Source organism: Ambystoma mexicanum, chromosome 3q, assembly GCF_040938575.1.
Source record: "Ambystoma mexicanum isolate Mex_15411 chromosome 3q, UKY_AmexF1_1, whole genome shotgun sequence".
Lineage (NCBI taxonomy): Eukaryota > Metazoa > Chordata > Amphibia > Caudata > Ambystomatidae > Ambystoma > Ambystoma mexicanum.
The window spans coordinates 953836218-953908306 of record NC_090926.1 but is presented as its reverse complement, the minus strand read 5'-3'; positions in this window follow the sequence as shown (position 1 = coordinate 953908306).

Sequence of the window (72089 nt, the reverse complement as noted above, 5' to 3'; positions counted from 1 at the left end):
GGCCCTTTCATGTCATGAAATTTGAGTGTCAACTACATTGCGAGGGGACAGGTAAGATCTTATTTTATATTAATCATTATGGAATGTTACATATTTGACCAGTATGTTAGTTAACACAAAAACTGATGTAGATCTGATGTAGATCTGCACCAGTTGAATATCAAACATCCAAGTTTAATAGAAAAAAATAATAACATAAAGTCCCTTTGTGATGGCACGTGTTTCGGCATTTGCCGCCTTTTCAAATCAGAGCATGTGTTTTTTAAATATATTTTCAACAAAAGAAAACACTGTGTACATACAATGTGTCCAAAATAACCAAAGTATATAATCATTTAGGGCCTCATTACGATTTTGGCGGTAGCCATGCCACTATTGGCAGCATAGCTGCCGCCAAAATTGGGTCCGGGCACGGGTTCCCAAAATGTGGAATTACCGGGCCATTCCGAGTTCGGAGGGCCCGGTAATTCCTCCCTCCAGGAACCCGGGCCCGGACCTTCCCCATTTTCATTTCAGTGCCCGTAGGGCTGCATGGGAATGGGGGAGGGAGCAAACAAAAGGCCAATTACAAGCAGCCCGTTGTTTGCTCCCTCTTCCCCTCGTGGGACCCAGTAAGCACGCCTGGTTTGACCAGGCGTTACTTACCGGGTCCTGCGAGGGGAGCTTGTAATGAGGCGGAACGGGATTAATGGATCCGCCTCCTTTAGCGGGTCCCGTTAACCCGTTCCGCCTCACTTGTAATGAGGCCCATACAGTATAATCAAAGCGACAATATAATGTGCAATTGTGTGACAGAAAAACATGGGTTGGTATTGGAAAGGATTAATAGGAGGTAGGATAGAAGTGTGAAGCACGTATAGCCTCGTTTGAAAAGGTATTTCGTTATAGAGTTGATTCAAAAATGTTGATTACAATATTTATGTATGCCCATATTTGTATCATGATACATTTTAAATTATGAGCAATTTAGTTTACCTAGGTTCAATATTCAATGATATTAGTTAAAGCGGTCATTCTCAGCATGGTTCCTATTCCTTTGTAACTGGTTACGCAATTCGAAAAAGCTATTAGCTCCATGGCTGCCACCAAACCGGCCTCATTTACCGGGTTCCTACAATGGGGACTTACCGGGTCATTCCGACATAGGAGGACCCGGTAAGTCTTCCTTGTAGGAACCATTCCCCATTCCCATTTGAGCCCCCATAGGGCTCAATGGGGATGGAGGTAACAATGGACACATTATGAGTGTCCCGTTGTTACCTCCCTCTTCCCCTCGCAGGACCCGGAAAGGAAGCCTGGTTTTAGCAGGCATCCGATCCGGTTCCCGCAAAGGGAATCTTGTAATCAGCCGTGACGGAATGAAGGGGGCCAGTCCCGTACCGGTAAGCCTCGGAATGAGGCCCTGTGTGTATTTCTACATTGTTGAATCTCGTTTTCTTTCATCTTCTGTAATTATTCTATTTGATAAGTTTAAGACAAGATCGTTCATTTCTTGTCCTGTTCACTTCTCTCACGCTTGCTCTTGTGTCCCTTTTGTTGAAGTTCTCCAATGCTTCTGGGTTCCCTGAGTATTGTGACCCTACTCCTTCCTCTACTCCTTGAATGGGTTGGGTTGGTCTCACAGTTGTTGGTAGCTGAAAACAGACCTGCTTCTGTGGGAAATTCCTGTTTCCTTTTTTGTATCTATTTTGTGAGCCTTCCATTGCTGTATTCTCGGTTTCTGTATCTACTTCTGATTTGGATGAGGGGGTGTTAGGTCTACTGTTCATCAAAGTGAGTTTTTGACAGTATGTTAGTTATCCACATTCACCAATGAAGAAGCAGTCCACTACAGTGGGTATGGTGCACAGGGTTCAGAGATCAGGCTATGGTGTGGTTAACCTACTTTCTTTCTGACAACCCATCACAGGTGGAATTCAAAGCCTTTCCTTCTTCTATGGCTCTTTCAAACTGTGGCATTCCCCAGGCATGTAAGCTATCCCCCATTGTTCTTCTACGTGTACCTGGCTGACTTTGCACGTGTGATTATCACTTTCACCTCTGAATTACAATGTTATGTGGGTGACACTGAACTTTCTTTCAGGCTACCCTCAGACGTCTCCTCTTCATCACTCATATCTGACTGTCTGTGATTCAGTCATGGTGGGCTGCAAACAGCCTCTACCTCAACACCACCAGGACTGAGTTCATTTTCATTGAGACCACTGCTCCAGCTTTCCCACTTTCTCTCTGGCCAGACTCTATTGGCCCTGCAGCCGCAACCATCTGCATGGATATTAATCTTTGGGGCCATCTCTGCCTCCACTCTCTCCTTCTATTTATTTTATTTTTATTTTATTTATATGTTTATATTGCGCTGCAGCCCGCGGGCATCAGAGCGCATTACATAAAGACAGACTGGAAATGTAAGAGAACAGGACATGGCGAGGACCACATAAAACAGAACATGTAGAAAGTGATGTTGGGCTAATTGAAGTAACTAAGAGTAGGCTCCTATTTGAAGAGAAGTGTCTTTAGTTGTTTTCTGAAGAATAGATGGTTGGTTTCCAATCTCAGTGCGGGAGGAAGTTTATTCCATTCAAGGACTGCTTTGGTCCTGAACGCCCAACCTAATCCCTTTGCTTTTTTTGCTGGAATAACTTGGAGAAGACCAATCTTATTTGATCTCAGGCTGCAGTATTATTCATACCACATGAATTGTTTTTTTAGGTAGGTTGGCACTTTTCCATATAAACATCGGTATACTAGAGTGATGGCTTTAAATGTGATGTGTTCCTCTAGCCAATGTAGATCCTTTCTGTCCTTTGTGACATGCTCTCTCTTAGGTTTGCTGCTGATTGTTATAATAGCGTTGTTTTGGACCACTTGGCATTGTTTTAGACATTTGCTGCTGGCACCCAGTAATAAAGAGTTTCCATAATCCAACCGGGAGAGGATTATGGCTCTCACTATAGTTGTGCTGTTTTTCAGTAGTTTCTGGTGATATTGGCAGTTCCTTTTAAGGTAGGCCATATGAGCTTCTGCTCCCAAGGATGCCTGTAAGTAAATGCCTAGTGTTTTAACTTTTTCTGCTATAAAAATCTGTGTCTCTTTGATCTTGAATGCAGTGTATTGCAGATAAAGTTTTTTCCTAGCATGAAGTGATTTGAAAATCATGAGCTCTGTTTTGGTGGCGTTTAAGCACATCCAATTGTCCTTCATCCAGCTTTCGATGATGTTATAAATTCTCAAGAGTTTTTCGCTGTCCTGTTCATAGTTTCCACTTAGTTCGAACACCAATTGGGTATCGTCAGCGAAGTTGGTGAAAAATATACCGAGCTGGGTCAGCCGTGAGCATAGGCGGCGCATGTATAAATTGAACAATAGGGGGGAGAAGCTTGCGCCCTGAGGGACTCCACAGTCAACTGGTTTTGGTTGTGAGGAGTGTTTGCCCCAGACAATCTTAGATTGTCTGTCCTGTAAGGAGGATGACACCCAGTCTATGGCCTCTTTAGAGCGGTTTCCTGATTGATCTAGGGCCTCTTGGAGCCTCTGATGATCCAGCAGATCAAAGGCTGCTGAGAGGTCCAAAAGGATCAGCAAACCAATTTTACCTTTGTCGAGGATGCTGAGCATTTCTGTTTGCAGATCCAATAGAGCAGATTCCGTGCTGTGGGCTGTCCTAAAGCCTGATTGTTGTGGGTGTAGTAGATTGTTGTCATCCACAAACTCCTGGAGTTGTTCAGTGGCAATCTTGTCCAGTATTTTTAATAGGAAATTGCAGTTGGTAATTGGCCTTAGGTTCGCGGGATCTTGTTGATTGAGTTCAGGTTTTTTTGGCAATGGTGTTACCGTAACAGTTTTAATTGTGGCAGGGACATTGCCGTCTCTAAATGAAGCATTTACCATTCTTGTGAAAAACGGCACGAAGATTGCAGCGTTGTCAAGAATTAGTTTTGGCGGCAACACATTTTCAATGCATGAGATACATTTAATACTTGAGAGGGTTTTATTCATGTCTTCCAATGATATAGGTTTAAAGTGAAATTTTGGACTTTGTGAGTCGATCTTGTTTCCCCTATATTGTCAGGGATGGGAATGTTAATTGCCTTACAGTTGGAGATTGTCTCTCTTGCCTTGATAATTTTATTGTGAAAAGCAGTTTGGACTGCTTCACAGTCCTTTTCAGTAGGCTGAAATGGTGGGGTTAGTGCTATTGGTTTTTCAATGTTTTTGAGTATCTGGAAGAGTTTCCCAGTCGAGTTGGATGCAGTAGCACACTGTTCATTATAATGATTTTTCTTTAAGTCAGTTATTTTAGTCCTGTATATAGTGTTAGCAATTTGCCAGTTCTTTTTGTTACTTTCTGTGAAGTCTTTTAACAATGTCCTTTTTAGTTTCCGTTTTTCCTTTTTAAGGTTCGAAGCTTCTGTGTTGAACCATTTTTGGTGGTTTATATTGGGTCGGACTTGTTTGTTTTTTAGAGGGGCATGTTGGTTTAGTAGGTCATTCATGTATTTGTTGTATATGGATATAATTTCCTCACAGGGATCGGCATCCTTAGTTTCACGTATGATTTGCATAATACATTCTGACAGGATGGTTGTCGTGATTATTTTTAGATTTCTATCTAAGACCATTTTTGGGGAATTGTTTGGCTTGGCTGCTTTTGATTTAAATACTAACTCGGATTCAATTTAGTAATGGTCTGACCATATGCAGGGATATGTTCCTAGTACTGTCATGTCCATGTTATTTGTAACTATTCAGTCTAGCTGGTTTCCCGTAGCGGCTGTGGGATCCTTATTTATTATGGTATAAGAACAGTTTAATAGATCTTCGTCTAGGCTTATGGCATCGGGGTCTTTGATATTGCCCCTCCATCGATTGATGTCTCCTAATAGTATTGTCACTGTGTTAGATGTTTTCAGATTATTCAGTAAGTGGGTTAACTCATCATTGAAGTCTGATACAAGGGATGGGGGCTTATACATGACTATCAGGTTGATACAGTCATTTTAAGTGTGGGTCATTTTGAGATGAAGGATCTCGCATCCTGTGCATTGTGTAGGAGCTGAGAAAAATTTGAGGTCTTGCTTGGTGATTATGGCTACACCTCCGCCTTTTCCTGTCACTCTATTATTGTGTAGATGGTATAGTTGCTTCTCATGTCACATTTCAGACATCTCTATAACTATCAGCTACACCTCCTCAGAGGTACTGTACCTTTTCTCACTTTCCCCCAGAAAGTCACTGTCTCCACAGCCCTGGCTTTCTCCAGGCTGGACTACTGCAACTGCCTCTTTCTCAACCTCCCAGCTTCTAATCTTCACCCTCTATGACTCATTCAGAACCTGACCGCAAGAATTATCCTTGGCCTCAAGACCAGGGACCGCATGTGTCTGGCATTGATATCCTTCCACTGGCTACCCGTGACTGCAATGGTCACAATTAAGAAAATATGCACTGTACGCAGGTTTTGTGAGGCCTGTGAACTACCTGTGAACTACCTATCTGCAACTATTCAAACCGAAATACTCTCCCTGCTGAGTCATCTCCTCATGTACCACCAACCTTCTTCGAGTGAGCCAGTTCTCGAAGAAGAGATTTGGAGGAAGATATTTATCATCAGCAGGGGCCTCCTTCTGGTGTAGCCTCCCTGCCGCCCTCCGTATGGAGCAGCATATACTTAGGTTCCTGGAACTCATCAGGAATGTCCTCTTCTACTCTTCCTTCTCTCTCACTCTTCCCTGCTAACCTATCGCTCTGGTGTCCCTCTCTCCATACTTTTTTGCTTACAGCTTGATGACTGGCTGCCTGATGTACCTCAGGGTTTCACAGGCCCATGTCACCCCCTGCAGTGTTTTGTACACGTATCTCCAGGATGTGCACTAGGCTCATCTTCAATGAACTTGCTGAATGACCCTAGAGAGTTGCATCTCTCTGCACTTACTCCCACCTCCACTGACTGGATGCACTTGGAGCACTTCCAAACTTGTTGCCACCCTCCACCTACCACCCCCTGTAAACGTCTGTGCACTTGCTTGTTCTGATTGCACCATGCCTGTACATCATCTGTCTGTTCCACCCTGTCCTCGGTCCCTGCATGGTGGCACATGGTGGTTCCATCCATTCTTGGGTGCATTGAGACACTTGCCTTGTGATCAGGCCTTTTGGAATATACTTTTGCATAACATGCCAGTCTAATGATCATTTTACATGACATATGGGATGGTTTGGGTGGCACAGAGGTGATTTAATTAAATGGTTGTGTGTAAGAGATACTAGACCCCACCCCCGTCAAACTGAGCACAGGTAACATGATAGGTTGATCAATGGTTCCAGTATTGCAAAAATCAGAATGATGTCACTTTCAGTTTTAGGTAAAAGGTGTATAAGAGGTGACACATTTTTTGGGGTCAGAATGACTCAGGAAGTGAAGGGTGTCTCACACACATCCTAATTATGTAAAAATATAATCTGTAAACTGTACAGAAAAGGAGTTATGTTATGTTATGTGAATTTATAGAGCGCAGCGTATGCCAAAAGGCATCTTGGTGCTGGGGAGTAGAAGGCGAGAAGAGAGAACAGAAAGCTAGAAGAGAAGAGTCTTCCGTGCACGTCTGAAAGCCAGATGATTGGCGGTGGCACAGAGAGCCCAATGAAGTAGGTTCCATGCTTTAGCTGCAGCCACCGAAAAGGCACGGCCTCCCATTCGAGTGCATTTAACCCGGGGAACCAGAAGGAGTAGAGCGGATTGGGAGTGCAGAGGATGGTTTAGCACATAATGAGTAAACTTCTCCTGCAAATATTCAGCTCCCACTTTGTAGAAAGCCTTGTGAACAAGACACATAGATTTTAACTGGATCCGTTGTTCAATGGGCAGCCAATGTAGCTGATGAAGGAGGGGGCCATATGCGAGCGTGCTGGCGGGCGCAATATTGCACGAGCAGCAGCATTCTGGAGCATTTGGATCCGATTGAGCAGTGGTTGGCCGCGGTACAGTTAGCTACAGTAATCCACTGTACCAAGGACCAGTGCTCCAACCACTGGGGCACGAAACTGACCAGGGATGAAAGGAAGGACTTTTCTTAATGTCTGCAGTTTAAAATGGCCAGCTTTGCAGAAGGCGCCCACTTGTTCAGTCATCATTAACGAAGAGGAGAACTTAACACCCAATTTTCTCATCGTAGGAGACGGGAGAGGGACGGGGCCGAGAGACGTGGGCCAGAAGTCCGGGGTCCAGTAATTGAGGGGGTATTGGTGCCTACCACCAGGACCTCTGTTTTGCTACCATTAAGCTTAAGGGAGTTGGTAGCCATCCACACACCTAAATATTCAAGGCAATTCCTGAGACGGGCTGCAGTGTCAGGCCGAGAAAGATCCAGACGTACCAAGATTTGCGTGTCATCAGCATAGGAATAGAATCGAAAACCATGAGATACAATGAGAAAAAGAAGAGGGCGAATATAGATATTAAAGAGGATGGGCGACAGGGCAGAAACCTGAGGCACTCCACAGATCAGTGCAACAGATTTTGAACAGTAGAGAGGCAGAAAGACCGATTGAGACCGGTCAGCCAGAAATTCTGCGAACCAGTTCAGCACTTGGCCCCCTAGGCCCCCATCCAACAGACGGGATATAAGTGTAGAATGATCAACCGTGTTGAACGCGGCCGAGAGGTCAAGTAGTAGCAAGGCACCCACCCCGCCCTGATCAACTAAACGGGTGAGGTCATCGAATACGGAGTTGAGGACCGATTCTGTGCCTCTCCCTGGATAAAAACTGGATTGAAAAAGTGTCAAAGTAAGCTGCGGTCTCCATATAAGTAGAGAGGATGGGAGAGACCAATGCCTCCAGCAATTTCATCATGGCTGGGAGAAAGGATATGGGACGGAAATTTGCCAGAACAATAGGGTCCAGAGAGGGCTTTTTCAGGAGCGGAAGCAGCCGGGCATGTTTCAAAGAAACAGATATCACCTCCTCTTGGAATGATGTGTTAATGGCAGTGGTGATTTCGGAAATATTGTCAGGTGAGATGGCTTTAAGCACATCTAAAGGGATGGAATCAATGGGAGATGCTGACTTAAGACCCTGAATGTCTTTTAGAATGTTCTGATCAGAGACCGCCAGAAAAGTAGACCAAAAAGCAGTGGGAGTAAGAGGGTCAGGGAAGGATGCAGTTTTGTTTAAGGCATCTAGTTTGACTTTGATGTCTTCGCATATGATGATAATCTTAGAGTGAAAAAAAGAGGAGAGAGACTCGCACAGAGCTTGTGAAGGCTTGATCGAAGGACCAGAGTTGGAAGGCGTAGAGAGAGATTGCACCAGCTCAAAAAGTGCCTTAGGCTTGTTAACAGCGTCCTCAATCTTCCTGCTAAAATTTTTTTTTTTTGCTGCTAAAGTGGCTTTTTGATAGGTTGTGAGAGCACAGCGAAAGATAGCCCTTGTATCGTTAGAATAGCAGGCCCTCCACTTGCGTTCCGCTTGGAGGCATCTGAGCTTGAGAGCTCTGAGCTCATCAGAGAACCAGGGTTTGGACACATGAGCTCTTCCTTTACCAAGCTTTGCTGGTACTAGTTGGTCTGCGACGGCTAGGAAGGAAATACCTAAATTCTGAAGTGTTCAGGGTTTAGGAGAGGCACAAGGGAGGCAGAAAGAGTAGAAAGATCAAACTTGCGCCAGTTCCTTTTTAAGGTGGACAGTTTAGAAGGGCGACGGACAGGACTGGGAAGCACAACCGTAAAAGAAATCAGATAATGTTCCGACCAAAGTACTGGACAAGAAGAAGTGACGGTAATGAAAGACTTGGATGCACAAATAAAGTCAAGAATGTTGTCCAACTGATGAGTGGGTGCTTGTATCAGTTGAGGAAGATTCAAATCACTCATCAGTGACAGAAAGAGATCAATCTGAGTTGCAAAGGTGGAATTGGCAGGCAGGTTGAAGTGTCCTAACACCCATAGATTGGGGTGGCTGACTTGAAGAGCCGATACCAAATCAGGAAAGTCAGTATAGAAAGTGGCATCAGCCCCTGGGGGCGATATACCAATAGGGCAGTAAGTGTCATTGAGGCCGATATGGATATAGTGGCAAGAAGACATTCCATCTTCAGTGAGTGAGCTGGTATAGACTATGATATTTTTAGGGAATCGTGTATGATGCCCACGCCTCCACCAGGATGTATAGAGGGGCAATCAACATGAATGAAACTGTAGTTACAGGGGAGGTCTTGTACAGTGGAGGGGCCCGAAGAATCACAGATCCAAGTTTCAGTGAGAAACAATAAGTCAAGTTGAGTTCTAGCTATCAGATCGTAGCAGTCCAGGGCATGCGCGACCAGTGAGTGTGTATTAAGTCATCCCCAATAAAGCAAAGGAGTGCTAGTGGAGGGGAAATTATTGGATGGGATGTTAGTTTCCTGGGTGACCGATGCCGGTACGGATGCAGGAAGGCTTTTGGAAAAGCAGACAGGCCAAGTGGTTTCAAGGGGTGCCAGGGAAATGAGAGCAAGTCGGTCTAGGGCTCCATACAGTCCTCTTGGCACATACCTGGCACGGATGGCTTGCGTTGGTAGTGCGCCTGCTGCGCGAGCGGAAGCCCTGACACATTTAAGGTCAGTGGATGTCACATGGGATCCGGGAAAGCCCTGCCTCATGGGCCAAGAAATACAGCAATAGCGTGTGCCCCGCAGTCAGGATTACAGTATTGAGCTAGTTGCCAATTAGATTCAGTCAGTAAAAACAGTGAAAACAAACAATCACACCTAAAAGTAGCAACAAGAAGGCTTTGAATGGGCCCCTAGCAGACACCTCTCCTTCTACGCTGTGCGTGCGGAGACCCTGCCACTTTTAATGTCAGTGGATGTCACGTGGGAGCAAGGGGAAGCCGGGGAAGCCCTGCCTCATGGGCAAAGAAATAAGACTGCGATAGCATGTGCCCTGCACTCAGGATTACAGCATTGAACTAGTTGCCAAGTAGATTCAGTCAGTAAAAACAGTGAAAACAAACAATCACACCTAAAAGTAGCAAGAAGAAGGCTTAAAATGGGCCCCTAGCAGACACCTCACCTTCTACGCTGCATGTGTGGAGGTCCTGCAACTTTTAATGTCAGTGGATGTCACGTGGGAGCCGGGGAAGCCCTGCCTCATGGGCAAAGAAAGGGGACTGTGATAGCATTACAGCATTGCCGCAAAACAAACAGGTGGGTTTCCCCTACTTCGCTGGCAGAGAGGAAGCAGCAATCAATATAAATGAAAATCCAGCCAGCTGAATAAATTGAAGATACTCAAACAGGCCACTAAAAGGCCACCTAAACGGGGAAGGGCCCCCAAGGGTTACAACACAGATCAATCCACTAAGAACGAAACAATCGTTAAAAATACTGTATTTATTTAGAATTTGTACTTGTTAAAATAAGTATTAAATCATCTGAAATTCTATACAAAAAATACGCAAGGTGACAACATTAATGTATCAATCATAAAGTGCATCGTGTAAAGTGACTGAATGCTAGTTTCACTGTTGGCTGTAAGTGAAAAAGTCATCACAGTAGACCTAGATGCTACTAGATTGATCCCAAAAAGGGGTTTCCCATGCGAGTGATGAAAGTCACTCGGTAAGGGAAACCACAATCGCCTATTCAGATCTGAAAGCAAAAGGGCCAAAAAATAAATCAACAAAGGACAATCTGGTCACTAAAGGATCATGCAGCCAACCGCAATGGTTAGTTACAGCACTGCACAATATAATGAACACATAAACATTGAAAAAAACGCTAAAGTTAGCCAAGGGATGCTATGCATCAACTACTCTTGTGTCAGGACAGGAAAAATGTGACATACAGTACAATAGACCTGGCACGATTAACAGATAGTAGTTTCGATGGAGACAACACATCTAACTCGAAAGCCGATGATATCCATCTTCATCATGACGTGGCATTCCCGTAGGCATCATGATTCTTTGAAATTCATCTGTGTCTTTATTTACACAATATATTTAGAAAACAGGGTTAAACATTTCACAATGTATAAAACACACCTAAAATGTAAACACAGACGAAAAAAGAAAAAAATAGAAAATGTAAACAGTTACATCAACAATATGAAAAATATACATATAAAAGTGGATGATCTGTGAGTGAAACCCAAAGGGCCCAACCCGTTAACCATAGCTCAATTGCGTCATGAGGTCTGAAAAACAATATGGGAGAAAAAGATATTTACCATAGTCTCAACCAGTTAGGCTGGTCCCGGGATCCTGTCGATAAGTCCAGGAAGTATTAATCAGGCCGTTCCATAGACTAGATCTCTATAAATTAGACCTATATGTAAGGGTATAAAATCACACATAAGAATGTCTCCAAAGGTTTAGGTACAGTGAAACAGGAGTATCCAAAGTGGCAAGTTCAGCTACATATAAAAAAAGATGTAAGAAAAAATAAATCCAGAAAAGCAAAAAGGAAAAGAGAAGGAGAAGAAGATTTAATGTAGAACCATTTATATCCTAAAAGTGCAATGGGGAACGAAGCCCCTCCCAATTGGACTACCATATATGTAAAATATGTATCAATGCGAACATTAAACTCACCAATGTAATGCTAGAATCCAAAAAAGTGTGCTCCCAATTACGCGACCCTCTTTATGTGGGCCTTTGAAAAGGACTCCATTTTTGACGATTCCATCCCTTATCAGCAATCCATCATTTTTTATAAGAGATATATATATACGATATCATCATTATTTGGGAAAAAACTAAGGGAAACCATGATCAATTTTTGACATGGATTAATTCCCAAAATAACCATCTACGATTCACTATGTCTACCAGCAGCACGTCTATTTCCTTTTTGGATCTCCAATTAAAAACAAAGGATGGAATAATTACAACAGACTTGGATCGTAAAACTGGTTTGTTTATTTTAAGTTGAGCAAATTTGTTGGTGATTTGCAAGAGCCAAATGCACAGATGAGAAAAAGAGGGAACATTTTACATTAAGCAGTGTTTAGTACTCTATGAAAAGGAGCACAGATTGCAAATTAAAGCACATGTGAGTTCTGTGGGTGACCAGAAATATGATACTATTGGTAAATTGGGGACAGAGAGAAGGTCTGGGAGATACACCATAAATCATGTAGAGTCATGGAAATGTTATACATGCAAATTCAGGGGTGTGCACCAAGGGCAGAGCTGAGAGGGCACAGTGTGTCCCCCACTATATAAAACAAACTACATAATATAGGGGCATCTGGAAAAGAAAAGGAAAACATATGTCTAAGATCACACAAATTGTGAAGCATGGCGCTGAGAGTAAAAATGTAATTATGAGTGCAGATTACAGTAAAAAGTATATTAATGCTGTAATGAATGGCAATAAGCAAAGCACATTTAATATTTATTGGGAAAAGTAAGAATAAGTGAAACAAAAAACACCTTTTTGGTGAAAGGGCATGTATTAATGAAACATTTGTATTTATAATGAGGAAGCAGTGGGTAATGAGGGGAAGTGCTCACAAGGCGCAGTGGGGCTAAGGTCATACAAAATATGGACAAAGGGGCATGATATATTTAAATAGTTGTATTGAGAAAACATTCGGTTAAAAAAACATGTTTTTATAGAAACACACGCACACTAATTGGCTTAACATCTGAGCGTAAGAAGACCACTATTTATGGGTTTTTGCAGGGTTTTGTTACATGAAAATGCATTTATAGATAAGTAGAAGCAGGCTGAGCACTGATAAAGAAGAATGAGGGAGGCATGGCACAATTATTGAATAATGACATGGATTATTATATGTGATGAACTGATGTACTGGGGAAAGAAATAGAGATGATTAAGGTGAGACTCTCTGTCATAATATGCTTACAAGAAGAGGGGGAATGATACATACACACACAGGCGCACACACATTTACACACATGCACACACAACACACAAGCATACAGACACATGCACACACACATGTATACACACATGCATGCACACACACACATGCACATGTGCACAGGCATACATACACACACATGCATAAACACATGCACACACACACACACACATGCATGCACATGCATACACATATTCACACACTCACACACACATGAGAAGGCACACATACACACATGATCTTGTGGAAGTACAGGAAATTAACTGATTGCAGGCTCAATGCACACAAATCACACACAGGTAGTCAGAAGAAGGATTTCAATATTGAAATAAGAACACACACACATACATACATGCAGGTTGCTTTCACTTTATATTTGGAATGCCATTTAGGGATATCATGTTTTGCTAAAAGTATGATATGAATGAAATTAGATTTTTTGAAGAAAGTATATAAAAGAAGATGAACATCTGCTTGTTTATATTCAGGAGCACTGTACTCTTGAAGAGCATGATCCGAGGGGAAAACAGTGGCAGTATTTTACCACATTTTATGTCAGGGATTGCCTGGGCAGGTACAGAGGCACTTGGGAAGCAAGTGGGAATGGAAGTGAAATTGTGGTTTAAGATACAGTTGACTATAGTGCAAAAGAAAAACTGGAAAAAAGACAATGTTAGAAAACTTGAGGAAGTCATGTTAGTTCAGAAGACATTGTCAAAATATGCCATAAAAGGGACAGTAGTGAAAAAGTGGAGAAGGGCTGGGAATACAGCAAGCAGTGGGTACATTACAGACAAATAATAATCGCCAAATGGATCAAGTAGGGAATGTGTTTGTGCCACAAAGCAAAGGATAACAAAGGCTGTTTTCAGAATATGCAGAATGATAATCAGAATGTGCAAGGATCATTTAACCAAGGAGAACTAGTCAGAGGGGCTCCTCCTGTGTATTGGACCTATGGGATGAGAGGGCACATTGCGCGCACATGCGGGAGCCAAGGATCTGTACAAGATTGACAATTCTCAAGAGGGGGGACAGCTTTTCCTCCAGCATATAGCTCACAAGTTGGGGAACGGTTTGCCCAGGATCAGAAATTTTATCAGACACAAGCGCTGAGAGTGCAACATGTACAGCAGCTAGAGCAAGTGCAAAATTAATTCACTACAGGGAAATTGCAGCAAGCCCCAATGCAGATTCAGCACATGACATGTATGGAAATCCAAGATAAGAGATGCCACTGTGGTAGGAGGATATCCTTTCACAGGAACAGGGGTATGCATGCACCCACAATAGGACAGCTCACAGGATGACTTAATGTGCTCAGAATTATCAGTGACACTAGGCCCCAAGAGAAGCCAAGGGTTAATGTGACAGTAGGATGGGAAACGTTAGCTCTATTGATAGACACTGGGACTGCACACTCATGTACATGGGAGGAAAGATATTCAATGGTAGGAATTGGCATAAATGATTAAGGGCTCTGTGGAGCTAGAAAATGAGTTCCTGTTTCGCCAACTTCCTGAGTCGGTTTGATTTTTGATGTTTGAGTACATTCTGCATCCCCATCCATCTCTAAGTATTGCTACCTCATATTAAAGGGCCTAGGTCTATGGGTGAACGTGGTAGAAGAGGATGGTTTTGATCCATGAACTTCTGATTTATGGGCCCACTAAGCTTTTAAGGGTCTCGAAATATCGGATGTCCTCTGCCATTTAGCTGGAGGACCACAAGGCTTCCTGTGGATAGAGGCTGAAATCAAGATCTTCCAAAACAAATGAAGCACTTGGGATGTATCCCTCTTTTATGGTATTCCCCTCCCAGCTTCTACAGGCAGCTGAGCGGACCAAAGGCTATTGTGGCTGGTTGAGGAGGAGACGATCCCGAGGGTCAGGAACTGAAAAGCGAATGGTGAGTAGATTGAGAAAAGTGGCAAAAATAATTGTGTATTAAGTGGGGAAAGTAATAATAGGGAGAAAGTAATAGAGGGTTGGTGGGGTATTAGAGTTAATGACAAAGAGTGTCAAGTGAAGATATATGGACGAGGTGCGATCTATAAGATAAACCCACAATCCTACATCAATGATGTCTAGAAGGAGTTGTTTTAGAATCCAATTGGATATATAGGCTACAAACAGATAGATCTGTTAATGAAAACAATTAACTCTCCCATCAGAGTAATTTTAGGGGTGAGAGTAGCCACGAGGATCATTGGCAGAAATATATGTGGGGCCGGCCAGTCTGTCTGTTTGTATATTGCATGTGTTGTATGTGTTAAGGAAATGATGAAATGTCAAAGAACGACAACTAATAGATTGTGTAAAAGGCTGAGAGTAGATTATTTATTTATTTAGTTGTTAAAGATATTGACTGAACAGGTAGACTGAAGTAAAGTGAGACATAAAGGTTTGCAGCTGTGACGATTGGTGCACACTCATATTGTATTATTTTTCTGAAAAGTATTTTCTGTGAAAAATAACAGTAGGTATTGACAGTTGATTGTGACTAGTCATGATCGAAGATGTTACTCCGCTCATGCACCTGTGCAAACAGCTGCCAAAACACGCACCCAAGCTTAAGCAGGATAGTGCAGCATGGGTTAACGGTACAGCAGATAAAATGTTCATGCCATAGCCAGAAGGGAGATCACTGTCAAAAGCAGTTTTGCAACACATAGCCACATACTTGTATGCTGCGTACACAGGAAAGAAGTCTGAAAAAAGGTTAGCTGGCCTGGAGCTTTGCAAAATGTACCAGGAGGAAAATGAAGACCCGCCTCTTGACGACTGGATGCTTATCCAGTGTAAGTAGGTGGGTGCTGAGCCTTCTGCTCCCCTTACCACAGCTGAAGTAAATGGCGATAGTACAAAAGATAAAGGAGTGTATCAATTAAGGGAGCTTAAAGCCGCGGCAGGACACAGTAATCCAACACATGAGATGCCTGCGTATAGCAGCATCGAGAATCCAGTAAAAACTCCAGAAAGGGATGTGATCTCTAAAGTCTTAAAAGACAAAGAGAGAAGTGAACTACCGAGGAAGTCTCTAGATATAGAACGAGAAATTAAGAGATGGAAAGCAGAAAAGAACAAATCTTACGCGATAATGCTCCTACAGAACAAATGGATGGGTAGTCAGACATTGCTCAAACTTGATGGGAAGAGCATTGAGGAAGTATGGCAAGGGGAAGATCAAGGCGAGCAAGATAAAAAAAGGCAGGGAACGAGAGAAGCGATGGAAAGAAGAGAAGACTAAAAGAAAGTGTAGACAAAGATGGGAACAAACCTATAAGGAAAAGCAGTTAAGAAAGGAAGAAAGAGCAGAAGAGCAAAGAAAATATGACAATAGGCAGAGAGCAATTGAAGAACGAGACATGCTAGAAAAGAAAAGAGAACAAGAGGGAGAACAGAAATTAAGAGACAAAAGAATACGAAGACGCAAAGATGACGAGGTGCCTAGGGCAAATTAAAGAAGGAAAGCAAAAATACAGGAAGAGGAAAGGATTAGGGAGGAAGTAAAGAAACAAAGAGAATTTGATGAGGAAATTGGAATGAAAAGAGAAAGCAGAGGACTTGCAACATTGATCGCATTGACAGGGAATTAATGGAACCAGATCCAGTAGTGGCATGGGAGGACATAGAACAGTTCCTCCAGTCTCAGGAACCTATGCCAGGACCCTCTCAAGTAAATCTAGAGGAGGATTCTTAGATAGGAACTATCAGAGACAAAATCGAGAAGGCTTATCAGGAAATGATGACAAAAATTGAATCAAGAAGTAAAGGGAAAGACGATCGATTTGAAAGTGCTCAGTCATGAGGCAAGAAGGGGGGCCTGTTCAGACTTGTGCATAGAGCCTTGTCTTTAGACAGGTTGACTCTAAACAGAGACGAGAAGGAGGACAGGCATACTAGTTGGGACAGGATATGTCAGACAAAGACAGGGAAACCTCACCTCGGGAGAAGGGAGCTAGAGCTTGTGGTCCCGAGGGATGTTTTCAGACAGACAAGAAAGTGAGATGGTCAGAATTGGATCTGCCTAAAGAACGGATGCCAGAGTCCATGGTGCGACCAGAGCGACCTAAAAGGTGACCTCTTAGTGAGAGGGGGGAATAGCCACCATATGTGAGCAGGCTGAGGTCATTACCAGAAAGAAAGCGATAAGGAACCAGTGTCCCTGCTATGAACAGGCAGACGATGGAAGATGATTGTGATTTTGGGATTTTGCAGTTTCCATTTTAGAAAAAGGAGGGGTCAGACCACAGTATATTCCATGGCCCAGATGAATAAGGATAACCTAAGGTTTAAGCTCCTAAGTTTGACTTCAATCACCGTAAAATGGATCTATGAATTTGGTAAAATGACAGGAGGAAACACGTTAGCTATAGGGGGCATTAAGGGCCCTCTAGCAGTTATTCTTGGGGAAAGTGCTGACGGCATTTGGGCCAGAGCAGGATATGCAAGTGTCACAGCACAGAAAACAGCACATGATGGAGCCCTGCTTAATAATTGTAGAGCAGCAGTCTGGAAAGTGCTTAGAGTGCAATATCCTGATACATCAGATATGGGCACAATTATGGCACATAAGATGCAGGAAGGTGAGGATCCGATTGTTTACATTCAGAATTTTCAAGAGCAGTGTTCTTTGGAAATGTGTGAGCCGTGGGGAAAATTGATACCTGTATTCTATCATATTCTATGTCAGGGATAGCTAGACCAGGTACAGAGACAGATAAAGAAGCTGGTGGATATGGAGGGAAATCCATGACCAGAAATACAACTGACCATTGCACATCATTGCCGATTGTTACAGGAGAAAAATCGAAATAGAGAAGATGCTAGGAAGATCTAGGAAGCTAAGCAAGTACAGAAGAAGCTATTGAAGTATGTTAAGGAAGGGGCAAAGCTGACTAAAAGCAAGGGCCAGGATCACAGCAGGCAACAGGTATGCCACAGGTGAATAACCAATGGCAGTCAGATCAAGGAGGGAAAGGATTTATCCCGAGAGGCAGGAGAGGTTTCTGTGGAAGAGGAGGCTTTCACAATAATTAGGGAAACTTTCAGAACAACCAAGGTGGTTTTCAGAATATGCAGAATGATAATCAAGGCATGCAGGGAGGGCAAGTTAGGAGATTCCCTCCTGTATGTTGGACATGTGGAATGACAGGGCACATTGTGCCAACATGTGGGAGAGAAGGGTATGTGCAGAATGGGAAGGGTTCACCCAAGCTCAGACAGTGTATCAAGCACAAGTGCTTCGAAAACAACAGGCTTTGCAACTAGAGCAAGCACCATAGAATCCACCACAAGGTCAGTCAAAGCATGCATCCACGCAAAAACAGCAGAGCGCAAACACAGGACAGCTATTGACTCCTATAGTAGGGGGTGTCATTGTCATGGGAGGGAATCATTTTACAGGTAAAGAAATAAGTATGTACCCACAATAGGACAGCTCACAGGGTGATGTGATGTGTTCAGTATTATCGTTGATGCCCAATCCTCAAGAAGAACCGAGGGTTGAAGTTACCATAGGAGGCAAATCCTTTTCTTTTTTAGTAGACACAGGAGCAACTCGCTCATGTATGCGAGAGGGAACATTTTTGTTATCGGGAAGTGCCATGAAAGCTCAAGGATTCTCTGGAGCTACAAGTAGAGTTCCTTTGACTCAAAAATTGCCAATCTCTAAAGGAGAATGTGATATGTCTGCCCCATTGTTGTATTCAAGGAAGACACCAGTTGATATACTGGGCCGAGATTTCAGGACACAGTTAAATTTGATGATTTCATTCAATGTTTAAGGCATTATGTGTTCAATGCCAGGAATACATTATTTAAATGTGGGCAAATTTATCATGGCATTTACTGGGCAAATACATCTACGGGGAACGCCGTTAGAGCCTGAAGTCTTTCACTATGCGATATGCATTTTGTTAACGTGGCTACCCGGTATAGTGGACAAGATTATGAGAACACCTGAGGAATTTCTGTTCAGGCCAAAGACACCTATGGACGAAGAGGGGGAACAGGTTTTTCCCTTAGAGTTGCAGGCAGCCATTATGCATGGGGAATTGGCCATGCTCGAAGGTTGGTATCGAGGCAGGCAATGGAGAAAGGTGATTGCTATTGGGAAAGGATGTAGATTGACTGACGTCACTGATGAGGATATCTTTAGAGACAACCCGTCAGATGACGAAGTAGTGTTCGAGATGAGAATTACATATTGGATCAGGACAGAAAGACGAGAGGTTCCACAGAAAATGTTGATAGTGCGGTAGCGTCCCGCATTTAATGATGAAGATATGGAGAAAGTGCCAATTTCTTTATGGGCTACAGGTCCCTATGACGTGGACCTGTTAAAAGGCGTTGGGAAAGTTAAGATTAAGCTGAAACAGGAGCAATTTTACCTTGAGAAAGGCAATATCCCCTGTCTCGAGCGGGTTTTTCAAGACTATATCAGCCATGATGGATCAAGGCATCTTAGTGTTGTCAGAATCACCATGCAATATCCACTGTGTATCAACAAATCAAAAGGTGGTTGTGGCATTTAATTCAGGACATAAGCTGGTTAACCGGATTGTAGAGACATAATTTCCTCTATTTCCTAATTTAGCTATGATACTATGTAGCATCCCAGTTGAGGTGCGATATTTCACGGTGAATGACTTGTAAAATCAACACAAAAATGTGTTTTTCTCAATCCTGTTGCATAAAAATTCCCAAGATCTTACGTTGCTTATGTTTCATCAGACTAAGCTGAAAAGTACACGTCTGCCTCAGGGGTAGTGTAAGTCACAATCAATTTTCAATAGGGTCCTGCAGATGGACCTAAGCAATATTTATTTGCCCAGTGTTGTGCCGCAATACATAGACAATATTTTGGTCTGTAGCACATCAGCAGAAGAGTGCAGACGACACTCGATTCAGTTAATGATTGTTTTAGCAGAGAAAGAATATAAGGTGGACAAAGAGAAATTGCATTATTGTCAAGAAGAGGTGTTGTACATAGATCTGTTAATCTCATATGAAGGAAAATAAGTTACACATGAAAGAGCTGAGGCAATTTGAAACCATTAACAAATCGAAACCACACACGATAAAGCAAATGCAACAGTTTTTAGGACTATGCAATTATGTCAGAGCATGGGAATTTAATTATAGTTCAAACACAAGACTATTGTTGCAGGCACAGAAAAAGGCATAGGGGAATCAGAAAATAATTGAATGGACTGAGGAAATGGAGGAGGGGATTGATGAACTAAAAAAGGAAATTTGCACAGCTACAGTTTTAGAGATTCCCAATTATTCTGATGAGTTATTTTTATTCTCACAAATGAATGGGACAGTCATGACAGCAGTGCTCACACAGAGAACTTAATTGGGGTACAACCCCTTAGCATATTACAATGGGATTTTGGACCCAGTAATGAGGGGTCATTTCCCTTGTGAAAAATCATTGGCAGCAGCCGTGTTCGCAATTGAGAACTCTGCCAGCATAGTGATGGGTGTGTTCCATGACATTATTTGTTGAGCATGCTTTGTTTGCTGTTTTGGAGAAACCCAAGGGTACACTGACGTCTCAAAGAGCTTCTGCTTATGAGGTAGTTACATTGAATCCAGGAGATTAGAATAGCCAGGTGTGAAATGGTGAACCCTGCCACATTTGTAGCTGAACCATTGGCAGAGGATGAACAAGTGCATGAGTGCTCAAATTATGAGGAATTCTGTGATGAAATCCCAAGAGTAAAAGAAAATGCTCAAGCAGCTGGGGAGATTCTCTTTATTGATGGTTCTTCAAGGATCGATCAAACTGATGGAGAAAGGCATTTAGGCTCATCTGTAGTAAGGCACAGAGCTAATGGGGAATTTGAATTAGTACAAGTGCAAGGCTACCGTCTCATTTGTCAGCACGGGCTGCAGAATTGGTGGCGCTTAATGTTTCATTCGAGAATCACACAGACCAGGAAGTAACAGGGTACTGTGACGTCAGCCGGGAATTCAGGGCTAGCACATTAGAAAAGGAGGGGTTACCTCAGAAGGGACAGAACCCTGGTGCAACATGCTGTATTAATGGACAGGCTTATTAAATCACTACAACTCCCAGGAGCCATCGCAATAGATAAGTGCGCAGCGCACACTAAGAGAACAAACTTTATTTCATGCGGAAACCAAGCTTCAGACAAAGAGGCCAAATGAGTTGCATATTCTTCTGAAATTTTTAATTTTGATACACCTCATGTGAAAGAGAAAATCTTTGTGATGATGGTTATGAATGAAAGCTTTAATCACTTATCACAAGCACAGTTTATGGAAGTTCAAGGTGGAGCTCGACATGAAGAGAATTAATTGTGGATGCAGAGGGGGTGTTCTTTGTCCCCTTCCAATGCATTATGGCAACAAGACAGCACAGGTCAGTACGGAGAGCCTTGCAGCAACTATTGCAGAGGACTGATTCGTACTGAACCTGTTAGAACAGTTTGATTTTTATGTAGTAAATTGCATCGTATGTCAAATGTTTACCGCTGGGTACATTCTGCAAAGAGTCAGAGGAGAATTCCTCAGCAGCCAAATGGTCCTTTTCAGCATTTACATAACAATTAGGTTGACATGCTGCAGGTCTGTAATGGATATAGGTACATTATAGTGGTAGTGTGCCCTTTCTGAAGTTGTATTGAAGCTGGTCCATGTGCACATCCTGATGCCACTTGTGTTGCAATTTCTTTAGTCCAAGAAGTATTCCCTAGATAAGGAGTATGTGAGGTACTGAGATCAGATAATGGCCCCCATTTTGTGAATGAGGTATTTGAACAAATTAGCCTACTACTTACCATTGAACACAAGTTTTCTTCTGCTTATCAACCACCAGCAAATGGATTATGTGAAAGAAAAAACGGCCTGCTCAAGGAGAGAATAGCTAAGTTGAAACTGACACTGAAAAAGGGGTTGCTGTACTGCCTTTCCCTTACATTGTATGCATTAAGAAATCAGCCCGGCTCTGACCACCACCTCACACCTCATGAACTAGTCACAGGGAGGAGAATAAGAATGCCTCTAACTCCTCCATTGACGACGATGAGTATTGCCCAGACAACTGAAGAATTTTTAGGAGATGAGCTGCATGCATACTTAACATATATGACGGCCAGTATCTCTGTTATTTCAGATCAAGTCAAGTGGATGGGGTGTCAGTCTCAGGACACATATGAAGACCATACAGCAACCGGAACTATTTTTACCTAAACTGTTTGCTGGAGATCAGGTGTTAATCAGAAATTTCACACGAAAGTGGAACAAGCCTAGATTTAATGGTTCTTTCTTTGTGGAGGACCTTACTCTGTCAGCCGTCAAAGTCCTAGGGAGACAAGCTTGGATACACCAAGGTGATGTGAAAGTCTACCCATGAGAGGCCGCCACACCCCCAGCCCATTCTGAAGCAAGTCAAGGAGAAGAAGTTCAGCACATGCAGACACAATCAATGACGAGGTCAAAGGATGCAGACACTGGGCCTCATTACAAGTTTGGCGTTAGCCTTGCTGGTAAAACCAAACAAAGCCAAACTTCCACTTTCCCGGCACCCACAAATGGGCAATTACCGGGTCATTATGGCCCAGCCGGACCCAGTAATTGCCTATTTGCATTCGCCAGAATGCATTACTCCCCATTCCCATTTGAGCCCAATAGGGCTCAATGGGAATGGGAAGGTCAGATGCACTGGCACCATTGAGAATGGTGCCAGTGCATCTGACATGCTCTGCTTGCGGGTGCCGGTATGGCCGCCAGGACAGACCTGGCACCGTAATGGCACCAACAAGCAGAACTCGTAGTTTGCTGGTCCAGGAACTACGGTACCAGCAAGCTTACTGGTACTGTAGTTCCCTGCCGGCAAACTTATAATGACCCCCACTGTCTGGTAGACAGATAAAAGTGTACAGTGGACTGTGATTCCCCTGAAACACTCTTTGTAGCTGCTAAACAAGGAGTGAGTGAGTTATTGTTCTTGATTCACAGGAGTTTGCTGACATTGGACTGTGGAGTGCAGAAAGTAAACAAATCATGCCAGACTTGGACTTTTTGTTCGACGACTGGAAGAGGGAGCAGTTCCCTGACTTGTTTCTCACTGAGTTTCTCTTTGGAGGTGCCTATGGTGTTATCCAATGTTGATATACAGAGACTACTTCTTGCTGTCTTCATATTTATACTCAGAGCTTACCCTGCTCTTGTTGGGAAGAGCACTGACATACACACTTTTATCCAGGATCCTAAGAATGGCCCGACTATTAGACGTTTATTGCCGCAATTATAGAACAGATCAGACTATTGCCTGACCATCTTTCTGGAGAAACAGATGGTCCTGTCTAACGATGATGCCCACAAACTACTTGTTATGATCTTTTATTATTTGCTTCAAGTTCATCTTTATCTTGTTTGGTGAGAGACCAATACTTTTGTGTTTATGCGAGATCCTATAAATCATCTAGAAATCAGCCAGTTACTTGTGAAGATCATGGAGCAAATTTGACAACTAGCGGGGCATCTGATGAGTTTGCCTGAATAAAACAAGTTTGTCCTTCCTTAAAAGTAATTACAGGCAAACATGTGGTTCATAGAGCATATTGCAGGTCCAGAAAGTGAGCAATGCCAACGATGTGTGGAAAGACATTAATGGTGGAGCCTCATGTATTGGTGCATAATATATGCCTGTTCTGTGTTTATCATTGCTTTTCTGATTTTGCTAATCCACACTGTGCATTTCATTGGTCCCAACAAAGCAGTAGTCCCTGTGATCCTTCCCACTCCTGTCACCTTGGCAGAACTAGACATTGGGAGAAAGCCAAGGCCTTATTTGATTGTCCCTACTCTGGTAGCTCATGTGAATGCACCAATTTTTCTGACAAGTGTCCTAGAAATCCTTTTGCAGGAAGGACTCTTTTAGATATCCTTACTGAGCGCCATATACTGATTCTTAGAGAGAAACAAAGAAAGAGACCTAAGAGAAGTGCAAGGGAGGATGATTATGAATTAAATCAGTATTTAGACAGTACAGCAAACTTGCAGATCAACACATGCTATCAGCACATGAAAGAGGTGGGAAAGAGTAATTCTGAGGAAGATTGCTATGTGTGTGCACTCCTGCCTTATGCTATGGGAAAGTCTAAGATATTCATAGCTATCAAATTAGATGTTCAAATGGCTCATTGCTTTACTCACCTTGCCCTCTGCCATACAAGTGGTCAATTCCAAGGTTGAACAGCATCCTTGATATGGGTGACAGAATGGACAGCACCAGATGAAGATGATTATGTACAAGATAAAGAGACAAGAGCAGGAACACACACCAAATATCATGTGATAAAATTTGAACAACACGGTATGAAAGGAGCAGGAACCAGGAGGGAAGAAAAAAGAAGACTCAATAGCAAGGGAAGACTGAAGAAGAAATTCGAAGATGCAAGGAAAGAGGTCAGATGCAGATCTGGGGAACAGTGCTTTCTCCAGACGAATGGGAAGAAGGTGTCATATGCAGAGCTGTGGCAGTAACTGGTTATCGCAAACCAGTTATCGAGCAAGTGGAAAATGGGTGCAAAGCTCAATGGCCAAGGCTTGAAAAACGTCTGACGTGGGTCGAAGACAAAGGAGGTCCATTGCAGATAGTGCCTCTGGCTAGTGCAGAGCTATGTTTCAGAAGCAATGGCACGAGAATCATTGGAGAGAATCAACAGTGCAGACAAATCCTTGCCAGGAATGAAGGATGGGACACTAGTGATAATGGATCACTATTGGGCCTGTGGATCAGAGCTTACATGAAGCTGCCCAGAAACTGGGGAGGACTATGTTCAGTAGTGGTTGCTCATGTTCCAACATTGGTGATCCCTAAAAGTGACTTGAACATTGGTGAGTTTCCAAAAGCAGATGCTCACCTGAGGAAGAAGAGATCTGCTGAGCTCTTGAATCACATGCAAAGAGATAACTTTTTCTCATCCAAATGAAGCTTTTGATGCCATTCCACATGAACAAAGATTGTTCAGTCAGACTTCAGCAATATTCATGACAATCTTTATGCTCAGGGTCCAGGTGATGACAAATGCCAAATGGTTACAGATTACCAGATGTGAGCTTCTGCAGACCATCAACACCACTATAAATGGATTCAATGCTATCATGGAGGAGCTGAGGGCCATAAGACTGATAACACTTCAGAACAGATATTACCTGGACAGGATCACAACTATGGATTGAGGTGATTGTGCCAAAATCAGAGAATCATGTTGCACATTCATACCTTCTCATGACGACGGGAATGGCACCTTGACAGAAGCCATAATGATGCTGACAAACCTACACATCAAGATGGAAGACAAGGAGGAAGACATTGCTGATGACAGTTTGTTTGCATCAATCTTCTCATGGGTTCCACAGTGGATGGTGTAAGTTACTTGGAGCACTGTTGATGATGATCATGTTTGGATTTTGTGTGATATGATAATTACAAAATCCAAGAAGAAAGCAGTAGGAATGAAGAATGTAATATATTTTGAATCAGGATTTGAACCTAAAGAGCTGACAGGTGAAGAAATCAGAGATTACGGAAAGGCCAGCATCCATTCACCTGAGGGAACAAAGTTCTTGTACCCAAGGAACCACAAGAGGTATGTGGAGATATGGATCTACTGCAGTCCCAGTGGACAATGCATGATTATGACTTGGAGTGTTGATGAGCATGTGAAATCAGCAGGATGCCTGAAAGGAGTCATAAGGATATGGGTCCCAAAGAAGCATTTCTTCAGATGAGGATGTCTTGATGTGAAGACTGATGAGAGAGTGGTATATGAATGGCCCAGAGGGGCGAGTGTAGAGAAGGAGTCACGTACCCCCACCAAAAGCTTTGCTCCCATGCTGCCAATATGTTGGGAGCCAGAAACTGTGACACGTGCAGTACCAGTGAGGAAGCTTGTACCGCAAAGAATCCTTTCGACAAGGTATCCATTGAAAATACCCTATATGCATACATGAGGATATGATGACCTTCTGGAAAAAGTCCCGGAATAAGTGTGAGAATGAGTGAGAAAGAGAAGCAGAACTGACACACTCAGAAAAAGATGCATGAGGCAAAAGAACAGACATTCTATAAGATTTGTAGAGGAGGTGTTGAAGATGAGCAACATTTTGTGCTCGAGATGAATATGCTCATGCTACAGAAACACTGAAGAAGATGCAAAATCAGTTTACACTTGTGCAGATGCAGTAACACAAGTAGACAAAGAGATCTTAAGGCTGGCTATGTAGTGAATAGTGTGCAACCATGTGCAAACCTATATACAATGGAATGCATAGAATCTGGATATTCCACAATGCACGTTGGCTTGAAACCCTGTGACTGGAAAGGGTTTTCAGTGGTGTGTAGTTGGAAAATAACTGATGGCAAAGGAGAAATTCAAGAAAGGCTTGGCTGGCCCATCACGAAGAAGTCAAGGCCACTGTGAGCCTGGTTTTCCAGCCAGTAGTTACATGAACGTGAGAAATAAACAAACTTCTGTTTGATGTGCAATGGAAAAACATTGAAGGAGTCAAAAGTACATAATTTAATAGTATTAAATGCAGCAAAGAGCTTGAAAAAATACGTTCTCCAGTCGCATGGTCAGATCAAAATCGACATTGGGTCAAGCTACACCTAAACTAGAAGAGAAGACACACTATGCCTATACTCCCTTCTATTCTCAGGCACAGAGACCTTCTTCAAGGCCAAGTACAAAGCCTGAATTGACTGTCAGACTGCAAAAGTGATAGATGTTGGGCTAATTGGGAGTGGAGGCATGACCACGCCGGCCCTCCATGAACCTGAAGTCGTAGCCTACGTCCTGCTAGCGTGTGGAATATTCCAGAAGGGTTCAAGGGTGACAACCAATTGTAGAGGGCCACGTATCAAAGAGCCCCATAATTTGTGTAAACAATGAAGTGTTTATTATTAGTATGACACGGAAGATGACTTGCATTGGGATGGGCTTAGTTGCTCACCTGACAGTAGAGACCCAATCACCTCCCCCGTTGGTATGGGGCATACACTTAGATGTTCCGTGTAAACCTATCACATCCCCAAGTACGTTTTTGTAGTTTGCCACGTAGTGTGACATCACTGATGATGAGTTTCTACTATAAAAGTTGTGTTTTTTTTATAAAATTTGTTGAGAGAAATCGAGCGAAGTCCGTTGATGTGCGTTGTAACTCCCTGTTTTAGATAATTGCATATAAAACAGAATCCTGTTTTGCCAACTTCCTGAGTCAATTTGATTTTTGATGTTTGAGTAAATTCTGAATCCCTATCCATCTCTAAGTAGGGCTACCTCGTCTTAAGGGGCCTTAGGTCTATGGGTTCAATGTGTTTTCTGTTCAGCCAGAAACGTGCTTGCATTTAAGACAAGAACCTATTCCAATTTGATCTGAAATTTGAAATTTAGATCCTTCCCAAAGTGACAAAAAAATGTCCAAAATCTGTGGTAGAAAGCTATCATTGATACACTCTAAAAGACTGTGGTGCTAACATAACATTAATTACCATACAATTCCGAGCTTGGACGTGTGTAATGTTTTCAAAAAATAGAGCGACATTGAGATATTTAAGCTCCGGAAACATTTATGGCTGTATTACAAAGTCCTCTAACACCGTAATACTGCACAATTGCCTTTAATGTCCGTGTTATGCCAGAAACATATAACTGCTCTCCAGGGCTTTATAGGATTATAATGCCCTCAACAGATGACTGCTGCCTAATTTTATGTTTCTTGCTTGGGCTATGGCCAACTCAACCCGCAGTTTGCTTGAGACGTGTTTAACGGGGCAGGCCCCCTCCCCGCATAAAATCCAGACATACATTGTTCAACAGGGACCCTTAATTACAGGGTTGCACAGTGCATAATGTAGGGGATACATTTTCTACGCTAGTTAAAATAATCACGCAAAGCGATGTCAGCCATTGCCTTCTTTCACTTAGGCATATTATTGTTTGACTTGAAGGAGCATACTGAAGTTTAATTAGAGCCATAAAGGCATAAGAGTTAACAGATACTCTGTTTTCTGGGATATTGCCTTAAAATCACTTTAATGAGGCCTTTCAGACTGAGGGAAATTCCTCCCTGGATAGCTAGCATAGTGGTCTTTTACTGTTTTAAACTGATCTTATTATAACAAGGTAGCAGCAATCTGCCACTGGTTCTTGTGCTTTCCATCATTCCGTTACATGATCCCTGACGATTGCATTTTCTTTGGCTCCGGCTGCCATTTTCTTTTTCCTTGGGTGCCATGTCTTGGTGTTTGGTGCTGAAAAAACAAGGGCTCCGCAACATGAATAATGGACAACAATCAGAAGCAAATTCCCTCGCTTGCTTTTTTTTGGGAGGCCCATGTCCACCGCAGGCAAACCTTCCGACCTCAAGAATGCACTGCAGGGGAGGAACAGACCAGAAAAACAAGACCGCGCGAGAGGGAATGGCGAGACTGGGCCTAGGATGGGGGCGTCTGCTCCTGCCGCAGCACGTGTATCATCGCTCTTCGGTTCTCGATGCCTGTCAGAGATGAGCAGGTGCACTAAAGGTTAAGGTAATGTTATGTTAATCTTTCACTGGTTTAGGTTGGATGTTAATTATTGAAATGGTTAACTTCTGCACAGTCAAAACATTATGATCTCTGGGCAGGTCGGGCTGAAAATGTACAAGGACCCATTTCAAAAGCATGTCTGTTGACCCCTCCTGCCTTCAGCTTGGAAACCCTGCCTCCATATGTCTGCAATGCCATGCAATGACGGGTAGTTTAAGGTTTTTTAAAAGCAAAACTTCTGCGGACCAATGTTATATACAGTCCTGGACAGGCCTATAGTGAACTCTGGAGATTTCTGGTAGGCCTCTGCACTCTGGGCCTAGGGACGGCATTTCAAAAAAATGCCAGGCGTAGGAAGTAACACAACATGACCCTTGACCTCTGATATCACAGGAAGTGATGTCATTTGACCCCCACCCTGAAGTGACATCACGGGAAGCGATGGACCACGACTGTTTACCCCTTGATAAAACAGGAAGTGGCATCACATGGCATTGTTTTTTAGTACATTACGAACAATATGGTTACAATATCACTGTAATGTGATATACATTTCATACAAGAATGGATCATCGTATGTATTGGCCGAAAAACATATGCTATAACTGCAACTTGCAAAAAGCAAGATACATAGTCCGAAATGGATGCTTAATCTACTCTAGATGTTTGGGGAAGTTTTTGTCTGCATTGTGAATTTGAGGTGTTTAAGAACAAACTATATGAGTGACTCAACTCCTGAAGTGTGCCTGAAATAAACCTTTAATGAGTCTAGCAATTATTGTTTAGGATTCAGGAAAGACCAATTGTCATTCCTATTCATTCTTATTTAGGGTCACTACTCAAAGTGTTACACTTGTGGAACCCCCTGTTTTTTTTAAGGACGCCTGAAAAAGACACCAAGCCACTTTAGAAACAAAGAGGCACATGGCATTGGCCAGAGTCCAGCAGCTACAATTTGTACATTACATTTTTTAGGGGTTGCAAGTGAGACCACACGGGTCGCAATTGCAACACCTGGCGACCCATATTGACGTCCCTGCCTGAGCCTCTTTTGTGTGGTATTTCCACATTTTTCCATAGGAAAAGGGTTGGGCTTTCTGAAAATATGCACTATGGGGCAACTTTGAACATTATTTCTAGGGCCTCTTTTGGTTCCCAGTCCACCCCATGGTATTTATATATATAGATGTTTGGGCCACACAAACTTTCATTACTGCACATTTCTATGCCAAATGCAGCCACATGATTACAAATTAAAACCAAGGGCTAAATTATCTGTTTTCCATATCAGGTTTCACAACACTGTTAACCTCTTGCTTCCTGGATTACGGGTACCTAGAAACACATATTCAAAAGACTGTGGCTTGCTTAGTAAATATTTGTTAACCCACAGTCTTGGCTTGTGCCTGATCATATGGCTAGATTAAACAATGCAGGGTTTGATGGGCATGCAGCATATGAAGGGGCTGGTCTATCACCTCTTGTTCGTCGGATGGGCAGGAGCCTTTCTGCCTCACCAGCTGAAACCACACCAGCGGATCTGCTGTAGCATGATCCGAAGTGGCATCCAGCCTGCAAACAGCTGGGTAACGAAACTGCTGCTTGCCTTGAACGACCTAAGTACCTCCAGCTATGCGGCACAATTTTATTTTCGCAGTATATTGACATTTCTCCCTGCAGAACCGTGTTGAGATCCTCAAAATGGCCGCCACCACCTTATTGTTGTTGGATGCCTAGCAACCCTCTCCGCAGCTCATTGGAAGAGTTTCTGCTTTTGTTTGGGTCGGTTCCGCCGGAAGGTGAGACCCAGCACCTCCATCAAAGGAACCCTTCTAAGGCACCAGGCCTGTCTGTGCCTGCCACATCGCCTTTTGTTCGTCTGATGGGCAGGAGCCCATTCATTTCTGCCTCACCAGCTGAAACCACACCAGCGGATCTGCTGTAGCATGATCCGAAGTGGTATCCAGCCTGCAAACAGCTGGGTAAGGAAACCGCTGCTTCACCTTGCCTTGAACGACCTAAGTACCTCCAGCTATGCTGCACAATTTTATTTTCAAACTATATTGCCATGTCTCCCTGCAGAACTGCATGCAGATCCTCAAAATGGCTGCCATCACCAATTGTTGTCGGTTGCCTAGCAGCCCACTCTGCAGCTCATTGGCGGAGCTACGGCTTTTGTTTGGATCGGTTCTGCCGGAAGGTGAGCGCCGGCACCTCTATCAAAGGCACCCTTCTAAGGCACCTGGCCTGTCTGCACCTGCCACATCACCTCTTGTTCGTCGGATGGGCTGGAGCCCATCCCTTTCTGCCTCACCAGCTGAAACCACACCATGGTATCTGCCGTAGCACGATCCAAAGCCACATCCAGCCTGCAAACAGCTGGGTAAGGAAATTGCTGCTTCACCTTGCCTCAAAGGATCTTAGTACCTCCAACTAGGCTGTACAATTTTATTTTCACACTATATTGCAATTTCTCCCCACAGAACAGCGTGGTGATCCTCAAAATGACCACTGCCACCTTATTGTTGTCAGTTGCCTAGCAACCCACTCCACAGCTCATTGGTGGAGCTTTTGCTTTTGTTTGGCTCGTTCTACTGGGAGGTGAGCGCCGGCACCTCCATCAAAGGCACCCTTCTAAGGCACCAGGCCTGTCTGTGCCTGTCTGGGCCGACACACGACCACAGGACGGAATAATCTGCTTGTTCCTCATCCTCCATGGGACCCGCTTGGTCTGCTGCATCTACAGACCCATAGGGTAAGCCCACTCTTTTATCGCTACTTGTACCACCTATCACTAGATCTGAGGTACTCCCTCTGACACCCTGGACATACCGTGCTCTTCCAGAACTGTCTCCCCTAAAACTGACCATATTGTCTATCCTCATTCAATTGATCGCTCCTTGTGACAATTGCTGACACCTGTATAACTGTGCCTCACCAATAACAAGTTACATGTAAACAGTACTGTATGCCTTTCATCTGATTTGACTACCACAAACTTGTAATCTGTCCAGCCTACCATGTACATCTTCCATAACGTCATAGTATCAGTCAGCCTCACACCCATTTTCATTTTATACTTAATAAGCACCTTTAGCCTAACTTACCTTTGTGCTTTGTAAGGTCAGCCTACTCCACCTCTCCAAGCCCTCTTTTGCATAGTCAATGGCAACCGCGTTATCTGAAACATCATGTTGTTCTTAGCCCTGATTGATTATCTAACTACCACTTGCGGGTCTTGCAAATGCAATCCGTGGTGCTTTAGCAGCACCTTTAGATTTATATAACCAATTTAGATGATCTAGCCTTGTCATATAGTTGTGCCAATTAATCACGCCGCTTAACTGTGCCTTTCATTTGAGACACTTAGGCACGCCGCTTAATTGCATACGTAGAAATACTTCCAGACTATGACAACCATGTATGTTATCTAGCCTTGTTACCATAGCAATGTCACTTAGCTTACCCTTGCAGCAGTGTTTCTAGCCGGGGTCAACTACTTTTATACCTAGTTGACTTATTCACCTGTACTATTCAGTAGCACTGTCATGTAGAGGAACTCTGACTTCATGACCAGCTATCTGCTATTGATCTCATCGCAGTATAGTATGACATAGAAGGTTACACTGTTATTCGATGAACTGTGCTACTGACCATAACGTAGATTACTTCTGCACTGCCATTGATCACATAGTAATCCTACTGTGCCTGCATGACTACGGTATTGCTTTTGACCACACAGCTATTTGATTAACTGTACTGCTATTGATTGTAACATGCCATCTAGCCCTGCACTGTGAAAAGCGTCCATGCTTGCCTCGACCTGGCACCACAGAAGATCTTCATACTGTTTCTACTGTAGTTGCTACTTTGCTGCATCTAACTTTTTACATTAGAAAGGTTTCCTATCACTTCCATTATAGTTGGCATTCATGCTGCATCTAGTCCCGCACTGTAGAAGGCTCTCATAGTATATCCACTGCAGCAGGCTCTCATGATGCACCTACTGTAGAGGGTTATATGCTGTATCTAGGTACAGCACAAAGTTAACGCCTGGAGTGCCCACTACAAACAATAGGTCTAGGCTACTAACCTCTCCTCAACAGCCTGGCATACCCAAGTTCCACCAATGGGTTAGGTTCTTCCTAAGGTAATACATAAGACTGTATTCCTCGCCCAACCTTAATCATGCTACATGCCCATTTAACGGTTTCAGTTAAACCACTGCTACTTTTCTTTACACTCATCCAACTTCTCCTGAACCTTACAACTAACCATATAGCTACACCCTCCCTATTTCAGGGCGGTTTCAGACCTGTAAATAAGATGAACTTCCTGCCTTCTCTGATTAGAAGAACTCCTTCACAATCCAACTAAATGTGTCCTATGTACTTCATGACACCTCTTTATCCTACACAGGACAGAACACCCTTGCTATCAGGGACCATCAAATCCCTACCTGACCTTATGACTCCAGCCCAATGGATCCAGAAATTCGCAAAGAGACCCAAACCTAACCAACCCTGCCCCACTAGTGTACAAAACCATAGATTGGGCTCCAGACACACCAAATTCCCATCAGCTACATCCAATATAGACATCAATCAGACTCCCACTAAACCGTGAAGAAGGAATACTAAACATCACAAAATCCAACTTGGGTTTGAGGGCCATACAACATCCTCCACTACTCTCGGCCGATCTCCTTTCAGTTAAATTGCCCCTGTCAGCCTCACATACCATCACAATGCACCTCAGTTATTAATACTTGGGGACTTCAACTTAGGCTTGAACGACCCTAACGATGCCAATGTTTCTACCCTGGCCAATACAATCACTAAAGCCAGCCTTACTCTCAGATGTAATAACCCTACGCATATAAAAGGCTGCACCTTGGATTGGATTGCAGATATAAACTGTGAAACTTCCATAACCGCTATCGAACTGTGTACATGGACAGATCACCATCTGATCTCATTCACCATACAAGACAACCTATTAATCAACTCAGTCAAAGCCTTGGCCCCACCAGCCCTTACAAGAAATAAACTAAATATAACAATCAGCAACATCCTGCCCCTCATCCAACCTATCACCAACACGGATAACCTCCCACCAGACCCTACCTCATTCTTTGAACTTTACAACACTACTATCAACCGAGAGACCGACTCTATTGCGCCGCTTAAACTCAGCAAAGAGTAACCTCGGGCCCATTTAAACACCTGCTTTACTCCTAGTCTAAAAGCATTACGTAATGAAATAAGACACATGGAAGCTCAATGGAGAAATAATCCATCTGAACTGAATAAAAATAACCTAACTATTCTTGCAGACAGATATAAAAAGGAAATCATCCAAACAAAAAAGGTCACCTTTAACGAAAGAATTGAAAAAGCAAACTCCAGTACAAGAGAACTATTCTCTATCCTAAGGGAACTAGAATCCCCTGTCATCCCTATCGATACGTGCACCAAAACCAAATATGATCTAATAACATACAAAATGCCCTTTGTAACAAAATAACTATGCTTCAAGAGAAAATCATAGCCAAAAAAACTTGCTCCACCAGAATGTACTAATGGCACAAGAAACTATACTTCAGGAAGCCGCTAACAAAAAAACTAAACCCATGGTGTACCCAGACCAACCTAACAGACGATCGCATTTTGAGAGGGGCAAATTGCCACCATATGTGAACATCTTGAAGTCATTGCCAGGTAGAAGGCAATCAGGAACCATTGTCCCTAATATGGATAGGCAGACGATGGGAGCTGATTGGGGATATGGATACGCATGTTTCCTCTTATTGGAGAAAGGAGGGGCCGGATCGCAGTATGTCCCTTTGCCCCAAATGGGCAAGGATAATTTAAGATGTAAACTCCCTAGTTTAAGGGGGTTGCAGGAACATGGATTTATGAGATAGACAAGATGACAGATGGAAATACTCTAGCCATTAGAGACATTAAGGGTCTCCTAGAAGCCATTCTTGCAGAAACAGCTGATGACATTTGGAAAAGAGCAGGTTACTCAAGTGTCACGGCAGAGAACATAGCTCATGACGGAGCACCATTTCATAATTGCAAAGCAGGTATTTAGAGAGCACTAAAGGTATAGTATCCTGATACGTCAGATATGGGTGCAACTATGGCACGTAAAATAAAAGATGACAAAGATCCACTGCTTATATTCAAAGTTTTCAGGAACGCTGGACTTTGGAAATGAGGAAGCTATGGGGGAAATCAGTGCCAGTTTTTACCATATTTTGTGTCAGGGATTGCCAGAGCAGGTACAAAGACAGCTTAAGAAAGTAATAGGAATGGAAGAGAAGTCATGGGCAGAGATACAGTTGACTATCGCGCATCATTGCCGATTGTTGCAAGAGAAAAAAGGAAGTAGTAAGATGCTAGAAAACTTGAGGAATTTAAGTTCGTTCCGAAGAAATTGCCAAAGTACACCACAGAAGGGGTTGTACTGACAAGCGGAGAGTGGCTGGGAATGCAGCAAGCATTCGGTATATGACAGGCGAATAATCAACGCCAATCAGATCAAGGAGGGAATGGGTTCACACCACGAGGCAGAGGAATGGGTTTCAGAGGAAGAGGTGGTTTCCGGAATAATCAGGGTGGGTTTCAAAATAACCAAGGAGGGTTTCAAAATGTGCAGAATGATAACTAAAATGTGCACAGAGGTTTTAATCAAGGGAGGCTAGTCAGAAGAGCCCCACCTATATTTTGGACATGTGGCATGACAGGGCACATCCCGCAAACATGTGGGATCCAAGTATATGTACAGAATGGACAATTCTCAAGAGGGGACAGCTTATCCTCCAGCATATAGCTCACAAAATAGGGATGGGTTTGCTGAAGATCAGACAGTGTATCAAGCATAAATGCTGCAAATGCAACAGGCTTTGCACCCAGAGCAAGCACCATTGAATCTGCTGCAAGGGCAGTCACAGCATGCAGCCATGCAGATACAACAGAGTGCACACACGGGACAGTTATTGACACCTAGAGAAGGGGGTGTCACTGTCATGGGAGGAAGTCCGTTTACAGGTACAGCAAATAAGCATGTACCTACAACTAGACAGCTCACATGGTGACTGATCTGTTCATTACTATCAGTGACACTATACCCCAAGAAGAACCAAGGGTTAATGTTACCATAGGATGGAAATCTTTTTCTTTTTTAATAGATACCGGGGCAACTCGCTCATGTATCCAAGAGGAAAACATCCATTATCGGGAAATGCCATGAATGCTCAGGGCTTCTCTGGAGCTACAAGTAGAGTTCCTTTAACTAATGAATTGCCAGTCTCTATAGGAGAGTGTGGCATGTCTGTTCCATTATTGTATTCAAGGCACTGGTTAATATTTTGGGCTAGATTTAATGATGAAGCTAAAAATGATGATTTCCTTTACTGATCAAGGCACAGTGTGTTCCACTACAGGGATACATTATCTAAACGTAGGCAAATTTATGATGGTGTTTACAAGGTAAATGTCTATGTGAGGAATGCTGTCGGAACCAGAATTCTTTCTTTAGGCAGCACGCATTTTGTTGACATGGCTACCCGGCTTAGTGGGAAAGATTATTAGGATACCTGATGAGTTCTTGTTCAGGCCACAGGTACCTATGGACAAAGAAGGGGGACAGACTATTCCCCTAGAGTTACAGGTACCCATAGTCTGAGGGGAATTGGGCATGCTCCAAGGAACCGATGACAAGGGCCGGCCATGGAGAATGGTAATTGCCATTGGAGAAGGGTATAGATTTACTGACATCAAAGACGAAGATATGTTTAAAGATGATCCCATCAGATGATGAAGTAGTATTTGAGATGAGTATTACATATCGCATCAAAATAGAGAGAAGGGAAATCCCACTGCAAATGGTGATAGTGCAGCAGCACCCAGCATTTTTTGATGAAGACATGGAAAAAGTGCCTACCTCTTTTTGGACTACAGGCATCTATAATGTACGCCTACTGAGGGGGGTGGCAGAAGTTAAGATTAAGACGAATCCAGGAGAAATTTTACTTTAAGCAAGACAGTACCCGATGTCTCGAGAAGCGGAGGAGGGCATTTTGAAGACTAAATCAGCCATGATGCAACATGGTGTCTTGGTGATGTCAGAGTCACTGTTTTATACTGCTGTGTATCCTGTGAAGAAATTGAAAGGGGGTTGTGGAGATTAATTCAGGGCATGAGGCCAATTAACCAGATTATAGAGGCAGGGTTTCCTTTAGTTTCAAATCCAGCAACAATTTTGTGTAGTATCCTCACAGAGGCACAATATTTCATGCTGTTTGACTTGAAAAATACATTTTTCTCAATTCCGTTGAATAAGGACTCCCAAGACCTTACGAAATTCATGTTTCGTCAAAATAAGCTGAAGAGTACTCGTTTTCCCCAAGGGTATTGTGAATCTCCATCAATCTTTAATAAGGTCCTGCAGATTGAACTCGGTAATATTGAATTGGAAATAGTGTTGTGCTGCAATACATAGATGAAATTTTAGTTTGCAGCACGACAGAAGAGGGCAGGCACGATTTAATTCAGTTAATGACTATCCTAGCAGACAAATAATATAAAGTAGACAAGGAGAAGTTGTAATATTGCCAGGAGGAAGTGTTCTACATATGGCAGTTAATCTCACATGAAGGAAAGAAAATCACAACTGAAAGGGTTGGCATGATTATGTAAACACCAAAACCGCATAAGATAAAGCAAATGCAGCAGTTTTTGGGATTGTGCAATTATGTTAGAGCCTGGGTATTTGATTATAGTTCATACACAAGAACACTTTTGCAAGCTTTAAAGAAAGCCCAAGTGAACAAGGAAAAAAACGAATGGACTGAGGGAATGGAAGGAGGGTTTGAGGAAATGAAAAAAGAAACAATTTGTACAGCTCCAGTTGTAGGATTTCCAATTATTCTCAGGAGTTCTTCCTGTTTTTGCACAGGAATGGAACAGTTGTGACAGTGGTGCTTGAACAGAGGCCTATACTAGGTACAAACCTCTGGCATATTATAGTGGGATTCTAAATCCAGTTATGAGAGGACACTTTCCTTGTGAACAATCGCTGGTTGCAGCCGTGTTTGCCATTGAGAAGTCTATAAGCATTATGATGGGGTGTTCCTTCACTTTATTTGTTGAGCATGCATGTTTTGTTGTTTCGGAGAAACCTAAGGATACACTGGCATCTCAGAGGGCTTCTGCATATGAGGTAATTATATCGAATCCACCGAACAAAACGGTCATGTGTAAAATAGTGAACCCTGTCACGTTTGTAGCGAACCTGTGACAGAGGATGAGCTGGTGCATAATTGCTCCAATTACAAGGAATTCTATGACGATATCCCAAGGGTAAAGGAAAATTCTCTAGTACGGAAGGTTCTCTTTATTGACAGGTCTTCAACAATTGATCAAACTGATGGGGAAAGTCATTGAGGTTCAGCTGTGGTAAGGCGCATAGCTAAAGGTCTACCTCCGAGCAGATGGCACTCCAGTGCAACATGCAGCATTATTGGACAGGCATATTAAACCACTACAACTCCCAGTAGCCATAGCAATAGTTAAATGCGCTCAGTAGCCATATCAATAGTTAAATACACTGCACATACTACGATAACTGATTTTATTTCATGCGGGAGTGAAGCAGCATATGAAGTGGCCAAAGGGTTGGATATTCACCAGATATTTCAAGTTTTGATACTGCAGATGTAAAGGAAAAAGAGGTCACGATTATGATTGTAAATGATGGGTGTAATCATTTGTCCAGAACACAGTTGATGGAAGTTCAAGACAGTGCTCCATAAGAAGATCAAGAGTTGTGGAAACAGAGGGGGTGTTCTTTATCCCGCTCTGAAGTATTGTTGTGACAGGACATCACTAGTAAACCGGTCATGCCTGTAGCATTATTAAAGGTAGCATTTGAACAGCTACATTAACCTGTGCATGTAACTAAGGTAAGCCTTGCAGCAGCTATTGAGGAAGGCTGGTTTGTACCGAACCTGTTAGAGCACATTGCCTTTTATGAAGTAAATTGCTTTGTATGTGAAAAGTTTAACACTGGGCACACACTGTGAACAATTAGAGGAGTGATTCCTCAACTGAACGGTGCTTTTCAGCATTTACATATCTACTATGTTGATATGCTGCAAGTATGTTTTGGATATAGGTATATAATAGTGCTGGTGTGATCCTTTTCGAGATGGATTGAAGCTGGTCCATGTACACACCCTGATGCCACATGTGCTGCGCTGGAGAGTTTTTAGTCAGAGAAGTCTTCCATAAATAGGAAGTATGTGAGGTGCTGAGATCCGACAATCGGCCTTATTTAGTTAATGGAGTATTCAAATACATCAGTATATTGCTTAGTATAAAACATATGTTTTCTTCTGTTTATCACCCGCAGGTGTATGGAATAAGTGAGAGACTCAACGGTCTTCTTAAGGAAAGAATTGCTAAAATCAAATTGACATTGAAGAAGGGGTGGCTGTATTGCCTACGCGTTAGGAATCAGCTTGGGTTGGACCACCACCTCATACCCCATGAGTTAGTGACAGAAAGGCAAATGAGAACACCCCTATACTCTCCATCAAGAAGTAAAAGTGATGCCCAGATGACTGCAGAGTTGTTAGGAAATGAGCTACATGCATATTTCACATGTATGACCGCTAGTATCTCTGTCATTTCAGATGAACTCAAGGGTAAGGGATGTCGTTCACAGGACACAGATGAAGACCATTCAGCAAACAAATGTCAGAAACTATCTGTACTCAAGTTGTTTGTTGGAGACCGCGGTTTACTGCGTAAATTCAGAAGGAAGTGGCGCAAGCCCCATTTTAGTGAACCATTCATCATCAAAAATATCACTCCCTCATCAGTATACATCTAAGAAATGCACGCCTGGATCTACTTGGTCGACGTGAAGCCCTATGCTGGTGAGACCGATACACTCCCATCCGTTGATTTGGAAGCAAGAGTAGAAGAAGCAGTTCAGCACATGCAGACTCACTCAATGACGAGGAAGAAGGACACTAAGATTGCTGATTAAATAAATGCAAGTGTGCATTTGGACTGTGGCTCACCTCAAACACACTTTATAGATATTTTAGCAGCAGTGCAAAAGTCAATGTTCTTGAGCCACAGGAATCTTTTTAATTGGACTTTAGAAAGTGCTAATGTGCTAAAAATGCAAGATCTTGATTTCATATATGATGACTGGTAAAGGGAGCAGTACCCCGATTCATTCCACATAGAGTTTCTCTTTGGTAAGAACCATGGTTCTGTCTGATGTCGATATCCATAGGCTCCTTCTCGCTATTGATGTTTTTATACTCAGAGTTTACCCTTCTCTTGTTGGGCAAAGCACTGACATGCATACTTTTGTGCAGGATCCTAAGAATGACCCTATGATTAGAATATTGCTTGCAGCTATACTTGAGCAAATTTGGCAGCCACCTGAGCATCTAACAAGGCTGCCTGATTAAAACGTTTTTTTTCTTCCTTAAAAGTAGTACACTAGCACAATGTGTACCATTGAAAATAATGCAGTTCCAGAAAGTGAGCAGACTCAACGATGTGTGGAGAGACACCAGTGGTGGGGTCCCATGTATTGGTGTATAATATATGCGTACTCAGCATCTATCACTGTTTTTCTGTTTTTGCTAATCCACACTGCTTACCTTGCTATTCCCAGAAAGGTAGGAGACCCTTTGATTCTTTCCACTCCAGTGACCTATGCAGAGTTAGATGTTGCAAAGAGACCAAGGCCATATGTAATTATCCCTACACCATTGACACATGGAAGCTCACCCATTTCTCTGACAAGTGTTCCTATGTTTCCCCCTGTAGGAAGGATGATGACTGATATACTGCATACGCATTATTCATGCATTTTCCTTGCAAGAAAGATACCTAAGAGAGGTGCAAGGTAAGATGATTATGAGTTAAATAACTATCTAGACAGTACAGCACATTTGGAGAACAACATGTGGTATCAACACATGACAAAGGTGGGAAAGTGGACCTCTGAGGAGGATTACTATGTATGTGCTCTCCTACCTTATGCTTTAGGGAAGTCGAAGATAGTCATAGATACATAAATAGACATCCAGACAGCTCATTGTCTGCCTCACCTTGCACTCTGCCATATAAGAGGTACATTCCAGGGTCAAACAGCATCGTTGGTATGGGTGACAGAATGGTCAGCTCCAGAAGAAGAGGATTATGTTCAAGATTTAAAGACAAGCGCAAGAGCACCCACTAGAGATCATGTGATAAGATACAATCAGCATAGGTTGAAGGGAGCACTAATCAAATTGGAGATAAATAAGAAGCTTAATTGCCCAGGGAAAACTGATGAAGAAAAAAGAAGATGCAAGGAGAGAGGACAAGTGCAGATCCGGGGGAACAGTATTTTCTCCAGATGGCTGGGAAGAAGGCATAGTCATATGCAGAGCTGTGGGAGTAACGGAATATCACACACCAGTTATAGATCATGTGCAAAAAGGATGCAAACCTCTATGGCCAAAGCTTGCAAAATTGCTGACATGGGACAATGACAAAGAAGGACTGTTTCTGATAGTGCCTCTGGCTAGTGCAGAGCTTTGATTCCGAATCAATGGCACAAGAAAAGTTGGAGAGAACCAACAGTGCTGTTGAATCTTCGATGTACCATGAACGAAGGATGGAAGAGTAGTGATAATGTATCACTACTAGCCTGTGGATCCACAGCATACATGAAGCTGGCCAGAGACTGCGGAGGACTATGTTCTATAGTGATTATTCATGTTCCAGCATTGGTGATAACGAAAAGTGATCTGAACATTGGATAATTTCCAAAAGCAGATGCTCATCTGAGAAAGAGGAGGTCAGTTGGATTCCTCAATCGAATATAAAGGCAGAACTACTTCTCAAATAAATCATTAGAAGCTTTCATTGACATTAAGTATGAACACAGATTGTTCAGCCAGACTTCAGCGATATTCACGACAATCTTCATGCCAGGGATCCAGATGATGGCAAATGCCAAATGGTTACAGATAACCAGATGGGAGCTCTTTCAAACGAGCAACACTACCATAAAGGGATTCAATGCTATCAAGGAAAACATGAGAGCCATAAGACTGATGATTCTTCAGAATAGATATGTCCTGGATATTATTACAGCTATGGATGGTGGAGTTTGTCCCAAAATCAGAGAATCATGTTGCACATTCATACCTTCTCACAGTGATGAAAATGGGACCTTGTCAGAGGCCATAAAGATGATCACGAACGTACATGTCATGATGGAAAATGAAGTAGAAGACATTGCTGATGGCTGATGGTTTGCATCAATCTTCTCATGGGTTCCACAATGGATGACGAATATCTTCAAGTTTCTTGGAGCACTGTTGATAATGATCATGTTTGGATTCTGTGTGATCAGAATAATAATCACACAGTGCATAAAGACAACAAAGAAGACAACAGGAATGAAGATCATGAGTGATGTTGAGTAAGGGTTTGCACCCAAAGAGCTGACAGATGAAAAAATCTGAGACTTTGCAAAAGTCAGTGTTCATGCACCTGAGGGAACATTCCTTTATCCGAAAAACCACAAGAAGTATGTGGGAAGATGGATCTACTGCAGCCCAAATGGCCTGGAGTGTTGATGAGCATGTGAAATCAGCAGGATATCTGAAAGGAGAAATAAAGATATGGACTTCAAAGAAGCACTTCTTCAGAAATTAATGTCTAGATGTGAAGACTGATGGGAGAGTGGTTGATAAACAACCAGAGGGGGGAGTGTAGAGGAGGAGCCACGTACCTCTACCGGAAGTCCTGCCCCCATTCTGCCTATATGTTGACAGCCGGAAATTGTGACATGTGCATAGCCAAAAATAGTACCTATAACGTGAAGAGTCCTTGAAACAAGGTATCCATTGAGAAAACCTTTTATGTATCTAAGAAGAAATTATGGTCTTCTGATGAAAGTTTCAGAAGAAGTGTGAAGATGAATGAAAGAGGAGACTGGTGATGTCACATGAAGCAGAAATGATGCACCCAGGCAAAATGCCGATGAAGAAAGAATACAGACCTCATAGAATCTGATGGCAAAGTAAAGAATTGAGCAACATTTCATGTGCAGAATGAAGATTGCATGTGCAGAGAAGCACTGAAGAAAATGCAAAGACATTTTACAAATGTACACAACAAGTAAACAAACTAATCATAAGGCTGGCTATGCAAAGTGAATAGACTGCAGGTGGTGCTGCCAATATATATATATATATATATATATATATATATATATATATATATATATATATATATATAATCTGGATGTTCCACAAAGCAATTTAGCAAACTTGGACCCCATGAATGAAAGGGCTGGAAGTGTGGAACAGGAGAATAGAATAATTGACAGTGAAGGAAGATTCAAGGAGACTTGCCTGGCCCAGTGTCAAGAGTTGGGGCTGCCAAGAGCCTGGTTATCTACTCCAGAAGATACAATGAAGGTGAGAAGCAAGACAAGCTCCTGTTTGAGGTGTAAAGGAAAAACACTAGAAGTGCCAAGATTTCTTCATTTAATAGTATTAAGATACAACAAATGAGCTCAAAACGTGGTCTCGAGTCACATGGTCAGATGCAAAGAGACTTTGAGGCGAGCTACACAGAGACCAGAAGATAAGGCCATGCCTTTACACCCTTTTATTCTCAGGCACAGTGAGCCTTTGCAAGGCTTGTTTCAAAAGCCAATTGACTGGCAGTCAGCAGGTGTGATGATGGATGTTGGGACAATTGGGTGGGAAGGCATGACCAGGCCAACCCCTAGCACCTACTGCTAGTGACTGGAATATTCCAGAGGGGTACAGGTGTGCCATCCAATTGCAGAGGGCCACATAGCAAGGAGCCCTATAGTTTGAGAAGTCAATAGAATATTGTGCATTAGTCTGACACAGAAGATGACTTGCACTTGGGGTGGCTTAGTTGTCCACCTGATCTTAGAGATGAATCACGATCCCCGCTCTTATAGGATGTATACTTAGATGTTCCCTTTAAGCCTATCACATCCCCTGTTAGGTTTTCTCATTTTGCCATGTAGTATGAATCCACTTATGACACATTCATGTAGAAAGGTGTATTTTTTCATATTATGCTTCGAGAATAACCCTTGAGAGAGACTGCTGTGTGGCATCTGTGATGCCCATTGTACTCTCTTTTTTAACAAGTGTAATTAAAACAGTTGTGTTTTTGCCAAACTTCCTGAGTTTGTCTGATTATTGATGAGTAAGATCTGCATCCTCATCCATCTCAGATAATGTTACCTCATCTTAAAGGACCTCCGGGTTCACTGGTCTAAAGGCATTCTGGACATTGGTTGGTAAATACATTCTATAAATTGCCAGAATACCAGTGCAGCAAACCATGTTGAATCAGAATATACATTCCTTGAACTCTATTAAACTAAGTAACTGGAAATTCTGCAATTGTCACAGTCCCAAAGTACACAGTTTTATTCTGCTCCCAAGCCCTTGAGTTCTTTTGTTAACCAAGTTTGTTACCTGTTGCCAACTAGCACACATTTAGAAATAGTTAAATCAAGTCAAATAAAAAATAAAAAAAGTCCCATTTTCTAAAAGACCAAAACATATTTGTGTTTAAACTGTTTATACTTTGTCCCAGTGGATGTCACTACCCCTCCTAATCCATTGATAAACATATTTACTTCCGGAGAGCCAGAGACACCTTGTGTCTGATTCACAGATTGTTTTCCAATGGGGGTTTGCCATTATAAAATGCTTCTGTGATTAAGACCCCTTATGTGTAGCCTACATATGTGTCGTCATGGTCCAAAGTGTTTTCTTGGCCAGGTGTTTAGTTAGGGTTTTGAGGCTGCATTGTTGGCATTTTGACAGCTGTACACAACTTGCCGTACCTGGCATCTCACTTGCCATTCTTCTACTCTCGCTGTTTCTCTTTTGGCCTGACTGCCTTTCTCTCTATCTGTCCTTCTCATTCTCTCTTTGTGCGCTTGTTTTATTCTTCTCTTTCTGCATATAACTACCTCTCTCACTATCGTGTCTCATTCTATGTGGGTGAGAGTCATGTAGACAGGTGCATTCTTACTAAAGCCACTCCAGTTGTTGCTGACAGGTGTGAAAACAGGGAAAATAAAAACAGATATCTTGAAGAGGGGACGTGTTTTTGTGCTAAATCAACCACTGACAAGTGACATTATTTGATTGTTCTAACATTCTCGTTCACTATCTTTCTCTGTGTGTGCTCTGTTTGTCTATCTGTGCTCTCTCTCTCTCTTCCTCTGTCTCTTTCTGTCTCACTCTATGGGCCTGATTCAAATAGCATTTTACTACGGGATTGCACCATTATGAAACACTTCTGTGAATCAGGCCCTGTGTCGCTTTCTATGTGAGTGAGAGTGGTGTAATCACGTGCACGTTTACTAGAGCCACCACACCCGTTGCTGACGGACATGCATACAGAGAAGAAACAGATATCTTAATGGTGGTGGTGAGAGAGATGTGTTTTTTGTAAAAGCAGGCTTTATATAACAATAAAAGGAAATGATATCATTTTTTTATCATTGTTAATGTGTACCTTTTAAAATTGTACAATGTTTGTTTCTAATTATCATTTCCGGTAAATATTTTAGTCGTATTAATAATGTTACATTATTGCCTTATAGAGCAAAAGAGCAAACATACTTTATCAATATCTAGAGTAACCTTACGCTATGTTTTCTAATCAAAGATTATGATTTCAAGATGGACAGACTGGTACACTCCTATTGTACTTTTTCAAAATAAGGGGCATGAGACACATAGCACCAGTAAGTCTTTAGGCCTGCTTTGCATGCAATCAAAGAGCATTTTGGAAACAAATGAATGACTACAGCATTTAATAATGTTAACCTCCAGAAGCTGTGGGCCATGATCAGGTTGCTAAAATGTCCAACGGAAATCCTAAAAGTTCTATGCATGATGCATCATGATATGATATATCAAGAGTGGGTAGAGGGACGATGTAGAGACTATTTTTGGGTAGAGGTGGGTATCAGCCAGGGATGCGTTTTGGCATCCCTGTTGTTGTGCCTATTTCATAAAGGTTTAAACAACATTCATATCATAACGGGGGCTGACGTCCCCAAAATTAGGTAGCACTGTTTTCCCGTGTTGGCTTACGCGGATGACACAGTCCTATTGGCCGGCACGGCTGTGGCCTTTAGAAATTAATGACAGCATATACCTCACTTATGACTTATCTAGATCCTAAAGTAAATGCAGGCAAGTCTGAGGTTATGGTATTCCAGATTGCAAGCTGGCGAGTGATATTCCCCCCAATATAGACCAACAATTCTATAATTCCTTCGCTTAAAGAATTCAGCGATTGACGAATCCAGTTTGCATCTTCATTTTGTGGTATGCCACATATGACAAAACATATAGGATTAAGGAAGCACTGGGTGGAGTATCCAGGTTCATGCACAGTTCCAAATCTACAACTCTTGATTTGATCAAGAAAATCTACAGTGCCAAGGCTGGTGATGTAGTGGACGTCCTCAAAATGCGGTTTTGTGTAGGCTACCGACCTTCAAGTAGCAGATTTTCAAAAAAGACATGATTCCCACGATCAGCGTCAAATGATGGCATTGATTTAGAGCTGGATTGACTTTCATAGATGACGGGCTAGTGATCCATCCACCCTTACATTGGCTACGTCTTTGGAGTAACAAGAGTGCCTCCCTCACCCAGTCGATCATAAAAGCGCTATTACTAATTTCACAGGCACTTGAAATCCCTTGGCTCAATCATGTTTACACATAACTAACTGCCATTATGGCACAGATTTATTGTAATGGCATTTCTTTTATGGAAAGCAGTAAGGCGATTGCATTAAAAAAAAAAAAACACGAAGGAAAATCAAAGAACAAGGTGATTTGCAACCAAGTCGTCATAATAAACACGTATTGGAACCCCCAAAAGATGACAAACAAAACGTACTGCGCAAAAATGGCAGAGATAATAGACGAAATCAAAACAGAACACATGAATGCGGACATCATCATATGTGGTGACTTAAACGCCGATTGTAGGGAGGGGAACGAAGAAACAAAGTTGGGAAATTGTCAAGGCACGACCCGAGAGAGAGGTATCGCATGGGAGACCTTGATTAAACCAAGAAATCTTCATAACATCGCAGCTCTATTTCCGAAGCAAAAGAACATTCCAACTTGGGAGAGCTTGAATGTGAAGGCTACCCTAGATTACATCTTTGTGTCGACAGAATTCCTACCCAGAAGTGAGGAATACAAAGTTCAAAGAACCACACACAGTGATCATAATTTGCTGACATGTAAATGGACAGGATCACAAACAGAAAATCACGTGTACAAACACAATCTCGAAATAAACAACCAGCAATCTAGAGTCCGTCTAACAGAAGAAGATGTAAAAACGATAACAGCAAGATATAGACTTCCAGATGAAGCCCAAGGACAAGTACCACAAATTCGACCGAACTACCTACCATTGCTAATACCATATAAAAAACCATCAAGGAGTCAACAGAAGAAAACGTCAAATGCATTGCACACATATGATAAACTGGTGGTTGAAAGAAGAAAAGTGGTGAGGAGGTTGCAATAAAAACAGACCAGCAGGAAGACTGGGAAAACTGGCAGATGGACGCTAAGAAATATAATCAGTGGCTAAAGCAACATAGATTAAGGATGTACCAACAAGACGCGGAAAGTATGTTGAAAAGTCTTGGCTCAAAGAAAACAACCGATTTCTGGAGAATAATCAAAGCAACAAATCCCTCGAAGCCACCGGAACTGACAAATCAAGTCCCTGAGTCAAGTTGGAAAGCATATCTAATGGCACAATTTGAGCGACCGAAAAATACAAACAACTAAAGGATTATCGGACCCGACAGCCACTTGGGTGAACGTGGCAAACGCTACAGACATTGAAAGGACTATCAAAAACTTAAAAACATCAAGGGCCCCCGGAACCGACGGGTTGTCAAATGCCGACCTAAAGCAATCGGCGAACGCTTGGGCAGTGATAAAAAGCAAAATCTTCTCACATTGTGCCCAGACAAAAATGGTCCGGGAAACATGGCTAAAGGCCATAATTGTACCAGTGTATAAAAAAGGCGAAAGAGAAGACCCGGAAAGCTACAGGCCCATAGCGCTGTTAGACATTGTGGGCAAAATCTATGCAACCCAGCTGTTGATCCATTTCAGAACATGGGCAAATACTGCACCCTGCTTCGATATTTTTCAGACAGGATTTCAGAAGAAGGGAGGCACAACAATAAATATACTGATCCTACAGATCCTGAAAGTGAAAGTAAAAGAAGGAGCCCCAAGAATCTACCTAGCGTTCGTAGATCTATCAAAAGCTTTTGATAAAATCGACCGAGAAAAACTATGGCTAAAACTGAGCAAGTGGAAATGCCCAACGTCCATCATGGCCCCAATAAAAGCGCTTCATGAAAATACAAAAATTAGAGTAAAATTGAGCAAACAAGGCATCTTGTCGGAAGAGATTGCAATCCAGCGAGGTGTAAAACAGGGCTGCCCACTAGCTCCAGCCTGGTTCATTGCTTTTTTGGGTGACTATCAGATCGAAGAGGAAAAAATACGAGCTTTCCCACCAAAAAATGGAAATTAAATCATCCCACGACTATTGTACGCAGACGATGCCATCATTATCGACCAAACTCCAATTGGGCTGCAACGAAAATTGAACAATCTGGCAAACTACATGTCAACAAATAATTTGGAAATCAACACAACAAAAACTAAAGTGATGGTCTTCGAAGAAAACGCAAACAAAAATACAAAGCAGCTGAATTGGCATTTGGAGAACGCCAAATTGGAAGTAGTCGACAAGTTTAAATACCTAGGGGTAACCTTAGATGGATCATCAGGCGACAAAGCAATACAAGATCAGTTATGGGACAAAGTTAAAAGACTTACAGCACAAACTAGACTGGTTGACAAAAAATTTGGGAAATTTTCCATTGTCCCAGCGATAAAATTTTACAAGGCAAAGGTTGTGCCTTCTATCATCTATGGTATGGAAGCCGCCTTCAACTTACCGAACGCAATATGGCAAAAACTGGAAGGTCACGTGTGGAAGGAAGTATTAGGCCTACCCAAATAAACCTCCATGCCCGCAATTAGAAGGGAATTGGGCCTGGTCTCTTTGGCCTCATCAGTGAAACAAAGCAAGCTGAGACTATATAGAAAAATCATAATGGCCGATTCCTTACCAATATTTGCGGTGATATCAGAAGAATTGAAAATGGGCACCTGTAAAGCGCTCAACAATTGGGCAGCAACAATACAAGAAACGCTAAATGAAATATCATGCACAGAAGAAGATCTCAAAACAACTCCAGACCGAATAAAGATAAAAATTGAACTCATGGATTGGATCCGTACTGTAGACACAGCGAGAGTAAATAAGCTACTCACCCACCTTCCACCGACTTTTAATAGGGTGAAAGAGCCACAGAATTACTGCAAAACGTTTCCGAATAAAAAGATGAGGAGCACATTTTTGAAGGCAAGATTAAACCTGCTGATGACCCACCAAATTCTAGCCATTAGATCATCGAAAATGGATAACAGCTGCCGCCTATGCAAAAATAAAGAAGAAGTGGAAACATTGCAATATCTAGTCCTAAGATGCCCAAAAACCAGTACAAACAGAGACAGATATTTACAATCATGTCTGCAAATGGCGACGACGCTAGATGAAGAGGCGGTCTGGAATAGGCTAATCTCAGGAGAAACAACGAGATGGACCATAGCGGCAATAAAATTGATAGATCTAGCTTTCGAAATGATTTCCATCACACAGGCCCATATGAAAACAGCAGAGGTGCCGGGCCAGTGAAATCGCCTATTGTAATCTAAATACGAGGAACAATTAAATAACAGGGTAATCCTGAGAGAGAAGGCGTAAAATGACTATGACCTGAGAATTGCCATTGCAAAAACGACCATGAAAAGCGCCTTGGCGCATCTGAAGAAGAAGAAAGGTTCTTGTAAAAATCGTTAACATTTTTCGATTAAAAGCAAGTAAATTAAAAAAAAAAAAAAAAAAAAAACAGGCTTAGATCCCAACAACAGTCAAATACAGAGTTCTCTTAGCTAGCAAACATGTTGAACCAGCATCATGTCATCATTTCTGCATGAGGGATACTAAAGTACCTGATATGGGCGAAAGAGCTCAGCATACACCTCTATCAGGAGTCGCACCTTGAAACCTCTATTAATGGAGGCTGGATTACTCAATCTACACCCGCCATTGCTATATTGATTATGAGCAGATTCTCCTAAGGTGGACTGGACTCTTTCATGTATTTGAAGCAAGCATGGCAGAGACAGAATCAACTTCTTGTGTCCTAATCACTTTCTGAATGTGCACTTTATAGATTACTCTCATTTAAATAATGTTGACATGTTATCTGGATTTCGTTTAGATGCTTTCGGATTTCTCGACACACGCAAGGTTTGGGCTAATAGCACTGTATTGCATCTTTCTCATGCACTTTATGCAGTATGCCTAACTTTTCTATTCTCAAAATGCATGTCTAAAATGTTCTTATTCTTTGTGAAATGTATTATGGAAGATGTATTTACGAACACACATGAAAAGAAAGAAATGAAATACATTTTGACAAATGTGTCTGCAATGAAATGATTGAATGCTCGAATCTCCAATTAAATAATGCACCTTTATATTAAACTATGTGCATCCTTGAAGCATAAATACTGACTTGGATGGATTTAGGATTTGGATGCGAGGATAAAATGACTGTGATATCAGTCAGTCCAATGGGGGTCAAAGGCCATTTGTTCCAAAATGTGAGCACGGTCTCAGAGTAAGGGTGGTTGTGCACATGTTTTAATTCCAATGCCCAGAAATCCTAAGATCATTCAATATATTGGATGTCATATATAATTACAATAATATGAGTCAAAAGCAAGTACTATAGGCTATGAATGCTACTGGCAATATAACATTCGCAAAATCAGTCCAAAGATGTTCACACAGAACGTCTAGGAAGGATGTGGATATATTCTCGTTTTAATGCACACCCCACGCCAGTGCTAGTAGGATCATTGCTGGGGCAGTTATGAGAAATATGCCGGTGGCATGCAGAACCAGACATTCCTCTTTCATATATGTACGCATGATGTCAAATATCTGTGACAAGCAAGGGTAACACCAGAGACTCTGTAAACATCTGTTTCAGTAAAAGGCCGAGAATCGGGTGTTGTAGATGACCCTGCACACATATGTGTAGGTCTTTGAAAACCCTACGTCCTATGGAGCTGCAAACACAACGAGTTCTTCCGAGCAGAGTAACACCCATCTTTCAGGAGGCTAAGGTCCTTGCTGCTCATCGGGGAACATGTATTGGGGTTCGGTTTATACACACTGACTCTTTCTTCACTTGTACCATCACTTGCCCCTCACTTTGTCACACCCCAACTTTCCTCTCACCCCAGCCCACTGACTGGTTCTCTCTCCCAATCCGCCGTTAGCATGGCATGTTGTTATGTTGCTCATTTTCTAGGTTTGCACTATAGGAATCGCTACACTACACATACATCCAAACACGTATGCGTACAAGGACTTGCATAGGGAGCAGCACAGCCAGGGTTATACGCGATGGCCAGACCTATGTGGTCAGTATGAGAAGCTCAGGTGTCCTTCGAACAGACACATGAGCTAGCGCAAAAACACAGACTGTGCAGAATTGGGCGCGAGTCAAGGCGTCTTTCCCTCTCGCAGCACTTTGTAAAACAAATAATTCTGAAACTCTGCGTCCACTGGCGATCCATCAGGCCGCAGTTTTTCCTCGGGTTGTCCCAATTATGGTCTCATTAAGATTCCTGCACAGAAGTCCGGAGCTCCAGTGGAAAGGGAAGGCAGACATGGCTCCGGTATCTCTCCCGACACACCGTGTTTCTCAAATATTTGCATTTGGAATTCCTGACTGCAAATAATTCCAAGCCCAAAGTCAATACGACACTTAGCTGACTCCCAGCAAAAACATTCTTCTCGGCCCTTAATCCCCCAAATTCGGAAAAAATGGACAGAACTCTTGCAATGTTTGCTGGATTTCGCATATCCTTCCATCTGATGAGGGGGACAGGTTACGGGAACAGATGTTCCATTCTGTTCCTTGTAGAAGTCTCTGCAGGATGGTTTGCTAACTATTTCTTCCCATCACTTGCCTATAGAGTCCCTCAGGACACTGCACTCTCAGAATGAAGACTATGCCCTGCATGTGCTCTGCACTCTACGGTTGACCGCAGAATCCAGTTGTAAGGCCATGGCCATCAGAGATAGTAGCATGTCAATGGCATCATCGGGCGTCATAGGAGGATGCATTTCAGCCTTTGCATGGCAATGCATGATGCTCCTTTGCCCATAAGGGGGATACAAATCATGATATTGCTGTATATCTTCCTTAGAGTGTCATATCTCTATATGCTAATTTTAGTGGACAGTGCTAAATCCTGGGTGTTGTTTTGAGGAACTTCTAAAGGCACAGGAAACATGAACGTCTGATGCCTGACAAGCGCTTGCATCTAGATCTCCATAGGTTCATTATAGTATTTCTTTTTTTATTGGTTTAGTTAAACATTTAGTAATAAGTCCAATAAGGTAGACATAACAAGTGTCATCATAACACATAAATGCATACTTTTAATTTCTCATGAATTAATAAATAAATGTTAAGAGCAAAAATATATTTCATTTTGCTTACAATCAATTGTTCTAGCACCTTGAAGCATCTCGTATAGTAGATTGAATTACAAATAAAGATCATAGACCAAATAACCGGACAGACTCAAAGAAAAAAGGTCTAATACCCCAATGTGCGTCATCTATGGTGTCATGCTATGTGGCAAAATACAAAAGCTATCGAGGGGAGGGATTGGCTATGGGACCATATCTACTTATAGAACATATAAGTATAAGTGCATCATTGGCGACCCCTTATCTGTAGAGCACACCTTAAACTACCTCTAAATATGTACAGCATTGATTATAACGACAAACTAAGTGGATTGGTCTATGCAACATTGTATGTTAGGTTATCCCTCAAACCCACTGATTGGTTGGCATTCCCACCCAACCTTGTACTTTCGACTATATAGTAGAATGTCAGTGAAATGAAACTTAGGTATTTGATTCCTGTCAGCCTACTTCACGTTTTCCCAATTAATCCATCGCCTCTCATCGTAGGCCATAAGTCAAAATCTTCCTTTTGTAGTTCTACTTTCTGACTGCTCACTGATGTGGAACATTTAAGGGAGTGTAAGCACACAGCTATCTTCTTTGGAGGCTCAATGAATAGCCCGTGTTTTCTTCTTCAAAAGCATGTCTTAGCAGACAACAAATTTGTTCATTTAGACCTTCTATTTTCTGCTATTTAATTTATTTTGCTGGATCCACTTGCTCCTCTTCGTCTCTAGAGACATGCTCACTCTATCTCAAATTAACTTTGTACACGTTTAATTGACTAACAGTTGGCTCTTGCAGATGTTTTCCTCTTCTTCAATCTATGAGGAATGTCCCACATTCAGAGCTTATCCATGTAACTCCCTTTGTGCTTTCTGCTTATTCCGTAAAATAGCATCCATAATTCTGGGCGAACTTTGACTCAACATTGGTTCTGTGCACAGAACTATTCCTCTGTGTCTCCTGATTCTACAGCTTTGGTCTGTCTCTGAGGTAGCTGGGTTAAATCAGACACGAGTCAGCATCCATTTTCCTACTATGGCTGTCCTAGCCACTTTATATGTACCTTTGTAGCACGTTTCTATATGCCTCTTCTATCTTGCGTTACTGCGTATTTACAGTTATTGATTGATTGATTGATTGATTATTTATTAAGCCCTTCTACACAAGTGCTTCAAAACAGTAAAGATCAGTAAGTAACTTCATCTTCTTTGTAGTCATGATTCCTTTAACTTTTAGGTACATGTTTCTCTTCCTGGTTTAATTACGTTGTTACTCTTAAGTATTTTTATTTTGTTTCAACATATGTTTGTATATCTTTTTTATGACATCACTTCACGGTTGTCAAGTTTCCACTTAACACTCCAAAGTGGCCAATGGTGAGTGCTGGGATCCATTTATGCAGAATCCTTCGACTGGCTCAACATGAGTGTCCATTCTGTATGGCTGTGTGAGTGCAAAGCGTCTCTCATACACTCTATGTGGTATGGGAACAAAAGAGGGTTTATGATTTACTGCTCTTCTCCAACTATCCCAGTATGATGGCAGAGAGTGGTGGGAACTGGTGAGAAAGTGTATACATGAGCCTCTACATTCCCCCCTCTGGTCGAATCCTTGACCAAATTCTCTTCTTCAGTTGCTTTCATCATTTCTTCATACTGTTTTTCATTCTCCTTTCTCATCTCTTCATATGATCGTTTCTTTGGGATCCAAAACTTTGTCACCCCCCCTCAGGTGTCCTGCATTCTTTATATGTTCTTCCAGCACTCTCCAGATGGTGAACAGAATATCAAACGTCCTACATATTTCTTATGATCCTTGAAGTAGTAGAACATTGTTCCTGGAGGTGCAAGGGAACACTTATTTATATTCTCAATGGTACTTTCCTCATTCTGCGCTTCTCTTCCATTTTCAGCATTTATATCAAGCATTATTTTCATTCACACAGCTTTATTGGCTGTCTTCTGGCATTGTTTCAAAATCAACCTTATGAGACAGAATCCCAGCAATACCAACTCAAGTCTTGTTCCAAGTATTCCCAAGTACTTCAAAAGCCTTAACAAGCCAGTTTGGAATCAATTTTTATAAAGATGAGAACCAGTCATTTGGCACTGTCTCATCAGCTTTATCCTCCATTTTTGTTTGCAGTGCCATCAGCATAGTTATTACCTCTGTCAGAGTTCCATTTCCTGTGTCATGAGATGGTAAGAACGTACAGCAAGAAGGCCCTACCTTGGTGCTCACGCCGCCTTCCATTGCTGTTCATTCTTTGTGACATCATATCCCATTGTATGTTATCCATTATTACGACTTGTACCCTCATCACCCATCTCCAAGTATCTCTGTACTTTATGTTCTGTCTTTCTCTTAACACTTTTAATTCACATCTATATGCTATCTTATGCTGTGGCTCAGTGGATTTACTGCTTGATGATCATTCGGGGTGTTATCTGCAAGTTGTAGCTTCAAAACCTGGCAAGGCCAACTCAGACTTGCATCCTTCCGAGGTCGATAAATGAGTACCAAGTTCGGTTGGGTGTTAGTGTATGTAAATATGTTCTATGTAAAGCTATTTAGCAAATGTGCTGTATAAATAACACATCCTTAAATGCTTTTTCCACCCCGCTTCATTAAAAGACTCCCCTTATTCTCCTCAACATTAAAACAATATACCACATACAAAAACCTGCACTCTTCTTTCAGAAATCCACTCTCCACCCACTGCTTCAAGAAATTCACAAACAGACGTCACACCTGCCGCAAGACTCTGAAACCAGCTCCCTGCTTGAAATCACGACCATTGTCCACCATCTGACTTCTAACAAGCCCACACGTTATTTTTCTTGCAAAGAATTGATGCATTTGTGTAATTCTCCGCAGCCTGGATACAGTGCTTACCGTGAACAATGTATTTATTGCACTTAGGAAGTAAGGTCAAGTAGGGAAGACCTTACCACTTAACTGTTATACATTTGAGTACAGAAGATGAATGGGAGATGTAGGTGGTGAGTTTCACATTGGGCCTCATTATGATACTGGCAATAGCCATGCCGGTAAAACCAACAAGGCTTCCAACAATATAAATTTTTTTCTGGCGCCTGCAAATCAGCAATTACCGGGTCATTACGGCCTTGCTGGACCCAGTAATTGCTCATTCGTGGGCGCTGGAAAATATTCCTCATAGGGCTCAATGGGAATGGGGAAGCCGGATGCACCAGCACCATTTTTGAATGGTGCCGGTGCATCCGACATGGTCAGCTCGCGGGAGCCGGTACGCCTGCGAGGTCAGACCTGGTGGGCAAAAAGGCACCCGTGAGCAGAACACGTAGTTTGCCAGTCCGGTAATATTGGTGCTGGTAGCTTACCAGCGGCATTACTACCGGACCTGCAAACTTATAATGATGCCCACTGTGTCTTTAAAGCGGAATTCGAGGTTGCCATGGAAAATGGGAAATTGTAGTCAAGCCATTTCATTGATGGATAGAGAAACCAAGAAGCCGATTCATGGAATAATTAGCGCGGCGCAAGTGGCCAAAAACGTGCGAATCGCAGTGGAATTGCGAAAATCGCAGTGCAAGTGCGAAAATCGCACGAAAAGCAGCGCACATCGATTCATGGAAGGCCGTGCGCGAGAAAACCATCGGATGTGCGATAAAAAAGTGCGCGGCGCACGTTGGCGCACAGGCCATCTAACTGCGTGCGCCAGGTCACAGCGAAAATCGCACAGGCCACAGCGAAAATCGCACATAGCGCGGCACACGCAACAAAAGTAGGTGGAACACGGGGCGTAACACTCGGAATGGGGAACAACTTGCCAAAATGTGGGCGTCACGGTGGAAGTACAGGGCACAAGTGCGCGGAACGCCCACACGCTCGCCTACAACACGTATTCATGGAATAGAATAGGGCAAAAAAACACACGCTCAAACCAGCGCACAGGCACAAACACGACCGCCACAAGAAAGCAGGTGGTAGTGTCTCTGCGCCTGTAAGAAATATGCGCCAAAAGGTGCGCCAACAAATAGCACCTATATACTGCCATGATGAATGTCAATTACTGTGGCCCTCCAGGACAAATGACGTGCAAAGGGGTACCCACAAACACGTACACCCGCTGACAAAAAATACTTGTGCGTGTATACTGGGGTGCGCGGGAAGTCTCACACGCGATTTGGCCGTGTACGTGGATTTCTGGGGTGCGCGGGAATTTCCACACGCGATTTGGCCGGGTACGTGGATTTCAGGGGTGCGCGGGAAGTTCCACACACGATTTGGCCGGGTACGTGGATTTCAGGGGTGCGCGGGAAGTTCCACACGCGATTTGGCCGGGTACGTGGATTTCAGGGGTGCGCGGGAAGTTCCACACGCGATTTGGCCGGGTACGTGAATTCCAGGGGTTTGCGGGAAGTTCCACACGGGATTTGTCAGGGTACGCGGATTACAGGGGAGCGCGGGAAGTTCCACACGCGATTTGTCAGGGTACGTGAATTCCAGGGGTTTGCGGGAAGTTCCAAACGCGATTTGTCAGGGTACGCGGATTACAGGGGTGCGCAGGAAGTTCCACACGCCATTTGGACGTGTACGTGGATTACAGGGGTGCAGGGAAGTTCCACACGCGAATTGGCCGTGTACGTGGATTTCAGGGGTGCGCGGGAAGTTCCACACGCGATTTGGCTGGGCACGTGTATGACAGGGGTACGCGGGAAAATCTACACGCGATTTGGCTGTGTGCTCCCAGGTATTCCCTATACACCCTCCACGGCCCCTGCAGGCAGCACACACCACAGGGGACTACCCTGCACACCTGCTCATGTCACCCAGCATTCTCACCCCCCAGCCAGCAGGTGCACCCTCCACCAGGCCCCCACTCATGTCTCCCACCACCCCCACCCCCCAGCAGTGCAGGGGCAGCCTCCACCAGGCCCCCACTCATGTCTCCCACCACCCCCACCCCCCAGCCACCAGGGGAAGCCTCCACCAGGCCCCCACTCATGTCTCCCACCACCCCCACCCCCCAGCCACCAGGGGCAGCCTCCACCAGGCCCCCACTCATGTCTCCCACCACCCCCACCCCCCAGCCACCAGGGGCAGCCTCCACCAGGCCCCCACTCATGTCTCCCACCACCCCCACCCCCCAGCAGTGCAGGGGCACCCTCCACCAGGCCCCCACCCATGTCCCCTATCACCACCACCCCCCAGCCACCAGGGGCAGCCTCCACCAGGCCCCCACTCATGTCTCCCACCACCCCACCCCCCAGCCACCAGGGGCAGCCTCCACCAGGCCCCCACTCATGTCTCCCACCCACCCCCACCCCCCAGCCACCATGGGCACCCTCCACCAGGCCCCCACTCATGTCACCCACCCCCCCACCCCCCAGCAGTGCAGGGGCACCCTCCACCAGGCCCCACTCATGTCTCCCACCCCAACCCCACCCCCCAGCAGTGCAGGGGCAGCACCACCAGGCCCCCACTCATGTCCCCCTGCACCCCCACCCCCCAGCATCCAGGGGCAGCCTCCACCGGGCCCCCATTCATGTCTCCCACCACCCCTACCCCCCAGCATCCAGGGGCAGCCCCCACCCATGTCTCCCACCACCCCCACCCCCCAGCAACCATGGGCAGCCTCCACCAGGCCCCCACTCATGTCTCCCACCACCCCCACCCCCAGCCACCATGGGCAGTCCCCACCAGGCCCCCACTCATGTCTCCCACCACCCTCACCCCCCAGCAGTGCAGGGGCAGCCTCCACCAGGCCCCCACTCATGTCTCCCACCACCCCCACCCCCCAGCCACCAGGGGCAGCCTCCACCAGGCCCCCACTCATGTCTCCCACCACCCCCATCCCCCAGCCACCATGGGCAGCCCCCACCAGGCCCCCACTCATGTCTCCACCACCCCCATCCCCCAGCAGTGCAGGGGCAGCCTCCACCAGGCCCCCACCCATGTCTCCCACCACCCCCACCCCCCAGCCACCATGGGCAGCCCCCACCAGGCCCCCACTCATGTCTCCCACCACCCCCACCCCCCAGCCAGCAGGGGCACCCGCCACCAGGCCCCCACTCATGTCTCCCACCACCCCCACCCCCCAGCAGTGCAGGGGCACCCTCCACCAGGCCCCCACTCATGTCTCCCACCACCCCCAAACCCCAGCAGTGCAGGGGCAGCCTCCACCAGGCCCCCACTCATGTCTCCCACCACCCCCACCCCCCAGCCAGCAGGGGCACCCTCCACCAGGCCCCCACTCATTTCTCCCACCCCCCCACCCCCCAGCATCCAGGGGCAGCCCCCACCAGGCTCCCACCCATGTCTCCCACCACCCCCACCCCCCAGCAACCTTGGGCAGCCCCCACCAGGCCCCCACTCATGTCTCCCACCACCCCCACCCCCCAGCCACCATGGGCAGCCCCCACCAGGCCCCACTCATGTCTCCCATCACCCCCACCCCCCAGCAGTGCAGGGGCACCCTCCACCAGGCCCCCACTCATGTCTCCCACCACCACCACCCCCCAGCCACCAGGGGCAGCCTCCACCAGGCCCCCACTCAGGTCTCCCACCACCCCCACCCCCCAGCCACCATGGGCAGCCCCCACCAGGCCCCCACTCATGTCTCCCACCACCCCCACCCCCAGCAGTGCAGGGGCAGCCCCCACCAGGCCCCCACTCATGTCTCCCACCACCCCCACCCCCCAGCCACCATGGGCAGCCCCCACCAGGCCCCCACTCATGTCTGCCACCACCCCCACCCCCCAGCAGTGCAGGGGCACCCTCCACCAGGCCCCCACTCATGTCTCCCACCACCCCCACCCCCCAGCAGTGCAGGGGCAGCCTCCACCAGGCCCCCACTCATGTCTCCCACACCCCCCCGCCCCCCAGCATCCAGGGGCACCCTCCACCAGGCCCCCACTCATGTCTCCTACCACCCCCACCCCCCAGGAGTGCAGGGGCACCCTCCACCAGGCCCCCACTCATGTCTCCCACCACCCCCACACCCCAGCAGTGCAGGGGCAGCCTCCACCAGGCCCCCACTCATGTCACCCACCACCCCCACCCCCCAGCAGTGCAGGGGCAGCCTCCACCAGGCCCCCACTCATGTCCCCCACCACCCCCACCCCCCAGCCAGCAGGGGCACCCTCCACCAGGCCCCCACTCATGTCTCCAACCCCCCCACCCCCCAGCATCCAGGGGCAGCCTCCACCAGGCCCCCACTCATGTCTCCCACCACCCCCACCCCCCAGCCAGCAGGGGCACCCTCCACCAGGCCCCCACTCATGTCTCCCACCACCCCCACCCCCCAGCCACCATGGGCAGCCTCCACCAGGTCCTCACAATCCCCAATCATGTGCGTCATGGTCAGCCTCCACAGCCAAAAAGCCCAACCAAGTAACCCATTCACCCACATGGAAAAGGAAATTACATGTTACACCCCCATGTTCATAAAGCTAATGAACCCATGTCCGTCACACACAATGGTTGCAATTGAATGGGAAAACACCCAACATGACATGCATGAAAGCAATGAGATGATACCACACAGTGAAGTATGAAAACAAAATTGTATTAAAAAAATAAGAATGCAAATGAAATGAAACAAACTACAATGGGAATGAAAAAAAGATAAGCTGCATGTCTGTTAAAAAAATAAAAACACCAAATCCCAATCCAAAAAAATGTAGTCCAAAGTCAAATGAAAAATAAAATCAATCCAATGCAGAACTATGTACAAAACATCCAAGAGTCCATGAGCCCAACTGAACAAAGGAAACCTACAAAAAACCCTAACTAAAATGCAACTATATACAAAAAGTGGAGCAGTGTCCGTCGACTCCAAATCATAAGAAAAAACAAAGGAAACCTAAAACTAAAGAACTATATACAAAGGCGGCGGGCAAGTCCAGGGGCTCACTCCGTGGTGTTCCGGGCCAGGGCATCATCGAACTCCTGCTCGATGTCCCGGAGGCGGTCCAGTTCCATGGCCCCGAGGGTCCGCAGGGACGACGCCGTGTCCTCCTCCAACCCCCTGCGGATTGCCTCGAGGCACTCGGCCCGCCTCAGGGCCCTCCGCATGGAGTTCTCCGCCCTGACCATTGTGAGCCGCGCCTCTTCCGCCCGCCGCCGCTCCGCACCTATGGCGTGGCCCAACCGCTGCCACACGGAAGACACTCTCTGTCCTGGGTCCTCCGGCCCTCCGGCCGATGCCTGCCCCTCCGATGTCGAAGGCCCAGAGCCTTCATGTCTCCCACCATGTTGCTGCTGCTGCTCTGCACATCCTCCGCCGGCTGGGGTGCAGTTGTTGATGTGGCCACCCCTGCTGGACCTCCGACTCCCGACTGTGGCAGGGATGCCTCCTCCACCAGCCTGGCCGCACCGTCAGAGGCAGCTCCACAGGGCACCCAGGTGACTGATGGGTGGGAAGATGGCACAGAGGACGACTGGCGCGTAGGGGGTCCAGTTGATCAGGGGGTCGGAGCAAGCCCCATCAGACGGAGGAATCCGGCCTGGGTGACCTGTCCCAGCAGGCTGACGTGGTCAACGAGCCATTCGAGATGACGTGCAGTCTCTCCATGAAAAGACTGCAGGTCACCTTGCATGGCCCGCTGACGCAACGCCACACCAGCCAGGACAGGCTCAACCCGGACCTGGATGGCCACGTCCGCAGGCAGAGGAAGGCCAGTTGACGTCAGCTCATCCCCTGCCTGAAAATGGGTCTGGACGTAGGCATCCCTGCTGGTGCAAGATGATGCAGGGACAGGATCGGGGACAGGATTGCACACAGGCACCTCCGCGGCGGCCTGTGCTGCCTCCTGTCCCTGGTCCTGCACTGCACCACTAGCACCAGTGGGATCCCCACCTCCAGACCCCATCTCTGGTGCTTGCATGGCCTCCTCCTCCACCAAACCCCCCACCAACCTGGATGACTCCGTGCCATCTTCCCCTGTTGGGCCCTGTGGGGTCCCAGCTGCCCCTTCTGCTGCCGAGGAGTCCAACTCCAACCTCCGCCTCTTGGACCTCCCCCCGGCAGCTGCGGCCTGGGACGCGGCACCGGTCTCCTCACTCCCCGACGAGATGACAACACGGGAGGGGAGCCGGGCCTTGCGTCTCCGGCTGGCGGTCGGATCCCCGCCGCTGTGCTCCACAGCACCTTCTCCGCCCTCTTCATCAGTTGACGCTGCAGACAGGGAGAAACAAAACACAGGCATCAGGGCACTGTACAATGGACACATACACACATGACAGTTGCACATGAGTGGCATTGGCAAACCTCAGACATGTCATCACAATCCCCAACACACATGTCATTACAACTCGCACACATGAGCCATACCACAGCCATATCGCAACTGCCACCACCATCCCTACACATACAACTGCATGAGCAGCCAAAGGGGAGCCAGACATCACATGCAACACAGGAAGTGCACCACACATGTACACACACCACCACACTTGCATGCATGTGTACACCTCTGCCAAGTGTCGCACTGTTCAGACGGGCATCCATGTCACATCTGCCAATCAGGCTTCCACATACCGCTGTCACATGCATCCATGTTGCATCGCTGTTGCACCCTTGTCAAATACACACACATGCACATGTACACAGTGCTCATACATGCAGCCGAAAACAGCATACATGTGTGCCATCACGGACATGTCTACTTACATACACATTCATCCAAACATGTGTGCACGCACAACTGCATTTGGCATGCAAGCCTACACACACAAGCACCATCCATGTCTCACACATTACAGCCCTCACATGTGTCAGCCCCACGGCCCTGTACACCCCCACCCATACTCGACCCCATACAAACAGATGTGCAACCTGCACACTACCGAATAATCACCACACGCACTGCTCACAATCAGGATGGATGTACACTCACCGCTCGACTCCAAACGGGTCTGCTTCTCTAGGACCTGGACGTGGAGCGCTGGGGATATGCGTTCCAGGACCCTCATCTGTTCTTCCGACAAGTGGCCCCGGCGCCCCTTGGCATCCGCTGCCTTCAAGAGGCGCCCGGCCTTGTTCAGGGTCCTGGACCTGAAGTCCTCCCAGTGCTTCCTGACATGTTGTAAGTCCCGGACTGCCACCCCCTCCGCGTTGATGGCAGTCACAATGTCAGTCCAGATCCGAGTCTGTCCTTCCTTGTCGGCGCGGGAACTTCCAAAGAGGGCATCATACTGCCCCAGGACTTGCTCCACCAGGACACCAACTTCGATGGCACTGAAGCTGGTGCCCCTCTGCCTCTCTGGCCGGGGGTTGTCAGTGGTCACAGATGGTGTTTGCCCCGACATGACAACCCCAGAGGCAGGAGTGGGTGGGCAACTGGGTCCTGGGGCTGGGCTGTGGAGCGATGGAATCCCAGTCGGGAGTCTTCAGTTCCAGCAGGGGTGGTCACAGCAACAGCACCCCTGGCTGATGTGCAGGCAGCAAATGGCAGTGCACGTGGGCAGCAGGCAGTCAGGCAACAGCAGATGGCAGGTGGGAGCGTGCTCGGGGCTCTGGGGGGCAGTAGTTCGGCCTTCTGGGCAGGAGCGTGGTCTTCCGTGTGCTTACGCGTGGCCAGCTTGATACGGAGTGATTTGGCACGTGAAAATCCTGCACGTCAGCGTGAAAATCGAGGAAAGGCCCTTAGCGCGTAAGCGCGTCAGCACGCATATGCGATTCTATTGGACCAAAGGCCCTCAGCGCGTAAGCGCGTAAGCGCGTCAGCACGCATACGCAATTCTATTGGACCAAAGGCCCTCAGCGCGTAAGCGCGTCTGTGACGTGGCCCGCACGGGTGTTTCCCACACAGCACGTGATGACAGAGCACACGTGGAAAGACTGCACGTCAGAGTGTCATCGCGTGTAATTGGACAGCACGTCAGAGTGTCATCGCGTGTAATTGGACAAAAGTGCGCGCACACGCGATTGGCCTATGTACGTGTATATCAGGGGTGCGCGGGCACTTACACACGCAAGTACGTCAGCGCACCTGTATCCCGGGGTGCGCGGGAATTTCCACACGCTATTGGACTGGGTACTGGATTTCAGGGTTGCGCAGGTCACACGCTCGCCTACAACACGCGCAACGCATAAATTTGCGCGCTAACTAAATAACAAGCTCAGAGCCAGGATGAACATACCGTTCCTAGCAGCAGTGGGCGTGGGCTACCAAAGGAGGAGGAGGAGGATAGTCAGGGCCAGAATATTCACACCCAGAACCAGCCTTTTCGGGATGCCTGATGACCAGGTGTATGGGAGGTACAGGTTTCCACCACACATAATACTGGACCTGGTGAGTGAGTGGGAGGATGACCTCACATCACCCACCCTGTGCTCCCAAGCACTCAGCCCCCTGGAGAAGGTCCTCAATGTACTGCACTTCTTATCCACTGGATCATTTCAGCGGACAAGTGCCATAGTGGGTGGGGTATCACAGGCCACCCAGTCACGCTGCCTACACCAGGTCTTGAACATCATCACTGCACGCCCATCAGTCCGCCAGCACATATACCTGCCCAGAACACCTGCAGAAAGGCATGCTGCCGCCCTGGATTTTTACGGTGTGGCACGATTCCCCAAAGTGCTAGGTGCCATCGACTGCACCCATGTGGCTCTACGTCCCCCCAGGGCATCAGAGCACATCTATAGGAACCGCAAGCACTGGCATTCCATCAACGTGCAGGTAGTATGTAATGCCAAGGGAATCATCACCTCAGTATATGCCAACTATCCCGGCTCCACCCACGACAGCTTCATTTACCGAATGTCCACCCTAAGCCGGGACCTAGAAGCTGGGCGGCATGGCGATACATGGCTGCTTGGTGAGTATGAATGCCACTGCACATGCATGCATGTCAGATACTGAGCAAGGTCACAACCCCACCAATGATACCAATCACCACCTCCACAGGGGACAGTGCCTACCCTCTCAGCCCCCACATGATGACGCCAATTCGGAACCCCACCACGCCACCCCAGGTAAGATATAACACAGCCCACATTACAACATGGGGCATAGTGGAGCGCACATTCGGAGTGCTAAAGTCACGCTTTCGCTCCCTTGACCGTTCTGGCGGGCAGCTGTTGTACGCTCCCCCAGTAGTGTGCAGGATCATAGTGGCAGCATGTGTCCTGCACAACGTTGCAACACGCCGGGGCCTGGCCGTGGACATGGTGGTGGCCCCACATCCCCAACCACATGCACAGCCGCTGCGCATGGGAGGGGAAAGGGCACGGGGGGAGGCAGCCCGTACACAGCTAGTGGCTAATTACTTCACATAGAAATCACACCCCTGTGGAGTGCACACTGCCCTGGCACATTCCATCTGACAATCAATGATGACTCAACCTGACACTGATCCTGAATGTCTGGAGAATCAACCGTGAAAACCATATCAGCCTGAGATTGTTCACCTGGCAGTGTTACAATGTGTGCATCCCTACCCACACAGACACCACCAATGCAGTTTTGTGAAGAAACACATCCAAGCAGCTAAAATGAATACCCACTTGCAAAATGCAACAAGAGGACAGTGCCATGTCAGCCAACCCATCCCCAGCACCGCCACACGACACACCGTGCCATGTCATGCCATTTGCAGGTAAACAAAGTAATCCCCACAACATGACACTAGTGTCACTATGTACAGTGTCCCTAATTTAAACTTGCAACACCTGAAATGCTCACAGTAATGCAGGACCAACAACAAACTTGAGCAGGTACTACCATTAACATGACATCACAAATGTAAGAAATTAGTAGTCTCACCACCTGGAAATGCCTGCACTCCCACCACTACCAACTGTGCAGTGTTGGCGCCATGTAGAGTAGTAGGTGCACTGCTGCCAACATGGACCCCATCTCCAAACTAGAGGGCCTTGTGTAGACATGAGGAAGGGACCTGCAATTTGGGAGGTAGACACAGATGATGAGTTACACATCAATGCAACATGCAGTGTACAACACAACAGCAATATGCACTAGGAATGTATACACAGTATTGACTAGACTACCCACACATGTAGTGGGAGTCCAATGTCACCATGTATGTCAATGTCACTTGGGCACACCCTTTGCAAGCCCATGGAAACGGGAAGCAGGAGGGGTGTGTGTGACTCAAACCCACGCATCTGAACCAAATACATGAGAAGCCTGCATGTGCCCAGCCACAATGCAGCGTATGCCCACAAGAACCACGGAAGGCAACAAATTGTCCCAAAAAAATTGGGAAAAATAAATTTAAAAATAAAAATAAAAATAAAAATAAAAATAAAAATAAAAATAAAAAATGGCCATTGATGTGAGTTGGGAGGCCACCCAGAGGTCCGAGGACAGGGTGCACACTAAAACCCACCTGTGTGGATCCTGGGAAAAAAAACACCTCCATGGGCTCATGGCCCACACGGCTACCCTATTGTGGGAGTATCACTGCTGTCGCTATTATCACCCTGTGCAGCTGCATCCGGAGGTGGTTGCACTATGGGAGGCAGCCCACGCAAGGCCCTAGTCTGCTCCTCCATGGCTGCAAGCATGCGGGTGTGGTAGGTCTGGTTCTGGAGGATGAGTGTGCGAGGTCCCCATGCAACAACTCACGGGATGCCCGGACCTCCGCCCTCGTTGCCTGCATCTCAGCTGAGAGCGTACGGGTGAGACGCTCCAGCTGCTGTTCTGTCCTTTGGTGTGTTGAAGCCTCAAGCTCAACAAGAGTCGTCCTGAGGTGAAGGAGCTCCAGCCTCAGGGCTTCCCTGTGGCCCTGGGACTCTATGGAGATGGCCTCCTGCAGAGTCGCCAGTGCCGCCCGCCTGTCCCTGTTGGACGCCAACATGTCCTCCCTGTGTGACTGGCAGATGGAGTCGGTTGCCTGCTGTAGTCGCTCCATCAGCCTTTCAGGGGGGACAATGGAAGTGGCCACCCTATCCATGGCCTGAGCCATCATCTCGGATGATGCTGCCTGTTGGGTTGCCATACCGTAAATGGATTGCTCCCATGCGGTATTGCCAGGTGGCGTACGGCCACCACGTCGGCGGGCACCACACCTGTCTGGGGCAAGGCGAACTGCGCCTTGCTGTGCCGTCACTGCCTGAGGCTGCAGGACTGCATTCCCCCTCTGATCTGCTGGCCCAGGAACAGGATCAGATGTCGCAGAGTGTGACCCTGCATCCGTAACCACCAAAGGCGTTGCTGCCAACACTGACATCCCCATTGAGGGTTCTGACCCTGGTGCAGGTGGGTGGGACAGAACAGAATCCCTCCCTGGAACACTCACCTGCGACGGCACGTAGGTCTCATCATCCGAATCAACACCTGAGTACAGCTCGGGGGAGGTGCAGCCAGAGACACCCCTTGACAGCACGACCTGCAGCACTTGTGGGTTCTCACCCACCACCACACCACGTCCCTCACTGGTGGTTGGTCGGCCCTCGGACCCCTCCTGGGTCTGCACCATCTCCACAACCCCAGCAGTATCAGGTGCGTCTTCCCCTGCAAAGACATAAAAACAAAGAAATGGAAACAGGCATTAGCACCATGGAACACAATGAGGGCTGAGAAGCAAGAGAACCGGTACTTGATTGACACATGTCCCACATGACTAAAACCCTCCCATGCATCCACCCTCACTGCATATGAAGGCAGGCAAATGACACACACTGATGACACTAAGATGGAAGATGAACACATTTTCTGCATGCTGCCTGGCAGTGGCATCACACATTGGCCTGTGATTGCCAGGTGAAACACACATGCCATCACACAGATGGCATGTACCATTGCTATTGAGTGAAGATGGAGAGGAGGGCAGCACCTATTCATTCAGTCCAGTTCCCGCATGTAATAGCTTTTCTAATTCAAACAGGTCAGTTTTTTCACCTGGAGCTGCCAGTCCAAAATGGTCCAATTGCACAGGGACATGTGTGAACAAATGATATCCAGGTAACAAAGTCACTCCACCTTACCATAGCCATGTCAGACATGTGAGTAGAGGACTGCGAAATGCCTAGTAAAAGTGGTGGAATGCAAACAATCTGCCTGAATGAACAGTGAAAAATAAGCAACAATGTTGGTGGCAAGGTGACACTTCAAGGGCAACTGGCGTGCAGTTGGGCTGGAAGTCTACTGTTGGCAGAAGGGATACTGCTATGGCCTAATGCAGCTGCGCAGGATGTATTGCATGAAGCACATGGCTGACCCATACGACTCAGGCGCACACACTCTCACCTGGCACACAAACAGAAGCCCTCACACACACACCATGCACATGGATGACACACACATGCATGTGCACTCACCGGACAATGCCTCGTAATCAGGCAGATCTCCCACGCCTTGTATCTGTTCCTCCGTGACGTAGGTCCCAGCAACTGACTCATGTGGAGTGAGTTCCATGTCTACTACTGGAGACCCACCTCCAGTCACTAGAGTTGCGGCATGACTTGAGGCCAGCTTACTCTTTGCCCTGCGCTTTAGGTCATTCCAGCGCTTATAGCAATCATTGGCTGTGCGCCTCACGATTCCAAGGGCACTTACGATGTCCGCAACGGTCTGCCAGTGTGCCTGGCGTTGTACAGGTGTGGTCTTGGATCCTGCAACAATGACCATCTCGTTATCATGTGCGGACACATACTCGACAAGTGCATTCAGTTCGTCATCCGTGAAGCTGGGCTTCCTGGACGGGCCGGACTGTGTAGCCGTGTCTGGGGCATCAGCCTGTGCCGGACGAGCACTCTTCCTCTTCCGCTTGGAAGGTGGTGGTGATCCTGAGTGTCCTGCGCTGCTCTGGACACTAGGGGCAGGAGCCCCGGTGGACTCTGTATCAGGAGTGTGGGATTGCACACTCAGCATGGGAGTTGGTGCAGGCATTGGCTCAAGTGTAATGGTGTCAGGGGGAATGTCAGCAGGATGGACTAGGACCGACACTGTCCTGGCTGGGTGTGTGAGAGCTGGGGTGGATGGAGCCGCAGCTGCCCCTGCAGCCTCTCCGCCCTGCCTACTTGGGGCAGCAGATGACCTTGCTGCCCCAGATGCACGTGGCATGATGACATCAACGTGCACCAGTGCATGTGTCATAGGCCTGCTGACCTGGAAGTCAGCCATGGAGTCAGCCAGGTCTGGTGCCACAATGGGCTGGTCCAACAAGGGCTGAGCATGGATGGTGTCAGCCACATCAGCCTCAACGGGAGGGGGGGGGGTTATGGGTGCCCTTGACTGGTCCTCCACACATGGGGGGACAGGCTCACCCTGCAAGTAACGACCACGTCCCCTACCGGATCCACCACGGCCACCACTTGTGGCTCTTCCACCTTTGCCACCCTTACGGAATCCTCGCCTCCCAGCCATGGCACTGATGTTAATGTGCGTATGGGAGTGGCTGTAAACTATTGTCCTGGGCAATTGGGGTCAAAGGGGTTGGGTACCAGATGGTAATTGTACCCTAGTGCTCTAGCAAGGCTGAATGTAACCCCTGGGGAAAGATGACAGGTCACGCTACGCACAGGAGCCCCAAAAAAGGGAGATGAGGTGCACGCAACCCCTCCTAGACCACGTGTGCAGAAAGAAAAACCTGCACTACGCTGTGGCACCCAGTAACACAAGAATGAACGTATGCGTGTCACACGCAGCCTAGAATGACCTCTGAAGGGGTAGGCTACACACGGGGCAAGCACAGATGTTAGATACGTGCGTGACTCACTGTCTGCCAGGTAAAAGAGTGTGAAAAAGGAGCGCGTTTGGTTGGCAACAGCCCCGCCAAAAGAAGATTTGTACGCTGTCTGAGGAGACAGGACAACAGTAGAAGGGAACACTGTTTGAGGGAACAGGCCCAGGTAAACCAGTAAAAGAGAAAAAGAGAAAAAGCTGTCAGAGGTAACAGGGAATACGAACTTGAAACGCCGTGAAGTAAATCGCTTGTGAAACGACAAGAAGTACAGAATTCACCCACTCGCTCTCCACGAAAAGCACGTACAAGGAAATTGTGTTCTACACGTACCTTTTATACAGGCCCACACGCCCAGCGTCACTTACGCGGCGTGTACGCGCTAGGGCCATTTCCACCAATTACACGCTTTGTCACTTCTGCGTGTAGGGCCATTTCCACCAATTACACGCTTTGTCACTTCTGCGTGTAGGGCCATTTCCACCAATTACACGCTTTGTCACTTCTGCGTGTAGGGCCATTTCCACCAATTACACGCTTTGTCACTGCCGCGTGTACGCGCTAGGCCCATTCCCACCAATTACACGCTTTGACACTCGGACGTGTCTTTCATTTTTTTCACACGCAACATTTTGAAACGTGTGCCCAATTCAACGTGCACGTGACTTCATAGACGCGCATACGCTGGCGACGCGTTTACACGCTGAGGGCCTTTGGTCCAATAGAATCGCGTATGCGTGCTGACGCGCTTACGCGCTAAGGGCCTTTCCTCGATTTTCACGCTGACATGCAGGATTTTCACGTGCCAAATCACTCCGTACCAAGCTGGCCACGCGTAACCACACGGAAGACTACGCTCCTGCCCAGAAGGCCAAACTACTGCCCCCCAGAGCCCCGAGCACGCTCCCACCTGCCATCTGCTGCTGCCTGACTGCCTGCTGCCCACGTGCACTGCCATTTGCTGCCTGCACATCAGCCAGGGGTGCTGTTGCTGTGACCACCCCTGCTGGAACTGAAGACTCCCGACTGGGATTCTATCCCTCCACAGCCCAGCCCCAGGACCCAGTTGCCCACCCACTCCTGCCTCTGGGGTTGTCATGTCGGGGCAAACACCATCTGTGACCACTGACAACCCCCGGCCAGAGAGGCAGAGGGGCACCAGCTTCAGTGCCACCGAAGTTGGTGTCCTGGTGGAGCAAGTCCTGGGGCAGTATGATGCCCTCTTTGGAAGTTCCCGCGCCGACAAGGAAGGACGGACTCGGATCTGGACTGACATCGTGACTGCCATCAACGCGGAGGGGGTGGCAGTCCGGGACTTACAACATGTCAGGAAGCGCTGGGAGGACTTCAGGTCCAGGACCCTGAACAAGGCCCGGCGCCTCTTGAAGGCAGCGGATGCCAAGGGGCGCCGGGGCCACTTGTCGGAAGAACAGATGAGGGTCCTGGAACGCATATCCCCAGCGCTCCACGTCCAGGTCCTAGAGAAGCTGACCTGTCTGGAGTCGAGCGGTGAGTGTACATGCATTCTGATTGTGAGCAGTGCGTGTGGTGATTATTCGGTATTGTGCAGGTTGCACATCTGTTTGTATGGGGTCGAGTATGGGTGGGGGTGTACAGGGCAGTGGGGCTGACACATGCGAGGGCTGTAATGTGTGAGACATGGATGGTGCTTGTGTGTGTAGGCTTGCATGCCAAATGCAGTTGTGCGTGCACACATGTTTGGATGAATGTGTATGTAAGTTGACATGTCTGTGATGTCACGCATGTATGTTGTTTTCGGCTGCATGTATGAGCACTGTGTACATGTGCATGTGTGTGTATTTGACAAGGGTGCAACAGTGATGCAACATGGATGCATGTGACAGCGGTATGTGGAAGCCTGATTGGCAGATGTGACATGGATGCCCGTCTGAACAGTGCGACACTTGGCAGAGGTGTACACATGCATGCAAGTGTGGTGGTGTGTGTACATGTGTGGTGCACTTCCTGTGTTGCATGTGATGTCTGGCTCCCCTTTGGCTGCTCATGCAGTTGTATGTGTAGGGATGGTGGTGGCAGTTGCGATATGGCTGTGGTATGGCTCATGTGTGCGAGTTGTAATGACATGTGTGTTGGGGATTGTGATGACATGTCTGAGGTTTGCCAATGCCACTCATGTGCAACTGTCATGTGTGTATGTGTCCATTGTACAGTGCCCTGATGCCTGTGTTTTGTTTCTCCCTGTCTGCAGCGTCAACTGATGAAGAGGGCGGAGAAGGTGCTGTGGAGCACAGCGGCGGGGATCCGACCGCCAGCCGGAGACGCAAGGCCCGGCTCCCCTCCCGTGTTGTCATCTCGTCGGGGAGTGAGGAGTCCGGTGCCGCGTCCCAGGCCGCAGCTGCCGGGGGGAGGTCCAAGAGGCAGAGGTTGGAGTTGGACTACTCGGCAGCAGAAAGGGCAGCTGGGACCCCACAGGGCCCAACAGGGGAAGATGGCACAGAGTCATCCAGGTTGGTGGGGGGTTTGGTGGAGGAGGAGGCCGTGCAAGCACCAGAGACGGGGTCTGGAGGTGGGTATCCCACTGGTGCTAGTGGTGCAGTGCAGGACCAGGGACAGGAGGCAGCACAGGCCGCCGCGGAGGGGCCTGTGTGCAATCCTGTCCCCGATCCTGTCCCTGCATCATCTTGCACCAGCAGGGATGCCTACATCCAGACCCGTTTTCAGGCAGGGGATGAGCTGACGTCAACTGGCCTTCCTCTGCCTGCGGACGTGGCCATCCAGGTCCGGGTTGAGCCTGTCCTGGCTGGTGTGGCGTTGCGTCAACGGGCCATGCGAGTTGACCTGCAGTCTTTTCATGGAGAGACTGCACGTCATCTCGAATGGCTCGTTGACCACGTCAGCCTGCTGGGACAGGTCACCCAGGCCGGATTCCTCCGTCTGATGGGGCTTGCTCCGACCCCCTCCTCAACTGGACCCCCTACGCGCCAGTCGTCCTCTGTGCCATCTTCCCACCCATCAGTCACCTGGGTGCCCTGTGGAGCTGCCTCTGACGGTGCGGCCAGGCTGGTGGAGGAGGCATCCCTGCTACAGTCGGGAGTCGGAGGTCCAGCAGGGGTGGCCACATCAACAACTGCACCCCAGCCGGCGGAGGATGTGCAGGCAGCAGGAGGCAGTGCACGGGCAGAGGCAGAGCAGCAACATGGTGGGAGACATGAAGGCTCGGG